This window comes from Myiozetetes cayanensis, unplaced genomic scaffold (assembly GCF_022539395.1).
Source record: "Myiozetetes cayanensis isolate MyiCay16 unplaced genomic scaffold, myiCay2020 scf87, whole genome shotgun sequence".
Classification (NCBI taxonomy): Eukaryota; Metazoa; Chordata; class Aves; order Passeriformes; family Tyrannidae; genus Myiozetetes; species Myiozetetes cayanensis.
The window spans coordinates 16,032-88,120 of record NW_026088152.1 but is presented as its reverse complement, the minus strand read 5'-3'; the positions used below and the strand labels follow the sequence as shown (position 1 = coordinate 88,120).

The 72,089-nt window shown below is 43.8% G+C and overlaps 2 protein-coding genes across 5 annotated transcripts in view; both read right to left on the bottom strand.

The window, feature by feature from the left end:
* The window catches only part of LOC126652448 (ubiquitin-associated protein 2-like), a 59,558-nt gene extending 52,403 nt beyond the window's left edge, over positions 1 to 7,155 (bottom strand). The window contains exon 1 of one of the 2 annotated variants that reach the window (XM_050339206.1): positions 6,923 to 7,155. The gene's annotated coding sequence lies outside the window, so the exon portion shown is untranslated. The remainder of the gene's footprint in view (positions 1 to 6,922) is intronic. The other variant, XM_050339204.1, reaches the window with a different exon arrangement.
* A 17,488-nt stretch (positions 7,156 to 24,643) lies between these two features.
* On the bottom strand, positions 24,644 to 67,238 carry LOC126652447 (DDB1- and CUL4-associated factor 12-like). Of its 3 annotated transcripts, none has more exons than XM_050339200.1 (9): positions 67,007 to 67,238; positions 66,037 to 66,291; positions 52,608 to 52,814; positions 51,350 to 51,410; positions 49,486 to 49,679; positions 49,238 to 49,303; positions 43,728 to 43,890; positions 38,469 to 38,653; positions 24,644 to 37,697 (listed from the first exon to the last, which is right to left on the bottom strand). In XM_050339200.1, exons 1-9 carry the CDS (start codon positions 67,076 to 67,078, stop codon positions 37,539 to 37,541), a joined length of 1,362 nt encoding a protein of 453 aa, XP_050195157.1. In that variant the 5' UTR covers positions 67,079 to 67,238; the 3' UTR covers positions 24,644 to 37,538. The 3 variants fall into 3 exon arrangements, with proteins under 3 accessions (XP_050195157.1, XP_050195158.1, XP_050195159.1); XM_050339201.1 differs by lacking the exon at positions 67,007 to 67,238 and adding an exon at positions 66,906 to 66,981; XM_050339202.1 differs by lacking the exon at positions 52,608 to 52,814.
* Positions 67,239 to 72,089: the final 4,851 nt, after the last annotated feature.

The following is a 72,089-nucleotide window of genomic DNA, read 5'->3' as shown; positions in this document are numbered from 1 at the left end:
CCTCATGTTTGCAAGGACCTGCAAGATGCACTAGTTACCAGCACTTACCATTGACTATGTAATAAATACTGGTTGTAATTCATGTCAAATAGGTGAATATAACCCAGGAGGGAAGAAAAAACAAACGGATTGTAAAACTTAATTGCACCCCCATAAAGACATAATACAGATCACTACCCTCCCTGTTCCCTGTCCTCCTAAGAGAAGAATTATGTCCCACCCAAGATCAGGTCAAATAGTATGATGGTGCCTTATGTCTTAACGTAGAGATAACCCATTAGTCTAAGCTGTGAAAATAAACATATGGTGAATACCTAGAATAGCGATGTAAACATATATGCATGTGATATAATTAATATGTATAAGATGTTCTGAAATAAAAATCGGACTTACACCCTGTATCAAGTGTGGTAGACTTAGGAAGATTTCCTGTCTGCACACCCAGCGCTGTTGGCTTTTACCATATAATAAATTCCAGTCTGAAAACTAATTATATTTCGAGCTCTGTTTCTCACAAATTGGGGATATTTAGAGACTGTTTCTCACAACTATAATGAAACTTCAGGTAACAAAGACAGTTAGACTAACTGCATGTTATTTTCTATCTAAGCACCACTCTCAGGACCATCAGAACTAGAGGATCTTATTAGACCATAACACAGACCAGACCACAGTTATTGCCATGAAATAGACAAAAAAAAAAAAAAAAAAAAAAAAAAAAAGAGAGAGAGAAGGCTGAACTGGTTGACATAGAAATATAACATAGAAAATAGGAATTCTCTCTGAGAGGCAGCCATCATGGGGATCCTGTGAGGAAGGGGCAACAGCAAGTTCACTTTTAAAGTATGTTTCTTTGTTGAGGAATACTTTAAGAAAACTTCTTGCCTGTCTGATATTCTAAGACCTGAAGAAAAAATTAAATACATATTCCTGTCATCTTTGATAGAAGGATTTAATTTCTTGTCCTCTCATAGAAAAGGCTTTTCTTATGCAAACCCTCTCTAAAAGCTACCAAAGTAGAAGAGAGAATGTATTCCCATCACTGAGCACACCATATGCTGTCCTGAACCATCAACTGACTCAATATCTTGGGTCAGAGAACATACAGAGACCACAGTGGCTCAGAGGTGGTCCCTGGTACTTGCACAGCCATGCACAGACTCTACTTCCTCTTGCTACGGGAAGAAAGGAACAGCTCCATTTCCAAGAAGTCTGCTCTCTTATTTTCTAGCCTAAAGAGATAAAAGAAAATATTAGCCAAGTCAGTACACAGTATACTCTCTGTTTAGTCCATCACAACTACATTCAGTGGTGAAGAATCATCAGTATTGCAAATCTCTTCATACCAGTTTCTCTGGGTTTGGAACAATCAACAAAGAAAAACAGAAAAGGTAAAGCCCTTGATATTTTCCCTCCCAAGGTTTCCTTAAGCAGCATCCACTGAAAGGGCACTACAGCGTCTACGACTTCCAAAAAGCAGCAGCTAGCAGAACTACAGCCTGGACATCCCCTGCAACAAATACTCAGACTGAATTATACACTGCATTATCTAGGAGGCCTGTAAAAAACATTAACTAGTTCTTCACAAAAGGAAAGGTTTATTGTAACCGAGGAAAAAAACCAGGTTTTTCAGGGATGGAAATAATTACTCTCTGCAGCCAGAACACAGCCTTCCTGAAGTCACACAAGTGAAGGATGGCTGAGCACAGTTTGGGACAAAATATCATGACACGAGTTTTAGTTCACATTTGGGCGATGGCTGTATATTCATTCAAAGTTCAATCCATAGTGCAGGTAGAACCCAAACAGTTTATTCCATTAAAATCAATTTTCAGCTCATATCTAATACCACACAACTGCAAGCTGTCACCATAGAAACAGTACCGAGAACTAAAAGCTGTAAGAGATCATTTTTATTTCTTTGCCAACTCTGGATTGCTCCTTCTGTGGTCACAACCATTGTTAGCATTTTGTCTAGCTTTAAACAAGGGGAGGGGGGTTATAGTTTCCTTTGATAAAAAACCTCACCTTGACCTGCTTCAGTCAGAAAACTTGATTTTACTCCAGGTTTTCCTACTTTATTTTGAGCATTATTTTTCTCATGATCACAACTTCTCAACTTGGTATCATGTGTAAATTCACTTATTCTTGTTATGTTGCTCTAGAATTTTCCATGAGGCCAGGTCTATGCAATCTACGCCAATATGATACCAAACTATCCAATAGAGATGAAGGATTAACAATCTTTACAACTTCAAACATACTACACACTAGAAAGGAGCAGGTAAATAAAGTGCCCTCCACACAATTTTATCAAAAAGTCATCCAAGCTGTTCTTGTGTGTTTAACATTAAAAAGATTAGGAAACTGTTGCAGTTTTGGTGGGGTTTCTGGAGGGTCACTCCCGGCCGCTCTGTGAAGGTTTCCAGGGCTGAGATCACCCCCCCCGCCACCCGTTCCTCGTGGCAGGGAGAGGCGGCGGAGGCCCCTATGCCAGGAGACAGAGACCACACAGCACGCAGGGAGTCCAGCAGCCAAGAGAGCCAAAAAGAGCTTTATTGATCTAACAACGGTTTAAGTACCTTTTGGAGGGATCACAGGGTGACCAGTGAGAATACAGGACATCTTACAAACAACCAATGATGACAAGGGGTTAACAACCAATAGATGAGTTTCTAGTTATCTCTCAGACATTCCACAGGTACAGTGAGGGGTTTATGGGAACAAGAAGGGTTACACAAAGGTTTAAAATCACCATCTTGGACACGTGGTCAATTTAACAATATTACAGGCTCCTTCATTCCTTTTATGTAGCAGAGTTACCCCAACAGGAAACTAAGTAAAAAATGGGAGATAAATTTCATTTTGCTTTTTTAAAGAAGGTAAGTTACATATGATGTCAAACTGTCCAAATTTGTATCACACTTAATTCAGTATTTATTTTCTTTCCAACAGAAGTGGGGGTGAACTACCCTTAGGTTGGACTTATATGTTGTTTGGCTGCCATGTGTTTTCTGTCTCCAGAAGGAGGTTCTCACTCTCCTCTAGCATTTCTTTCCAAGAATGGGCAAAAGAACCTTTTTTTTAAGTTCAAAAAATCTGAATTAGCAAATAGTTTTTCTTTAAAATTTCCTTCCTATTGATAGACCATTAAGAATTTTTTTCACATAAATTTATTCATTCATTTTCTTAAAGCTTACATTTCCTTTAAATATATTTTTGTATTCTGCACTAAACTAACAGCCCTTGATTCCACAGACATGCTGACTTTATATACTGTGCAATGCAACATTATAATACCTAAGTAGAAAGTCTGTTTTCTAAAACATGCCAAGAAGATATTAGTCACCTATTTTACCATCAATCTAAAAGACCAAGCACTCTGCTCCAAGATCAAGTTATTCATTTTGAAAGAAATGGGACTTGTACTCTTCACATCTCAGTTTATTTATATTAATTGCAGCATCTCACTCTCAGAATTCTGAGACTGCACCTGGAATATACTCTTTGTTAACTAAGGTGTTCAATTCTAGCAACAGTATTAAAATATTACAGGTATTAGCTGTAGAGATCATACTGCACCTCAGCCTAAATTCTCCTAAATGCGGTATGTACATTAATCCATCATTTACAACCCACACATTTCCAAAACAGAACATACACATGACTTGAGCGATTTTATCACTATCAGACAATCAAATGCTTGACCTGTTTCTTTCCTCACAGAACTGCTGAATTATAGCCTTCAGTTCAGTTAGAGCAAAGACAGCCAATTATTTCTTATTTGCAAGAACAGAAATAATTTGGATTTGAAATATTCATCTTATTGCATTTTCACAGCACTTTAAACACATATGCCAGACACACCCACCCCTCCACCTATCAAGAGTCAAGAACTACTGTTACCACCACCCCTACATTAAATTCAATCCTTAATCCACCTCCTTGTCAAAGGCATGTAAGAGCATATGGCCCTGAGTTTGTCTGAAAGACTACAGATCTATGTCAAGTAGTTTAACCTAGAGAAGAAGAAAGCTTTGAGGAAGGTGTCTCAATGCACATAAATATCTGAAGGGAAGGCACAGAGCCAGGCTCTTTTCAGTGGTACCCAAGACCAGAGGCAATGGGCAAAAAGTGTTTATCATAAAAAAACCATGATTCAGTTAACATTTAAAACCAAATAGAAAGAGGAATCAAAAATGTTTTCAGAAGCCATATGCTTCATTGTATATTATTATATCCACCATCCTCAAAACACTTAACAAAACAAGCACAATAAAAAAATAATAATTCATTTTCTTTGCTCAAAAGCAATCTCAATATGGTCTCTAAAACATTCTACTTCCAGGAACAGTATTTTAGCAATAAGAAATACAACTTCTAGATGAAGCCTATACCACACAGTAAAATTGAAAAAAACCCCTTCCTCTCTCTACAGCTAATAATTAAAAATTTTTAGGAATATGATCATGGCTACTGAATTTAAATGTTACACCTTCAACCACAAGGCTGCCTAACAGATTAAGATGGGTACTTCCCCCCCCCCCAAGCAGGTACAACCTAATAATTTAAATCTGGAGGTTAAGAGAATATTTGTTTTCTCCATTTAACTTTGGATTCAAATACTGAATGATTCTGTAACACAAAATCCATTGAATCTGCATCTTCTACAAGATTTTTTGGTTGGGTTTTCCCTTTGCTTTCATAGATTTTAGTGGTAAATTTTTAACTCTCAAGTCCCCTCAAATTGTCAAACCCTTTTGCAAATCATGGCACCAGGAGCTTTTTTGATGACTGGCCAAAACAATGCAAAGGAAAGTGTAAATTTCTGAATTTCCATGCCTTTGGTTTTATTACTATAAATACTTTTTAAAAAATCAACATACTGAAAAACCACAAGTAGAACAGAGCTTGACAGATTCCCACTCCTCCCTACCTCCTTTAAATTGTTGAGGTTATAAACACAGAAGCTGGTTCACTTTCCACAAAATTAGTTTATACCAGTTAATCCAGTTTCTCAATGTAACCCTCCAGGAGTCCCAAAAATCATTAATGCTGCAAAGTGATTTAGCCTTGCTTGCTTTCAAGTTACCTAGTGTAAGGTTAAAAATAAATTCTTTAAACAAGTAAGGTCAAACCACCACAGAGAGATCAGGTCCAGGTATAAATACTGAGTCAGCCAGGTAGGAATCCAAACCCAGATTCCACTAGAGAATGTGATATAACCAAAGGAATCACTGAAAGGCCCTAGTAAATATTAAAAAAGCAAAGCCTCAGAAGGCCAAGTTGCTACCATTTGTTGTGAAGGGCTCTGTTTCAATGGCAAGTGCTGCTCCCCCTCTCATTCCCTTCCCTCAGATCCATCTCAATTTGTCTTCTTGAAAACAGCTTCTCTCATGCCAGGACAACCTCTCCATTGCACCAGCCACCACCCCCCCCAGAGGCTATCACCTTGATCTGCTGCTGTATTATAAGTAATCAATATTTACTTAAATTGAGATGACTAAGGACTGATTACTGTTTGATAGCTAGAGACAAAGCAGGTCAGCCCTCATGAGCTTCCCCTTACATAGCTCCACACCAAACCTGAAGTTTCTGTTCCCACAAGATTGCATGTTTCTTTGAACGTAACCAAGGAGGCTCTGCATGTCCATACACCAAGCTCAAAGGTGCACCAGGTCCCTTTCTACATCCAGTTTCTTGCAGAAGGGTTTCTACCAGCTCACTTTCCTGCTGTAATTTTCTTCAGCAACAATAGCAAACACAGAAGAGCTTTCTTTTTTTGTTTTTAAATGCAACAAAAGCCAGTCCAATAGTAAAGCCCTGCACTAACTTTCAATTCTCAACAAGCACATATAGTCATGGGTGAGGAAGGACTAGGTAGAAAAGGTTAACAGAGATAATGGTTCATTCATTGACACATCCTAAAGTAATCTAATGTTGCTGTCAATGTGCTATTGTCAGTGAATTCTGTAGCTGTGACAGTGGCACGGCTGCGCTACCGCACTGGTGAAGAAGCACCCGGAAAGGAGATGGGGAAAGAAAACATGAAAGTAACACCCTATACAAGGCACAAATCAATAGTTATTCACCCACTTGTTCCCTTCCCGTGCTGCCAGCCTTCCTTTGGCCCGACTCGAGATTAGAAAGAGGCCCAAAAACACACCTCTCTCAACCAGACGCGCTTCTCCTCTGAGAGGTCCACTGCACCCTCCCCCCTTTCTTCACACCCCCAAGCTAAGGAACCAGAAGAAGCATAAACTTTCAAGAGAGAACCCCCCAGCTGTAACAAGATGAGAAATAAAAAGGGGGTGCAGGACCTCCTCTCGATAATAGAAAAGAGCAAAAAATTAAGCCACCACTCCCAACATCCACCGGGTGGGCTTCCACTCCCCACACGAACCTGGACCGGAGCAGGGCAGGAGCTGCCCGCAGCCACGACCTATTCAGCGGCCCCCGAGGGAATACGGGGGGGAGGGGGAGAAAGGGTGGCAACCTAGAGTAGGGCGAAGTTTCCCTCGGGCGGGCGGCTGTCAGGATAAGTAGGGCAGAGCCGCCTCCCCTCACGCCGCCACCCCCATTTTCCCCCGCAGCAGGCCCGGCGGGGAGGGGCGGCCCCGGCAGACACCCGCCACAGGACAAAAGTTCCGGTATGAGGAACTAGCCCCAGACGGCGGGCCTGTCCCGGGGCCTCAGACCGCTGAGGGTGCAACGGCCGCCTTCGGACCGTTGAGCTGGAAAAGGGCACCAGGCCTCATCTGGGCGCACGAGTCCACCACCGCAGCTGTCGCGCGTTTAAGGGAGACGGTGAGGAGGGATGGGGGAGGAAGGGGTAAGGCGCGCGCGTGGGTCCCCCCGTCACCGTCACTAATACCAGCCCCCACCCCCTCCGGGCGGCAGCCCCAGCCCCCCCACGCGATACCTGCCCAATATGCTCACAAAGCAAAAGCAGCAGCAGCAGCGGCGGCACCGCCCACCACCGTCACGTGACCACCCCGCGCCTGGCCTGGCCTGGCTCGGCCTGGCTCGGCTCGGCTCTCTCTTCTCCACGCGCGCGAGGCTGCGAGGTCACTTCTTGACTCGACGTCACATGACGCGCTCCTCTTCTGCACGCTCCGCCTCACACACCGTTAGCATTCACTCATCACTGACCCTTCTGCTTACCCCGGCACCACGTGAGTAGAGTGGGGGAAGCCGGTCCTTTCCCCCTCACGTGACCGAGGTTCCACCCTTCCTCTCAAACGCTCGCGCAGCGGAAGGGGATGGTCGGTTTTGTATATAGCTGCGCTAAGGTGGTGTGGGGCGCGTTTTCGTGAGAGGTTCTTTTCGCCCTCGGGGGTGTTAGTATCGGTTTGTCACCGTCGCTGACTGCTCCGCGGGCGGCCCTGGAAGGAGGCCGCAGCCGTTCATGGGGTCGATTTATGGAGGGCTGATGCGCCGGCGGAGCCCGACCGGGAGGGGCATCTGCGGGGATAGGCAGCCCCGCCTTAGCGCTGTTAGGCCGCGGGCAGATAAAGGCCTAGCACCACAGGGCCTGGGCGCTGGCGGCATGGGTTTAGGAACAGGGTGAACGTTCAGAATCATGGCTCAGTACCTCTCACTGGCCAAAGGAGCAGTTTAAACTAGGAGTTCTGGGGTTTTTAGGTTTTACTTCTTTTTAAAAGTGGCTTTTCTGCCCTACAGGGTTTTGGCAGGAGTTGTTTATGTCACAGATTTTGAAGCCTGTTCAGGTTGCCAGGTTATGTTCATTACATTTGGTACCTTAGTCCTAGATAATGTTCAAGCTGAAATGACATGGATTCTGGGTTTTCTAGAGCTCCTTTTGTTGTCCCTAATAGCAGTGAGCAGTAAAGCCAATATCGCACACAGAACCAAGGTATTTGTTTATTTCATATTTACGCAAAGATGGATGCTAGCATACCGATTCTCAAAACTATATATACATTTTAGCAAACAAAAAAATCACAGTTCATTGGGTACAAGCTACCTAGTTCTCTTATTAATTAGTGTTCTACCTTCTATTGGTGTGCAAATTGCAGATTGAGCTCTGTGAGGCTGAAGCCCAAAGCAAGAGGCCATGAACTGTTTCCATTCCCTTGCATTACAAAGGACATGGTGACCTGTGGCACCATCAAGGTGACAAGAGACACAGAAGGAGCCTGCGACTCAGCAGGAAGACTCCAGACTATCCTGTGAAGGGTATAAAAGTGCAGGTGGTCCTTTGTTCAGGGCCCTTCCTTTGAAGCTATGAGCCCTGTTTCACTGATAAGGCAGGACCCCATTTCACAACCCCCTTCTCATTCTCTGTAACTCTCTGGGTGAATTGTTAACTCTTTCTGACCCTTGAGATATCACCTACATTAAATATATTCCTCAACATCTGATATCCCAAACAATCCATATGACTAAAGAATCAAAAGGCTCCTTCATGTTCTCCACAGTTCCTGAGACCACTGCCTGAGTGGTCAGGAAATTGGAACCAATATTACTTTTTATTAATAACTTATATTAATTTCTTTTAAATGTTGCCTAAATGGCTGTGGGGAAAAAAAGACTCCAAGCCAAATTAGGTAGGAGATAAGATAAGGATACAAAAGTTTTAATGAACCCCCAGGCTTTTTGGAATACCCCCAGCGCGCTCCCGAAATACAGATGTCCACAGTTTTTATAATGATTTTCACCCAATCCTGTCCAGCCACCACCCAGGTTCTGCCCCCACCACGCCTCTTGGGAATTGGGTCTGGGGGCGTTTTGGGACCCCCTCTTCTTCATCTTCATCTTCATCTTCCTCAGAGCACGTAATGTCCTTGGAGGCCTTCCAGAATTCTAGGCCTGAAGGTTGTTGGGTCTATGGCTATATCTTGTTCCGTAGGGTTAGGGTGTTCTTTTACAATTCTACCTTGAAAAAGAGACTAAACAGGCTATGGAATTTAGGGAATTGATATGGGAATGGGTAACAGGGGTTTGAGCTGGTATGTTAGGGGTAAAGGGATAATATGCTGCTACTCTAAAATCTACATTTACTACATAACTACTTCTAAGGTCTACAAAAATTAAAAAAATCAAAACTCCAAGGTATCAGTGTTACATTCTTTTGCCAGACTGAACACAGGAAGGCCTCTCATTGACATAGAGGAATCCCAGGACAAAGGATAGCTGCACTACAGGAGGAAAAGTGTTAGGAGAGTACACTAGGGACTAACAGAGAACAGCAAGGGGGTGTGTGATGGTTCAGACCTGGCTCCCTGCCAAATGCCCGAGCTCATGGTAACAACCCCTTCCCCCTCTCTTCTTCCCTTAGGGCAAAGGAAAAAAAAACCTATAAAAATTGAAGAACCGGAAACCAATCGAATTATATCAATATATATATTTTTACGTATATTACAATTATATGCAATTAAAATACTATGTACACCGCAAAGGGGCTCCCAAACACTCTCGAAGGGAAAGGGAAAGGGGAAAAAGGGACAAAAACAGAATAGATATGCACAATCAAACCCAAGAACTAGCAAAATAAAGAACTAACAAAACTAATCTCACCACGTCCCTCAGAAAAACAAGATTGCCAGACACGACCAGCACTCTCCAACCTCCCATGTAGTAGACCAGCAGTCGATGCAGGCCTCAACCTCTAGATAAGTGAGACCAACGCAAGGACCCACTGCTCCTGAACCTCGCCGGAAGAGAAGAGAGTGAGGTCTCTAATCTCCATCTTATTTATACCCTGGTTTATGTAAAAATCGTATGGAATACTGGGTAAATGACCACTTCCTTGGTTACGAGCTGGTTACCAGGAAGGCCTAGACTAAAACCGTCGCAGGGTGGCACAGCAGAAGTATGTCAGAGCACTTGGTGCAACTTCTGGCAACCTAAACTGAGTGGTGATGAGACGGATAGCAAAAAAGGGAGGTTGTTTGACTCCCCAAAAAAAAGAGTTTCAGATTGTAAACCAGGAAAAAAGAACTTTTCTCTTTAGGGGTTTTCTTCTGCTGTGCATTTTTCCCATTCTGTTCAGCACCTCTGGTTGCATAAAATGTAGTGATTGTACCCTTCAGGCATCCCTTCTTTGTAAGACATTATAAGACTGGGCTCACTCAGCCTATGTGGAAATTGGTCCCTGCTTGGCACTCTGTTGAGCAGACAGGGTTGGTGAAGGTTATGGTGCACCAGATAGCAGACTGTTAGGCCCCTGATGCCTCCATTGCTAACCTCCCATGGTTTTAGACCTTTTCTGTGGTCTTATTTCCTTTGTGCTGGGGACCAAGATGGCGGGCGGGCAGGCGGCCACACGCTCAGCGTGCTCCTGCAGCTGGGTGGTGGGTGGTGAGGGACCCGCACCTGCTCCCATGGCTCGTCGCCACCCTGCATGCATGGGAGATGCTGCTGCACCAATCTGTGCTGTCGACCTCATGGAGAAGCCGTCAGGAGCTGTGTTTCGACGTCAGAGCGGCGGAGCGGTTAGTGAATGACCGGTGGCCATGCGAAGCCGGTCCGTGGGACCGGGCCATGCTGGATCGGGCCGGGCGGGTGCAGGGCAGGGGCCAGACGGTCCTGGGGGTTCCCCAGACTGTCGGAGAGGGGGGGTGGATGGTCCCGTTCAGAGGGGGGGAAAGATCCCCAGGTCGAGCTGGGCCGGGTCAGGCCGGGCAGGAGCAGGGGGGAGAGCGGACGGACCTGGGGTTTCCCCGGGCCAACGTGGGGGAGCCGGCAAGGCGGCCTAGTTTGGGGGGCTGCGGGTGGACAGTGCAAAGGAGCTTGCAGTGGTACGCTGGGGGATGAGGTTTGGGGTGGGCAGTGGGTTTCTCTGGGGGTTGGGGGGTTTGGGCTGGGCAGGGGCTGTGGAGGGTGCCCAAGCCTAGGGTAGATGCAGGGACCTCTTACACGTGTGCCCACCCTTGCCCAGGGGTATGCCAGGATCACTCCTCTTTGAGCGTTGACGCAGTGGGAGAGTGGGAGTGGGATATGATGGGTTCGGCTTGCTTGTGGCTTCTGCCTAGGAATGTGATGTGTTTTTGTTGTTGTTGTTTTGTGGGTTGTGGGTTTTTGTGTTGGATGTTGGTTTTTTGGGGTTTTTTCGGTTTTGTTTGTTTGGGTTTTGTTTGTTTGTGGTGGTTTTTTTTGGTTGGTTGGTTGGGTTTTTTTATAGCGTCTTAGAGGGGAGCTCAGGGAAAGGAAATGTCCCTGGGTTAAACTGTAGGAAACTGTGAAGGAAAAGTAGGGAAGAGAAGGGCTTGTCCAAACTATTTCTGTATGCCCTTATGAGGTTGTGAGCTGTGCTGATGGTAGCATATGCCTCCGGTAGGGTCTCCCATGCCAGACAGGTCGAAACTGAAGGGTCAAATGTGTCCATGCACAGGATGAGCTCACTAGCCTTACGGCGGTTATCCTGGGAGAAGGACAACTCTAATTTCAAACCCGGGCAGATGGAGCTGGCTTAGCCCTGTAAGGCCATCCATCCAAGAGAAGGATACTCTAATTAAACCTATGTCCTGAAGACCTCATTGTCACTGTCCAAACTTGCTAGGCCCTGGCAGATGAACCTCAGGAGTAAAGGGTGGGACCAGTTTTGCGCAAGCTGAGCCTCACCTAAAAAATCCACTGTGCAGGCTTGAGGGTTATACCCACACTTGTAAAGTCCTGCAGCGACAGGTGAGGGATGAAATGGCAGGTGATAAGGTGCACTGGAAACCGCAGTCCTAACCCTGCACGCAGGCGGTTCAGGACATTGGTCACCTGAGTCTGACCCTGGAGATGACAGACTCACTCGGCAGCATCCTGAATGACCAAGCTACCTTTTTCAAGGAGAGCACTGCTTGCTCCACATGGAGAGGGGCCTAGAAAAGGTGGTCTAACCAAAGCTCATCTCCACCCTTCACCCGGTTGGTTAACTGCGGCCAACGGGCATCTTCTGTTGCGGTCAAATAAAGATTAAAAGGCATACACCTACCTCCAAAGGTGTACTCAAATTAACACTCGCATGCTGGAACATCAGAACCATGCTTGATACTGCGGATAGTGGATGTCCTGAGTGTCGCTCTGCTCTAATTGCCCATGAACTGTCATGACTCAACATTGACATTGCTGCTCTCAGTGAAGTTCGTCTCCATGAGGAAGGCAACCTTAGAGAACATGGTACCGGTTATACACTCTACTGGTCAGGTAAACCCAGATCTGAAAGGCATCTTTCAGGAGTTGACTTCATGATTAAAAACTTTATTGTCTCTAAACTTGAAAATCTGCCGACTGGTCATTCTGATTGTATTATCTCCCTACGCCTCCCACTACACAACAAGCAATAATACTCTTTAGTATATATGCCCCAACCCTCCAAGCTGACCCTGCTGAAAAAGATAAATTCTACAACGACCTACGCCGCCTTATCCAAAAGGTACCTGCAGATGATAAGATCATTATCCTTGGTGATTTCAACACCAGAGCAGGAAAGAACTCTGAAGTCTGGAAAGGAGTACTAGGCAAGCATGGCGTTGGGAACTGCAATGATAATGGTCGCCTTCTGCTAGAGTTTTGTGCGGAGCAGCAGCTTACCATCACCAACACTATCTTTCAGCAGAAAGATAGTCTGAAGACAACCTGGATGCATCCTAGGTCCAAGCACTGGCACCTCATTGATTATATCTTGGTCCGACAGAGAGATATCCGTGATGTTCGTCACACCCGCGTGATGCCTAGTGCAGAATGCCAAACAGATCATCGCCTTGTGCACTGTAAACTTAACCTCCACCTTATGTTCAAACCTAAAAAGGGCAGCATTCCTAGAAGGAGACTTCAAATTAGCAGTCTTGAAACAGCTACAGTGAGGGACAGTTTCCAGGCAAATCTTCAATCCAGGCTTGAAGTTCATTCCACAGATCCCTCTCCCAAAGCGCTTTGGTAACTTATTAAAAATAGCATTCTGCAATCCTCTAAAAGAATCCTTAGGGTTCTCCTTCAAGAAAAACAAGGACTGGTTTGATGAAAACAATCATGAGATCCAGGAATTGTTGAGTAAGAAGAGAACTGCTCACCAAGCCCACCTTGCTCAGCCATCTTGTCATATAAGAAAAGCAGCCTTTCAACTCACATGCAGCAAGCTCCAACAGAAACTTCGTGACATTCAGAACAAGTGGTGGACCAATCTAGTGGAAAAAATGCAATTACGCACAGATACAGGTGACTACAGGGGATTCTATGAGGCTCTGAAAACAGCCTACGGTCCTACACACCAGGTTCAAAGCCCTTTACTCAGTGCAGATGGCCAAATGCTTCTCACAGATAAAGTTTCCATTTTGAATTGATGGTCTGAACACTTTCAGACTCTCTTCAGTACTAGTCGTGTAGTTCAAGACTCAACGATGCAGTACATTTCACAACAACCAATGAAAACTGAACTGGATACTGCCCCCACCATGGGAGAAACTCTTAAAGCGATACAGCAGGTGAAAATTGGCAAGGCAGCTGGGGCAAGGCACCTGAAATCTGGAAGCACAGTGGCCAAGCACTCCATGCTAAGTTTCACGAATTTGTGGTGTGCTGTTGGAAACGAGGTGAACTACCTTTAGACCTTTGTGACGCTGTCATCATCACCTTGTACAAGAGGAAAGGAGATAAATCAGACTGCTCAAATTACCGAGGTATTACTCTGCTCTCCATTGCTGGTAAAATCCTTGCAAGAATTCTTTTGAACAGATTAATACCCACCATAGCAGAAGATCTTCTACCTGAAAGCCAGTGTGGTTTCAGAGCCAACAGAGGTACCACAGACATGGTATTTGTTCTCAGACAACTGCAAGAGAAGTGTAGGGAACAGAACAAAGGACTCTATGTTACCTTTGTTGGTCTCACTGTTGCCTAAATGGCTGTGGGGAAAAAAGACTCCAAGCCAAATTAGGTAGGAGATAAGATAAGGATACAAAAGTTTTAATGAACCCCCAGGCTTTTTGGAATACCCCCAGCGCGCTCCCGAAATACAGATGTCCACAGTTTTTATAATGATTTTCACCCAATCCCGTCCAGCTACCACCCAGGTTCTGCCCCCACCACGCCTCTTGGGAATTGGGTCTGGGGGCGTTTTGGGACCCCCTCTTCTTCATCTTCATCTTCCTCAGAGCACGTAATGTCCTTGGAGGCCTTCCAGAATTCTAGGCCTGAAGGTTGTTGTGTCTATGGCTATATCTTGTTCCGTAGGGTTAGGGTGTTCTTTTACAATTCTACCTTGAAAAAGAGACTAAACAGGCTATGGAATTTAGGGAATTGATATGGGAATGGGTAACAGGGGTTTGAGCTGGTGTGTTAAGGGTAAAGGAATAATATGCTGCTACTCTAAAATCTACATTTACTACATAACTACTTCTAAGGTCTACAAAAATAAAAAAATTAAAATATCAAAACTCCAAGGTATCATCACCAAGGCTTTTGATACTGTGAACAGAAAAGGTCTGTGGCAGATTTTGGAACGTTTAGGATGTCCTCCCCGTGTTGCAGTGATTAAAGCATTAGTAGTAATTTGGTCAAGGCTTGCTCTGCAGGGTGGGCCTGAAAGAGGCCCTGCCAGAAACAAGCTGGGACTTGTTAGAGTTAAGAATGTGCTGACCAAGAAGAAACAATAATCAAAGGATTAAGTCAAGCATGCAGAACCGGTACAAGATGGTTTGTAACTAGAGATAGGATGTGGTCTGGTGGTGGGAGTCAGTTACACAATGTTTAGAGTTAGGCCGTTAAGGTAGATTTATGGCGGGAGAGTTAACAGTTGATTGTAATCGGGATGATATATGTAAGTTTATGTATGACTGGTATGTTTGCTTTGATGTGTAAGCTAATCATGTAACCTTGTTTGTTAAAGAGTATAAAAGATGCAGTCGACATGAGGGTCTTCGGAATCCTGACTTGGGACGTTAGTCCTCAGGTTCCCGGGCCCTTAATAAAGCACCGCATAAACTGACACTCTGTTGGTTTGTGTTCTTGTTTCGGGTAACACTCCCAAGTTCCTCAAAATGATCATCTCGCTTCATGAGGACCAGCGCGGTCAAGTCAGATATGGTGATGCACTTTCTGAGCCCTTTCCAATAGCCAATGGTGTGAAGCAAGGCTGTGTTCTCGCACCAACTTTATTCACAATCTTCTTCAGCATGATGCTCCAAAGGGCCATGGCAGACCTCGATGATGAAAACGGTGTCTACATTTGATATCGTACCGATGGGAGCCTATTCAACCTAAGGTGACTGAAGGCCCACACTAAGACCTTAAATCATCTTGTCCATGAGCTGCTTTATGCTGATGATGCCGCCCTCGTCGCCCACACAGAAGTAGCTCTGCAGCGTTTAACATCCTGCTTTGCAGAGGCTGCTGAGCTTTTTGGACTGGAAGTCAGCTTGAAGAAAACAGAAGTTTTATATCAGCCTGCACCTCAGGAAGTCTCCCATCATCCCCATATCACCATTGGTGAAACAGAGCTCAAATCAGTCCAGCAGTTTAATTACCTGGGAAGCATCATCTCCTTGGACAGTAAGATTGATGCAGAAATAGACAACAGGTTAGCAAAGGGATACAGAGCTTTTGGTAAGCTCCATAAAAGAGTGTGGCAAAACAAACACCTGAAGAAAAGTACTAAGATCAGTGTTTACAGACCCATTGTACTGTCTACTCTTTTATATGGATCTGAATCATGGGTCATTTACCACCACCACTTGCGTCTCTTAGAACGCTTCCATCAGCACTGCCTCTGTACAATCCTAAACATCCATTGGACTGACTATGTGACCAACATGTCTGTCCTTGAACAGGCAGCAGTCACGAGCATTGAGGCCATGCTGCTGAGAACACAGCTGCGCTGGGCAGGGCACGTCTCCAGGATGCAGGACTACCGCCTCCCTAAGATCGTGCTCTATGGGGAACTTGCCACTGGCTACCGCAAGAGAGGAGCCCCGAAGAGGAGATACAAGGACTGCCTGAAACAATCCCTCAGCCTTGGCCATATTGATCACCACCATTGGTCTACTCTGGCCTCCAATCAGGAGACCTGGAGACACACTATCTATAACGCTGCTACTGCTTTTGAGAACACACGCAGGATCACTCTCAAGGCAAAAAGACAACGCAGAAAGAATCGCGTCTCGTCGATATCACCTGGGGAGTCTTTCTGCTGTGCCTTCTGCAACAAAACAAAACATAAAAATTTCCAGGAAAAAAAAACAAACACCTCTTCTCCGATGAAGAATCCAGGCAGGGCCCGCAGCTGTCAAAACAGGTCTAGAAGAACAGGAACCACCAGTTTCCACACCGACCTGTGTCCCAGCCCCCAACCAACCCACCAACTCCCCCTCGTTTCCCAGGAGATGAGAGAAAAAGTAAAGTGCAACCCCTTATCCTTCCCCCCTTCCCCCCCCCCCGCCATTTCCTAGGAGACTAATTTCTGAGCAATTAGCCAGCCGGGCTAGGTCTTTTTGTATCTCTTAAGTGCTCACTTGATAGCCCTGCACGCAAAGGGCAGGGGGAAGGGAAAAAATTCCTGCCTGGTTTCCAAGAACCAGCTAAACCATGACATACTGCTACCAATGCCTTCTAGCTTTATCCTACCACACATCTAACCCATCATCTCCTGCCTGTCTCCAGGGCCATGGATACTTTTTTTTTTTTGCATCTCTCAGTTTTGGCATAAGGCTCAGTAAGATGATAGGATAGTATTCACATGCCTTTTAGACTCTACTCTGTAAATGCCTGCTACAATGCTACAGGGAACAGAAATGGCAAAGCTGGATACATGGTCTCCCATAGCTTGCATACAAAGCTGCAGTTTGTCCATGACCAGGGAAATTATCACCTCAGGGTGAGGTCAAGTGTAAAGAAGATAGGGATGCAGGAACTGCTTTTAGACAATTAATTTTAACCTCCAACATTAAGCTTAGATGTTTTAAGGACATTCCTCCTCTCCAAAAAAAATAACCTTCCCCATTCCAGGAAGGTAAGAGGAGGCAGGGAAATAAGACAGGTGGACAGAGGCCTCACTCTTATATGCAATGAAAATATGGTGAAAGATCTAGTGCTACAGCTGTAGTTTTGGTAGATAAGGTCTTCCTAAAACTCTTAGTCCTAAACTTGACTGTCTACCTATAGGTATCTGTGCTGTACAATATTTCTAAGAAGGTATCCTTCTTAGAAAAATAACATGTTTAAAAGGAAACTCTTGCCTCAGAACAAATGAGGTACCAGAAGAAGAGAACAGGAAGGACATGCTTTGAAGAATGTAACAGTCCCAACTCTGCCATTAGATAAATTTCCTATGGAAGCAAGGAGTGTTATTGCAGTTGTACAGAGAACAGGACTGATGTTTAAGTTGTGAAAAATAAGCAGGGAACCTGCCTTTGGGATATCAATCCACTCACTGGTGGAGGAAAAGTAACAGTTCACTTTGTTTTTTTTGAATCAGTTGTGTCTACACAGAGGTTGGACTGTTACAGGGAGAACCCCAACTGCCTTGGATTTACTTGCAGTGGGATCATTACCAAATAAAGGAAACCATCAGCCAAACCAACACACTATACAAATATATTTTATTTAGAGATACCCATAGTAAGATGCACAAATACTTTTTGTTCACCAATTTTCAGATCACACAGCCTCGAGTAGTAGAAAAAGCAAACTGCAGTTAATTACAATTATCTGTGTAACAGGGCAGTATTAAAAGGTATGTGTGTATTAACAGGAACACAAAAAAAACCAAGTAAAACAACCAAGCAATACTCCTATACCCACCAATAATCCCCTTCAAGAACAAAACCGATAAACCGGCAAAAGGAAAATTAAATAGTTCAATTTTTTGCACCCTTTGGTGCAGTTCCAACCACAGTCAGCAGGGGGCGCCGTCGAGTCACTGGAGATGCAAAACTTGTAATGTCCTGTACCATTCACCAGGTGGCGCTGTTGAGTCACTGGAGGTGCAGAACTTGTAGTGTCCTATTGTAGTCACCAGGTGGCGCTGTTGGATCACTGGAGGAGCAAAACTTGTAATGTCCAGTGCCCATCACCAGGCGGTGCTGTGAGATCCTTGGTTGCTGCCAGGTGGGTTGGGGAAAGGGGAAAAAGCAACACCCCCCAGGGTATATCGGAGAAAAAACCAAACCAAAACAAAAAAAACCAAAACTCGATTCCCCTTCCCTTCCCACACTGGAAAAAAAGGGGGGGGGGGGAAGGGGGAAGAAAAAAAACAGCAATAAAACAGAAATTTCTCCCAATGGAAGAAAACTCACCATCTTCAACTAGTTAGAATCCACCTCAGGCAAAAACTGCAGCTGGCAATGGCTCAGGGCAAAAAGAGACAGCAGTGAGCTTCTCCTCTGACTGTCCCCCAGCCCCAGCCACCCACCAGCACACACACACCAGCCCCCAGCCACACCTCCCAACCTGAGTTCCAGCCCCACTGTAGTACCCCAGCTCCTCCCTCTCCTTGCCCAGGAGAGGAGAGAAAAAAGAACAAAAAGGTGGAGTTCCTTATCTGACCTGTTCCTAGGAGACTAATCTTTCGGCCATTAGCCATTCAGCTAGCCTTTTGTGCTCTTAAGGGCTTATCTTGATGGCTCGGGCCCGGGGAAGGGAGAAAATTCTCTGCCTGGTTTACAAGAGCTAGTTAAAACCACAAAAGTAAACTGTCAGGAGAAATGAACCCAACTTGAGAGAGATTATGTCAGAGTTATAATTTACTAAAAATAAATTATAATAGATGCAACAATACAGAGAAAAACTGGTTTTAACCCCCAAAGACAGATGTATAACCCAGCACCCTGGGAAAAGAACAGAACAGTGTTTGTTGGCCCCTATGCTGAGCACCACTTGCCCCCCCTCGGGCAAAGTAAAAGGAAAACCTGTTGGTCTGGATGATGGTCGAAGTTGTATTGAGGTAATGATCACAGTCTTGTCGAGAGTGGCAGTGGCAGTCCTATTGAAGTTCTGGTCCTCCTCCAGTGGTACCAGAAGTCCCAAACCCCAAGATTATATATTCTCAGGTTCAGGTGGGAATGCCCAGTACCTCCCCCAGGGCAGGGAGTTTCACAATGGGTGATTTAACTCTGTGAGTCATGGAATATTTTTGGAATCTCTGAAGGTCTAGGTCTTTGCAGCTGCCTATTATGTCAGTCCAGTATGGCCCATTAGCAGAGATGCCCCCTCAGGCTGGGTGTGAAGGTGCTAATGTCTCCCCAGACAGAGGGGAGTTATCACAGTTGAGTCATTAGGTGTGCCCTGGGCCGCTGCTGCAAATGATCCATTATTAACAGTCCATCAGAAATGACATAGAGGGTGTAGAATACACAGTTTTGGTTATACCCACATAGTAATAAACTGGTCCTGGTCTCTGTAACTAGGAGACTAATATATAACCTATATTTCCCCTCTTTCAATTTGTACCCATTACTCCTTGTCCTGTCACTACAGTTCCTGATGAAGAGTCCCTCTCTGGCTGCCCTGTAGGCCCCTTCAGATACTGAAAAATTGCCATGAGGTCTCTTTGAGGGACAACATAGATTATAGAGCTTGGAAGCAACATTTTTAGAGGAAAAACCAACGCAGATGCAGCTTCTTGAAGTCAACACAAGAAAAAACTTACAGCTTAAACTCAGGCATCGTGAATTTATTGTACGGAATCCCCTATGCTGTGTAGAACTCCTATCACCCAATCCCCGCGTGGCTGCGAAGGGCAACGCCATGTTTGTTCTGCCTGCAGAGCCAGCCCACTCCCCTATCCTAACCCCCTTGGTTGTCTCACCTGTCTCTCCTTGCTCGGTCCCTGGGTTTTTACTGGGTGTTAATCTCCTGTCCCCTCTCGTTGGCTAACCGAGTAGCCAAGTCCCTCCCTTCCTCCCAGCAGCCTTAATAAGCTGTGGGAAATTTAAATAAACTTCTCTTTGCCTCTGAACTGCCTGCGTGCTGTATGTCTTTGCAGCTAGCCAGCACCAGGACTTGCTGTGCAGCAGCTCTGTCCCTGCGAGACTGATCGCAGAGAGGGTTTTCTTCACAAACCCTGTCAGGTCTCCATGCAACCTTTTCTTCTCCAGGCTGAACAGCCCCAACTCTCTCAGCCTATCTCTATAGGAGAGGTGCTCCAGTCCTCTTATCGTCTTCATGGCCTCCTCTCAACTTACTCCAACAATTCCATGTCCTTATGTTGGGGGCACCAGAGCTGGACACAGTACTCCAGGTGGGGTCTCACAAGATCAGAGTGGAAGGGGAGAATCACCTCCCTCTACCTGCTACCCACACTTCTGATGCAGCCCAGGATTTTGTTGGCTTTCTGGGCTGTGAACACACACTGACAGCTCATGGTGAGTTTTTCATTAACCATCACCATCAAGTCCTTCTCCTTAGGGTTACTCTCAATCCCTTTTCCACTCAACCTGTAGGTGTGTCTGTGATTGCCACACCCCAGGTGCAGGACTTTTCACTTAGCTTTGTTGAACTTCATGAGGTTTGCATCAGCCCACCTCAAGCCTGTCAAGGTCCCTCTGGATGGCATCTGTTCCTTCCAGCATGTCAACTGCACCACACAGCTTGGTGTTGTCAGTAAATTTGCTGAGGGTGCCCTCAATCCCACTCTCCATGTCATGTCCATGTCCACATTTCCAGATAAAATTAACAGTCTTCCTCCAAATGGCAAATTAAGATTTATTTGTGACTGACGTGGAAAGCAATCTATAAAAATCACTGTTACATTGTCCATGTAGTCAAGCAACACGCAGATGACCTCAAATGATCAGTTCCAGATGTCATGGGTTTGAAAAAAGATGTTGGAATTTTTTCCCAATGTTGCCCCCCCCCTTCCCCCATCTGTTTCTTCCAGGATGGGGGTGGAGGCGAATCTGAGCAGAGCCACATGTGTGGGGCAGCGCAGGAACAGGGAGAGGAAAGTCTCGCGGGAAAGCACAGAGGTGGTGGGGATAGCTGGGAAGTCCTTTGTTCGGGGGCATTTGGGGGTTTTGGTCCGGGACCTGACAGAGCAGGAGCTCGGTTTTTGGCCACCTCGTTCTCTTTTCCTGAGAGGAAGTTTTTTCCCCATGGGACACCTCATGGAGGATGACTGAGAGAGAGACACCGACCCATCTCAGAGCGAGGCATTCTGCTTTTCAAGACTGCCTGTGGGAAAAGGACTTGTTTTTTTTCATTGCTGACTGCAAGCAGCTTCCTGAATTTCCAGGACACTCCTGCCTTTTCCGCCACCCCTCCCCGGGTTGCCGCGGGTTTTTCCCTCCCCCACCCGGGGATTTGGGACTTTGTTTTGTTTCCTCTGAAAGTTTTTGATTGCACCATTTGTTGTTTATTCAGATTTTTGTTAATAAAAAGTTGTTTCTTTTCCTTTCCCACACTTCCACCTGAAGTCTCTTAATTTTTAAGTTATAATCTTATTAAACTAAGACACCAGCCTACACCTTCACAGCTCTTCTACCAGTCTTCTTCAGAAGAGTCTAGACCACTCGATTGTATTTAGCAAACTGATGGAAGAGTTGTAATCCAAGATCCAAGCTCTTGCACTCACACAGAGTTCTTCTACATGAGAAATTTCAATTCTCAAATTTCAAGAACCCCATGTTCCACTTGCAAGCACACAACCAGATCATGTATTGCTAGGTTTACTTTTGAATTCCCATCTAAATGGAGGGAAAGGTAGGAAGTGGTGCTGATCTGAGAGTGTACCCACATTGGTTTAAAGTTGTATTTAAAACACATGGAACCTGGACTCTTCTCTCCAGTGTCTCTCTCAAACCTAGGAAATTCAGTAGGTTCCACTGCTCAATGCAATACTCGTTTTGCTTTTAAATAGGGATAGTGCTGAATGGTGTTTGGGAAAGACTAGCAAGGATTGTTGTGGAACCCTCAAGGCTTCCATTGCTCAAATGCTCCATTACCAACTCATCTCTGAGCATAGCCAGCCTTTGACATTACTACTGGCCAAAGCTCACAACTTTTGCCTTTTGAACACAGAGTTAGAGTTTAGCTCATAACCCTATGATAGCAGTTTTTTCATAATCCACCAAATATGCAAAAGAGAAAAAAGTCTGTGGAGAAAGACAGTAGCAGCAGAGGTGACAGCGGCAACCAAGGTAAGCCCAGGGTTTGAGCTTTAGAATCAAGCTGCGCAGGGTGGTTCCCGAGCCCAAGGACACCCAAGCAGCATCCCTGTCCCCCACCTGGACCTGGCAGCTCTCGGCAGCCAATTAGGTGAGCAAGGGGCTTTGCCAGGACCATCTGCAGGAGATTTAAATAGCACTAGGGCACATGAGCAGCCTGGAGTGTGGCGTGGCAGTTCGAGTAGGAAGGGTACAGCCACCCTCCCAGCTTCTGGTGATGGGCTGTGTGTTAGGTGTGGGTGTGGTGAGATCTTTTGTTGGGGTTTTTTTTTGGGGGGGTGTTTGGGTTTTTTGGGTCTTTTTCCCAACTTGACTAGATCCAGCAATGGTTTACAAATGGTCAAAAGCCATTGCTGCTGCTGCTAGCAGGAGTGTGGTGACCCAGACAGAACTCCCCAATAAGCACGCAGCTGTCCAGGTCACTGGCTGAGGGGAGTGTTTGAGCATGGTGTTAGTATTGGACAGTGCAAAAGACACCTGCGCGCAGTGTGAACAGATGAATGAGCTTCTCTGTCTAGAGCAACTTAAGGAAGAAGTGGAAAAGCTAAGGAGTATTGGAGTATTAGGGAGAGCAAAAGGGAAATCGACTGGTGGAGTTACACCCTTCCAACCTTGAGAGAAGCTCAGCAGGAGTCAGAGAAACCCCACCCCTCTAGCCATCAGGCAGAAGGAGGAGACCTAGTAGATGGGGGGGAATGAAAATGGGTCCCTGCTTGGGGAGGTAAAAGGATCCCCTCCTGACCCCCATCGCCTTCCCAGGTGCCCTTACAGAATAGATACGAGGACCTGGATCTAGACGGTCAGACAGATGACACTAGAGAAAAAAATCAATCTGGAGGGCCTCCCAGTTGCACTCTGTCTGTCAGACGGATCACAACCTCAGGTATAAGAAGAAAAGAAGGGTAGCTGTAGTAGGTGACTCCCTTCTGAGGGGAATTAAGGGTCCTGTATGCTGACCAGACCCATCCCACAGGGAAGTCTTCTGCCTTCCTTGGACCAGGGTAAGGGATATTACCAGGAGACTCCCTGGACTAATCTGGCCCTCTGATTATTACCTGCTGCTGGTTGTCCAGGTTGGCAGTGATGAGGCTGATAAGAGGGGTACCAGGGTAATCAAAAAGGCCTTTGAGGCTCTGGGTTGATTGCTTGATGGGACGGGAGCACAGGTGGTGTTCTGCTCAATTCCTTCAGTAGCAGGGATGAATGATGAAAGGAACAGGAAAGCCCATGTTATCAATAAATGGATTAAGGACTGGTGCCATCAGTGGAACTTTGATTTTTTTGATCATGGGGCAATTTTTATGGCACCAGGCCTGCTTGAGTCAGATGGGCTTCATCTATCTAGCATGGGCAAAAGGATTATAGCCCAAGAGTTGGCAGGGATGATTGAGAGGGCTTTAAACTAGGTTTGAAGGGGGAAGGGGATAAAACCAGGCTCTGCAGAGATGAGCGTAAGGGTGGTAAGCCAGAGTTAGGGGTGAAATCAGCAACCCAGCTGAAGTGCATGTACACCAATGCACACAGTAAGGGTAACAAACAGGAGGAACTGGAAGGCATTGGGCAGCAGGAAAGCTATGATGTAGTCACCATCACAGAAACGTGGTGGCATGACTGGAGTGCTGCCATGGATGGCTACAAGCTCTTCAGAAGAGACAGGTGAGGTAGGACAGGTGGAGGGGTGTCTCTGTATCTTAGGGAGTCTCTTGATTCTATAGAACTTGAAGTTAATGGCGATAAGGTTGAGTGCCTATGGGTAAGAATCAGCGGGAAGGTCAACAAGGCCAACGTCCTGGTTGGAGTCTGTTTCAGACCACCCAACCAGGATGAAAAGGTAGATGAATTATTCTACAAGCAGCTGGTGGATGTTTCAAGATTGCCAGCCCTTGTTCCTATAGGAGACTTTAACCTGCCAGATGTCTACTGGGAACTCAACACAACGGAGAAGAGGCAGTCTAGGAGGTTCTTGGAGTGTATGGAGGATAACTTCTTGTTGAGCCTACCAGGGGTGGGGCCTCACTAGACCTACTGTTTACAAACAGAGAAGGGCTGGTGGTAGATGTGGTGGTCAGAGGCCACCTGGGGTACAGTGACCATGAAACGATGGAGTTTTCAATACTCAGTGAAACAAGGAGAGGCATCAACAAAACCTCTACCCTGGACTTCCGGAGGGCAGACTTTGACCTCTTTAGGAGGCTGATTCAGAGAGTCCCTTGAGAAACAGCCCTTAAGAACAAAGGGGTCCAGGAAGGATGGAAATACTTCAAGAAAGTAATCTTGAAGGTGCAGGATCAGGCTGTTCCTATGTGCCAAAAGATGAGTTGGCAGGGAAGATGACCAACCTGGCTGGGCAGAAAGCTTTTGCAGGAACTCAAGGAAAAGAAGACCTTTCACCTTTGGAAAAGGGGGCAGGCAACTCATTAAGTGTTTAAGAATGTCCTTAGGTCATGCAGAAAGGAAATTAGAAAGGTGAAAGCTCAATTACAACTTAATCTGGTCACTTCAGTAAAGGATAATAAAAAGTGTTTTTATAAATACATCAACAGCAAAAGGAGGGACAAGGAAAACCTCCATCCTTTACTGGACACAGCAGGGAATGTAGTTGCCAAAGATGAGGGTATTTAACACCTTTTTTGCCTCAGTTTTCATCAACAAGACAGATTGTCCTCAGGACAACTGGCCTCTTGAGCTGGTAGACAGGGTCAGGGAGCTGAATAGCCCCCTTGTTATCCAGGAGGAAACAAATCTATGGGACCAGATGGGATCCATCCTAGGGTGATGAGGGAGCTGGCGGAAGAGCTCATCAAGCCACTCTCCATCATTTCCCAACAGCCCTGGTTCACTGGGGAGGTCTCAGATGACTGGGAGTTTGACAATGTGATGCCCATCCATAAAAAGGGCTGGAAGGAGGATCTGGGAAACTATAGGTCTGTCAGCCTGACCTCAGTGCCCAGCAAGGTTATGGAGCAGATCGAGTGTGACGACACGGCACCTACAGGATGGCTGGGTGATTAGACCCAGCCAGCATGGATTTAGGAAGGGCAGGTCCTGCCTGACCAACCTGATCTCCTTTTCTGACCAGGTGACCCTCCTGGTGGATGAGGGGAAGGTTGTGGATGTGGTCTACCTGGGCTACAACAAAACCTTTGACACCATTTCCTGTGACATACTCCTGTAAAAGCTGGCAACCCACGACTTGGACAGGTGCACCCTTCATTGGGTGAAAAACTGACTGGATGACCAGGCCCAGAGAGTGATGGTGAATGGTGCCGCATCCAGTTGGCAGCCAGTCACTAGTGGTGTCCCCCAGGGATCAGTGTTGGGCCCAGTCCTGTTTAATATCTTTATTGATGATCTGGACAAGGGCATCAAGTCTGCCATTAGCAAATTTGCAGATGACATCAAGTTGGGCGGGAGTGTTGATCTACTGGAGAGTAGGAGGGATCTGCAGAGGGACCTGGACAAGCTGGACAGATGGGCCAAATCCAACAGTATGACATTCAACAAGGCCAAGTGCCGGGTCCTGCACTTTGGCCACAACAACCCCATGGAGCACTACAGGTTGGGAACAGAGTGGCTGGACAGCGGCCAGGCAGAAAGAGACCTGGGGGTGTTGATTGACAACAGGCTGAACATGAGCCAGCAGTGGGCCCAGGTGGCCAAGAAAGCCAAAGGCATCCTGGCCTGGATCAGGAATAGCAAAGTGATTCTTCCCCTTTACTTGGCACTGGTGAGGCCACACCTTGTGTTCAGTTCTGGACCCCTCAATTTAGGAAGGATGTTGAGGTGCTGGAGCAGGTCCAGAGAGGGGTAACGAGGCTGGTGAAGAATCTGGAGCACAAGTCCTATGATGAGCTGCTGAGGGAGCTGAGGTTGTTTAGCCTGGAGAAGAGAAGGCTCAGGGCAGACCTTATCACTCCCTACAACTACCTGAAAGGAGGTTGTAGCCAGGTGGGGGTCAGCCTCTGCTCCCAGGCAAGTAGCAGTAGGACAAGAGGACATAGTCTTAAGCTGTGCCAAGAGAGGTTTAGATTGGGCATTAGGAAGAAGTTCTTCATAGAAAGGGTAATTGGGCACTGGAATGGGCTGCCCAGGGAGGTGGTGGAGTCCCGATCCCTGGTGGTGTTTAAGACTGGATGTGGCACTTAGTGCCATGGTCTAGTAGACAAGGTGGTGTTAGGTCATAGGTTGGACTCAATGATCTCAGAGGTCCTTTCCAACCTAGCTGATTCAGTGATTCTGTGAAAGCCTTTAAATTGGATCAAGTCAGCAAACAGTCACTGAATGCACCCTCGATTTTGCCTTCAATTTAGTTATAATATTGAGTAGCAGTGAAAGATGCCAGTTCTCTAGTTGACTAAAGCATCACTGATCAAATTAACAAACAAACTGAGTCCAGATGCAGGGCATATCCACTTCCTGATCTGCTGACATCCACTGTATAATATGGATGCAAGAGAATTACAGATTGTGTAGACTGCAGGAGTGGAGTCTCCCCTTCCAAGGTAGCCAGCCAGGCAGTGAAGTTTAGCCACAGAGTGATCTTTCTTCAGTGGGCTACAGGTTTGCTTCTTATTATGACTTGATATTTTTCATACTAGGCAAGCAGCTTTGAAATGACTGTTAAAGGTGAACTAGGAAGAAATGGGAGGAAAGTGCTAAAGATTAGAAAACAAAGTTAAACCAATCTGTTCTACTCTGAAAAGTGACTGTGATAAAAACAAGACTTTACCGAATTTGAAGAAACTCTAAAGTTAGCAAGAACTAAAAAAGAGAACTCCAGATTAGGTGTGCACTGGGGTACAGAGAGAACATATGCAGTTAGTACAGGAAATACACATACATTAGAGCTCCATGACCATTTATTAATGTCAATACACTGATGACTAATCATGCTGATTCTAAATACAAAGGTAGTCTCATGGATCAACAGTGTGGTACTGTATTTCAGTTAATCATGTCCATTGAAGACCATAGTAAGTGAAAAAGTGTTCTTGTTTCCATGTTCTTATGAACAAATTAACCTTACAGCTGGGGAGGGACATCTTGTATCAATCACACCATCCTCTATCTGCATAAGAGACAGAAACTTAGCCCAAACTCCAGATGTCAGTTTCAGAACAAAGATATCTTTTGCCAATTCAGAAAACAAAGCAAAATTTGTAGTGTCTTTTTATGAAAAATAAAAATTAACCCCCACACACACTTTTCAGAGAGAAGAAACAATTTACAAGGTAACTGAATGCTGCATCCCATGTGCAGACAGACTGGTTTCACATATCTGCAATTTTGCACTGTTCCATTTGCAAGCTGCGTCAATAACTTTGAACAGTTTTACCTGACAGTAAAAAATGTGCACTGTAATATTTCAAGAGAGCTGTTACTACTTCACTTGACAGCTTCTGTGATAGTTCAGGATCCAGCACTGTTTCTGGCACAGTTCATGAAAGAAACAGCAAGCTGAGAAAAGCTCTGTTAAATGGGTGGAATTGCAAGAGTTGTTAACAAACATCAGACCCTAGATTCAGAGCAAAAACCAACAAGTAGCAGCAAGCCCTGATTTTTTTTTTTTTTCAAAGGCTTTGGATCTTATTAAATATATTTGGGAAAAAAAACATGAAAACCAGTTCACTGTAAGACATCCTGCCCTCAGGCAACAAGTTGTGATCACTGCACATTTTAAAACACCTTGTGTAGTTTGTGCATCATATACATCATAGGCAATGGGGAAGATCCAGTATTTGTGTACACATTAACATACCAGCAAACACTGATAGATGTCACAGGTAAGACTAATACCAAGACAAACCAGTGCATTGATTTCTGTCTCCACCACATCCTAACACAAATGGAACAAGTCACAAATAACAGTACAAACCTGTTGCAACTTCAACACATATATCTTAGAAAAAGACAGTGCATGTACCCAACCCTAAGATGATGAGTTTGTGAGATAACTTTACAAAGATCAAGGTACCAGAAGAGGAAGGCACATTAACCTCTAGTTAGACTGTTTTGGTATTATTTGGATGAGTCAAAGTGATTTCTATACCCTGAGACTGTGAGAGGCCTTGAAAAGGAAAGGAGACCAGGTGAATGGGCAAATAAAAAGTACAAGTTTAATGAGATTTTAAGATTCAGCACCTGAATTTTCCCTTTTAATAAGGGAATCTATAAAAGCAGTTCCTAAGAAAACAATGTATTGACTCCTACATTTTTGTTCTGATGTCAAAGAATCAACATCTAGGACTATAGAGACATCACACACTATGTTGCAATGGTTTTTATACACTCTCTCAGTTTCAGTCCAATTACCAGAATTTGTATACAATCAAGTATACTTGGTGTTTTTTTAAGTTCAGAAATGGTCAGGCAGCCCACATTTTCTCAACTCTGCCGATCGTGGCACCCTGTTTTAGATCTGTGTGCACTTTCTTAGACCACACCACTCTCAGTACGATACTAGAGGGAAAGGCTGTTAGAAAATGGCACTCAATTTTTAATTGGGAAGATTCCTTTCTGTCAAGAGCATTCTTCTAATTAGCCAAGTACCACAAGTACCACATAAAGAAACCCAGCATCACAAGCAAAAAGATACTTCCTAATTTAAATCTTTGAAAATTAACATGGAGAAACAAGAATGACAAGGATATCTACTTGATTCCTCTGAAAATATTTCTGATTAAGCCCTTTCACAAGTACCTCCTGAGCAATGAATAAGTATCCCCCTCTATATTTTTAAATTCCTGGAGTTCCAAGAGCAATACCAAACACTGATGGACTTTCACCATTTCTCTTGTGCCCTTTGTTCATCCTCAACATGCACCAAAGTGCCCACTTCCAGAAGTAAGGGAGAGCATACACAGGAGATTCCTTCAGACAAGATGTGGCCATATTCTCCTTTCCACTCTCCCTTGTCTGCAACACAGACAAATTCCTGGTGCCTATGCTTCAGAGACTAAGTTTCTGAAGGCACTGCAACACTCAGAAATGCATTTTAAGTTGAGGTCATGCCATGGGCTCTGTCTGTATGGTGGTCAGCAAAGTACAGGGATTTTCACTTGGCTTTAAGCTAGAGAGCATATGCCTGGCTAGCACAGGAGTCCATGGCTCAGCATGGGCTGGCCAGAAGATCAGCTCCACTTGCATCACACACAGCTCTGCAACTGTTCATAGGAATGAGCTGTACCTCAGTTCAGCAATTTAGTCATAGCAGCAATTACAATAGAAGCTAAGAATCTCTGACACCTTGGAAAAGTGGGTTTATGGAAACTAAGGTGATCAGACCACTACAAAGAGATCTCAGAGCTCCCATCCAGCTGCTGAAAGACACTGCTGCTTTGCCAAGTTGCAGTAACTGACAGCCCCTCTGTTCTTGGTTTATTGCAAGCAAAGAAAACAGGTGATCTCCATCAAGGCCTGGACAGGTGCACTCTCTACTGGGTTAAGAGCTGGCTGGAGGGTCAGGCCCAGAGAGTGCTGGTGAACGGGGGCTGCATCCAGCTGGCAACCAGTCACTAGTGGTGATCCCCAGGGATCAGTGTTAGGCCCAGTTCTGTTTAACATCTTTATCAATCATTTAGATGAGGGGATTGAGTCCATTATTAGCAAATTTGCAGATGACACCAAGTTGGGAGGGAGTGTCGACCTGCTGGAAGGCAGGAGGGCTCTGCAAAGGGACCTGGATAGGCTGGAGAGTTGGGCTGATTCCAATGGGCTGGAGTTCAACAAGGCCAACTGCCAGGTCCTGCACTTTGGCCACAACAACCCCATGCAGTGCTACAGGCTGGGGACAGAGTGACTGGAGAGAAGCCAGGCAGAAAGAGATCCGGGGGTGCTGACTGACAGGAAGCTGAACATGAGCCAGCAGTGTGTCCAGATGACCAAGAAGGCAAATGGCATCCTGGCCTGCATCAAGAACAGTGTGGCCAGCAGGAGCAGGGAAGTGATCCTTCCCCTGTACTCAGCACTGGTGAGGCTACACCTTGAGTATTGTGTTCAGTTCTGGGCCCCTCAGTTCAGGAAAGACATTGAGGTGCTGGAGCAGGTCCAGAGAAGAGCAACGAGGCTGGTGAAGGGACTTGAACACAAGTCCTATGAGGAGAAGCTGAGGGTGCTGGGGTTGTTTAGTCTGGAGAAGAGGAAGTTCAGGGGTGACTCCATCATTCTCTACAGCTACCTGAGAGGAGGTTGTAGCCAGGTGGGGATCGGTCTCTTTTCCTAGGTAGCTATCAGTAGGACAAGAGGGCATGGTCTTAAACTCTGCCAGGGGAGGTTTAGGTTGGATATTAGAAAGAAGTTCTTTACAGAGAGAGTGATCAGGCATTGGAATGGCCTGCCCAGAGAGGTGGTGGATTCACCGTCCCTGGAGGTTTTTAAGAAGAGGCTGGATGTGGCACTGAGTGCCATGATCTAGTAATCACAGTGGGGTTGGATCAAGAGTTGGACTTGATGATCTCTTCCAACCCAGTTAATTATATGATTCTATGATTATTTCACATCTGCACTGGGTGAGGAATATTAATTCACAAGGTCAGTAAGTGCCTATCATCTGAGGGGCAGAAATTAAGACAACAAACCACCACTTGACATAGTTGGATGATAACTTTAATCTGTTAACTCTGCAGCTGCAAGCTATATATAAACAAGTGCTCAGGTGAAGAAAGAGGATGAAATTCTGGAGAAGAATAACTGAACATAAATATCTTAAATCTTAACATACAAAAAGCAGCCAAAGACTTAAAATAGAGGAAGCAAATATATCCCCATAATGCAGTTCAGGAGTTCCCCTCATTAAGGAAGTCACAAGAATCACCCACAATGTGAATGTAACCTCTGTGGACAGACTAAGTCCAGTAAGATCACTGGGCACTCTTGCCATGACCTTAAAAATGGATCTATGTGGAAAATGAACAATTGAGACTAGGAACAAACACCTATTAACTGTTCTTTGGTAATTTATTCACCTTAGACTAACACCAGAAAACAGATGAGGGAACCAAACAAATGGACTCACTTCTTTATTGCAATCCCAGAAAGCACCCAAGGAGAGCACTAGCAGTTCTCCTTACCAGACTTAACTGTACAAGGGAGAAAGCTGGAGGAATTACCAGAAATAAGGTGAAGAGGGCGAGCACCACCCTCATGCCTATGCTCAAACCAACACTGCAAAGTAGCATCTGTTTCCTTAGGAAGGTCTATCACATAACACCCCATTGTTACTGAGGGGCTGCTACCCAGTAGAATCTATGATTCTACTCTTCACCTTATTCCTGGTAATTCCTCCAGCTTTCTCCCTTGTACAGTCAAATGAGTCAGGAAGAATTGTATTACTGAACCCATAAGGTTTGATTACCTGTGATTATGAATACTGAAAATGTGCTACCCAAATTAACTGAAAAGAGCTGAGCAGTAAAATTAACTACTTCCTACAATCACTGGCTACACAGATCCCACAACTGAAAAATCATCAGCAGGAAGAAAAGTCTGAAGGTCTGTTATAATTAAAGTTCTTTTCTCTCTTTCAAGTGCCTAATGTGAGATAAACCAGAGTCTGTTCCCCCTCAGATATAGACTGTTACTGTGTAATCCTCCCATTAGAGAAACATGTACTTAGGGCAACTGCCCAATTCTCCAGTCTGAGTCAACCTCAAAGGTCTATCCAGTTTAAAATAAAGCAAATTAAGGGTCTCAAGCATGGCTTGACAGAATGCCAGCAAGCCCATTTCTGCTCAACAGAGGTCATCTCTGCAAGTACAGTATTGCTACAGTAAAGACTAGGATGATTTGGGGTGGAGGAGGCAACCCCAAACAAACCATTCAGATGGGCAGAAAAGAGCAAGGGAGAGAACTTGCCAAGAAACACTGGAAAAGACAGCCTGAAAATGCAAATGCCACTGGGTCTCAGCAGAGCACAGCAAGCCATTCAAGAAGTTACTGAAACTCAGTCACCAGGCTTAATTCCATGCATCAAGGGGGTGTATCTGCTATTTGAATAATAGGGTGTTTTAGGGGTTAACAGCGGGTCTGTTAGCTCCCTGGAAGAGGACATTGACTTGGGAAACTTTCAAGTGTGGCTTTGAAGATAAGTAAGTTTTCCACACAGGCCAATTGGGGAGCGAGGGCAGACTGTGAGTCCGCAGATTCAGTATGTGAGAACCACAGCCTTGTCCTTGGACACCTCTAGGTGTCTCATGATTGCTGCCAATGATGAGTGGCCAATTAGGATGTTGTTGCTTGCTTGCTACTTGTTTGCTCACTGCTTGCTTGCTGCTTTTTGACAATGATATAAAAGGAGCTGGGATTTTTAATAAAGGAAGCCTTTTCTTATGTTGCCCTGAATCAGCCTTCTTGTGTGTTTTTTGAACTGTCACGACTTAACGGCAACATATGGTGACCCCCGACATGATCTCCAACAAGAGATGGAAAGCGACGACGTGCTTTCCAGTGAAGGATCAAAACCGACAACGTGATCCCCATTGAGGGGTCGAAACTCCAGGGGGTCACACGATCCCCACTGAGGGATTAGATGCGACCCTCTCCGAGGGGTCGGAACAGTGGTGATTTCCAGTGAGGAATCACGATTCCCAGAGAGGAATCAGAACCGCACGGTGAGGTGCAGTGATGATGGTACTCGGCGTAGCAGAGAGCAGCCAGAGGAGTTGCCTTGGTCTGGACCAGCATTGTGACACTTGTGATATACAGGTGAGCTGCCGAGAACTTAATCACGACGTGGGGCATTTATCAACTAAAGAGGAATCTCATACACTTTCTACTTAAAAAGCCTTGCTCCGAAAACAGGGTGAGAAAGTAAATGAAAATAGTTTAAAGCATTTGTTGTGGTGGTGCCGCAAGCAAGGACACGAAGCTACTTTTTCTACAGCTTTTAGTGTGATTGTGTGGGAGAAGGTTAGGAAGGCTCTCTGGGAATCTGTCTCCAAGGGAGAGCCCGGCACAGAGGGGTTGCCAACTACCTGGCGTTTGATGTTAACTACTTTGCAAGAGTGGTAAAAAGAGCAGGGCAAAGAGACGGTGGACTCAGTAAAAGACAAGGACTCTGAGGAGCAAGATGATACTGCTACTCAGTGTGATCCACCTTTGCCCTCCTCCCCCTCCGGCTCAGACAACGAGGAGTCAATGTGAGCCATGCGGGCTGTTGTACAAAGCAGACCTTGCTGTCATGCCCCTGAGAAAAAGAAACAGAAGAGTCGTAAATCTGGCTCTTGGACTTTGCCGCTGTCCATTGTGTCTGTTATGCCTAGTAAACCAAGAACCTTTTGGGAGGCAGTGAGGAGAGAAGCAGCTAATGCAGATAATGGACCGCTGTGGGTTCCTGCTTGGTGTGTGCATCCTGTTCTGTCTTGGGGAGACCAGCACTGACGACTCTTACGTGGAACAGCTCAAACGCCTCAGCCCATGGAACAGCAAGAATGTCTGGGTGACCCTGATGAAAGCACTGAATCAAACTACCTTCTGCGCCTCATTGAGGCAACAAGAACTGCCTTTTCATACGTGCCTTGTTGGAGCACCTGTAAATAATTCTGATGCAGTGAAACTTGTTTCTAATGTAACACGATTGTCCACTCTGTTGACAAAAGATTGTAATGCTTCTGCGCTAAACTGCATTGCAAACTTGCCACTGATGTAAGATGCTACATTGCAGAATCGTGCTGCTATTGACTTCCTGCTGCTTGCCGAGAGACATGGTTGTCTAGTTGAGGAATTTCGGGACGGTTACTGTCTTTGCTCAAAACGGGGATCCTGATTTTAGAGATGATTGTAGTTGTGCTTGTAATGTTGCCATGTTTGGTGTCGTGTTTGCAAAGGGCCCTGCAAAGGACGACCCAGGCAATTTTCCTAGCACAAATACAGAAAGGGGGAAATGTAGGGGTTAACAGCGGGTCTGTTAGCTCCCTGGAAGAGGACATTGACTTGGGAAACTTTCAAGTGTGGCTTTGAAGATAAGTAAGTTTTCCACACAGGCCAATTGGGGAGCGAGGGCAGACTGTGAGTCCGTAGATTCGGTATGTGAGCACCACAGTCTTGTCCTTGGACATCTCCAGGTGTCTCATGATTGCTGCCAAGTGTATCAGTAATGATGAGTGGCCAATTAGGATGTTGTTGCTTGCTTGCTACTTGCTTGCTCACTGCTTGCTTGCTGCTTTTTGACAATGATATAAAAGGAGTTGGGATTTTTAATAAAGGAAGCCTTTTCTTATGTTGCCCTGTATTAGCCTTCTTGTGTGTTTTGTGAACCGTCACGACTTAACGGCAACAGGGTGTGCTCAACTTGCCTCCATTAAGAGACAAGAGATTCCCTGCTGTACAGTCATTCCTGCACTACAATGGGAAACCACTGCTTCTCTCACCATGATCCTGGATTTCAATTCTGATCTCTAAACCAGTAGGGCAATAAAATCAAATCAAGTAAGAAAACCTGGCTTTTTATCCTGTTTCTCCTATGACTTATATTTGGACAGTTGGCATATCATCACCTTTCTCTGCCTCAATTTCTAACACTGACTGGACTAAAAGTGACATATGTCCAACCACAAAATATTCTGAAACTTAACATTTATATTGTTATATTACTACAAGCATTTAAAACCACTGAAACAGGCTAGGGATTAAGTTCTCTATGGCCAAATTTGTGTGTTTGCAGCACTATCTAGCTTGTTCCCAGTTTTTGGGGGAGCTTTTCATATAGCAACAAGGATGGCTAACTCTCCATGAGAAGTTATCTTTGCAAGAAAGCACCCTGAAAGCAGAATACACAGAAGCATCTGAAACTGGGGAAATTTTACATCATTGTCCAGATTCTTCTGAGAATTGTCCAAAGCTTCCTATGCAGAAAAAAAAAGGGAGGAAAAGGGCACTCACACTACCAGGCTTTAGGACCACACATTGAGGTACTTGTGGAGATCAGTCAGCAGAGAGGGACATTTTCCAGGGGTGTCAAGGTGACCTCTTCAATAACCTAGAGACTCTGCTGACTGCAGAAAGATCGGCCTCCATGTTTAGAGGCTAAAGCTCAGTCTATACAAATATCCTTTTGGCCCCCTCACCCAGACCTGGAATTTTCTTCAAATTAATAGATCAACATCAGGGCTAGGGTTTCCAGATCAGGAGTTTTCCTTTGTCACTGGTGACACTAGGTACCTAAATACTTGTTTCAGCATAATTGGACGACACTCAGACTCAAAAGTCTAGTTTCTTTAGAGGAGAGGAAAACCAAAAAGGCACCTCAAACCAAGTCCAACAAAACAATTAACCAGAAACAACTAACCTGTGATAAGAATGATCTTACATGATAGCTGTAGGAGTAATCCTAGAAATACACATCCTGCCATACTTCACCAAGATTTGTTTTTTTCTGTATACTTCTACTTTTCAAAGTCCCTAAAATAACCAAAGCAGTATGCTGCCATCACAGAACAACACAGGTACCATTACAATGAACAACTCTACATAAAATTTGAGAGCTCCTTTGCTACACCATAGTTTATAATTTCACCATGAACTGACTCAGTTTAAGCAACCAACCCACAAGGGAAGTAGAATTATGAAATACAGCAAGAAGATCTGTTTGTGAGGTACCCATGTCAGTACTCAGTGTGAGTAAATTATACTTCTGAGACAGGTGCACTTCTGGAAGACTTCTTATCTTACCAAGATTTTCACCCGAATGGGAGAGTACTGCATTCCTTGCAGGATTTTTATCCAAGTGTCCACTACCAACTGGAAATTAAGCCCAAGTCTCACTGCTTGGCATTACTGATGAAGATAGAGAGTACAAAGACAAGAGGGACCGTAAAGACACATGTAGACTAGCTCTAGGCAATTTGGCAGGAACTGCATATGGGATTAGAACTACTCAACAGTGGTGGCTGTGATCTCCAGCAGACACAGGAGAACAGAGCATGTCCCAGCCTTGTCTTTCTTCTCAGCTTCAACCAACTGCCTATTTGGCACCAAAACAGTGGGATACAGGCACACTGCTCCACTGATGACAAGGGCAGAGGAAAGGCATTCATCCAAGCAGAGGACGGAGGTGTCAGTAACAAGTCAAGTTTGGTGCCTGCTAAAAGGCTAGGAGGTGCACCCCTGAGTCCTGCATTTTAGTGAGTATTAGGTAAGACTATCACCCTGGAATGCACATGCTTCATGGCTGGACCTGAAGAGCATTGGACCTATTCTCCCCACCTAGTACCATGTGAAGTCTGAGGGAGTTTGAATGTAGAAGGCAGGAGGGGATTCAGGAAAAGCCTGAGCCTCTCCTACAGCAATCAAGATGACAACAGATGCTAGCTCAATGTGAGCTGTATGGAAAGCTTCTAGCTTGCATTAGACAAGTCCAAGATGCACTCTTTAACCTCAGAGAAAAAAAACAAACAACATTTTATTTATTCCATTAGCTTATTAGAGGAGATGGCCAACCAGAACAGCTAAAATGGGAAAAGTTTCCACAACCTGAGACATAAAGAGGTCCTGGGCTTTAAGCAGTTTATGAAGAACCCATGAGCTACTGCAGCAGCATACTAAGGAACCTTAACTCATCTGGAAAATTGATAGATTTAGTTCATTTTGAAGAACAAGAACACTCATGTCCCTAGCCCCCATTTCCTCTCAGCACCTCTGCAGGCCCTCAATGTAATGTCATCCTGCAATAGCCACACTGCAGAACAGCCTATACAAACTCCTGTTGTACAAGCCATTACCTGGGAGAAGCAGAAAAGGAACAGTGGATCAATTTTTGCTCTTGGCACTGCTGAAAACTACAAATCAAATACAAATGCACTTTTGAGAACTCCTGCACTTTGGGTTTGATGGGTAATACCCCTGGGGAATCTGTCCCTGGGCTCCAATTAGTACAGTTTAAAATTACCATATTCCTCTATGTATAAACAGTGTCATTAGACTTGTATTTTTAAAAAATAAGATTAACCCAGGCTAGGGCTGGGCACTACAGATAAATTAGTAGCTTATCTCTTATAAATATTTTAAATATTTTTTAATTACAAATACTCCTCACTCCAGGTAATGGAACTGACACAAAATATCTGCAGACACACAGCCCCTAGACTTTCACAGAAAGCCCAGGAGTAACCACTCTATAAGAAAGGAATCCTACCTCACAGCAAAGAAGAGGAGGGGACACATGGCCAAGAGAGCCTAAATGTGGGGGAAGAGTAATTTGGAGTAAATACAATAAAAAAAGGATTTAAAAACCCCTTCATATAAAAGATCAAGGAGGTTAAAGCAAAAATAATGGTTCAAAAAGATGTACAAGACTGTTAGAGACCAACAGAAAACTCTGTCAAAAAAATAACTTGCATTTAAACCAGAAATCAATGGCATCACACAATTTGGTTGTTAAAACAGGAAAGAAAAGGGGAAATCTGTGTAAAGATTAGCATTTATAAAGAGTTATCATTAGCTCCAGAGACCAGCATAATTCCCATGAAGTCCTGATGGAAGGGGGCCTCCTGCCACAAAGAGTTTCGTTCCAGACGAGTCGTAACAGTGGGTATAAACAGCATTTGGGAAGAAATGTATGTCAGAAAAATAATTCCTCCAAGTTTCATCATGATTCTGTAAAAGGAAAGTTTAGATTATTACTGTTGTCAAACAAACATAAAACCTTGTTTCACAAAAGCAGAAGGTAGCTTCCAGAGCCTAAAAAGGGATCTTCTCTGTTAATACTCCTGAAGCTTCAGATAGATCAATGAGAAGATAACAAAGTTCTCCTGAAACTTTTTCTGAGGACATTTGGGTCAAACATTGTAGGGAGGAGGTGAAGGGTAGGGAAGATATCAAGTTTCATTAGTTTTTAAAGTTACATCACAATGATACAAAAGATAATGAAGAGAAGTTAGACAAAACCATTAACTGCTTTATGATAACATATGGGAAACTGAATGGGAAAGTGCCTGCCATGGCATTACCTCAGAAGGCTAGTTTCTAATATTGCACACAACTACATTAAATCTCTCTTTCTTTGAGTACCACATTAGAGTAGCACATTTTTAAAGGAAGACAATGTAATTTGTGTTTGAGGTTCTGAAAACTAGAAGTTAGATTACATTAGAAAATATAAGATATAAAATCTAGTTCATTTATGGATCAGTGCATAAGAACAGTAGTCAGAATGCCTTACACTCGAGCAACCAACCATTCAATACCCTTTCATAAAGCTTTTGTAGAAAGCAATTCTGCAGCACTTCTTGCCTCTCAAAATTACAGTTATTGGTTACATGATCACTGTTTGACTGGGACACATTTCATACAATAGCTTCCATTACTACAAAAAGAACCAGTGCAAACTCCTGTATAAAGGGCTTCATACAACTACAAGCTACTCACCAGCCAGCCTTTCCCAGTAGTCAACTTCAAAATTTCATTTCCTCCTAATTTCTGCTTCTGTCCATAGCAGGCACGTGGGGGCTTTTCATCCAGGAATCTCTGGGCTCGGATATCATAAAACAATAAGGAACCTTGCCCCGTTCCCACTGTGATGATGTGCTCGTAGAAGCTCACCGATCTAATACCTGTCAAACAGAGAAGGGACACACAATGTAGTAAGGAAAATGGATGCTTTGGCCCTGCAGTGCTGCTGCTTGATGTTTAATATTTTCTATAAGAGGAACTACCTACTAGTATTCTCCACAACACACAAGTTTGAAGCACACACTGCTATGGAGCAGTGAAAAAAAATCCCATTGATGTTATTGAAACAGCAGTTTCAATTACATATACTACTTCCTTTCTCCTCTGATGTCATCAACTACAGATGGTGCATAGTAAAGCTTAATTCTCAGCAGGCCCCAGCTCTGACAGATAAACAAAGATCACAAGCAATTTAGGATCAAGAGTAGCTTTGTTCTGTCTTTCACAAGCCTCTAAGTGAACACACCATGAGTACGTGGCAGCAGACAGAGGAAAGAATGTCACATTGGTTTCCTCCACAAGCTCACACCCTATCTAGCTACCTGCCAAGCTGTGATAAGTGACTATGTGAGAAAAATTACTGTCCCAGTTGCTACTAAGTGCATTTTGCTGGTCAACAGGCTAGCTGTAAGCAGGTATAAGCATGATAATCACTAGTCACCTTGCTGTTAAGATAGATCAGGATCTTAAATAATTTTGAGGCTATCCCTGCTTAAATATTCTCACACCAGCACACCTTAGTAGCTAGTACTTTTAGCACTTCACCCAGCAATGAAAACAGAATACTACAAGCAAAGCACCACCATGTTACACCAGCACATGGGAAGCTACAAGTTTCCAGTCCAAACAAAACATTCTAACACAATTCACTTATGCCATTAGATTGAGCAAAAGAGTACATTTTGTTTTCCCAAAATCTTAATCTGGAGCCTCATCTTCAGATTAAACTTCCTTCCCTTGGAAATAGTCTTGGGGAGATTCTGTACATAGGAATTTGCAAAGTGTCCTGTCATCTCATCTCTATTGTGCAAAAGGTTTGCTCTGTCTAAGTACTCTAACCCAAACAACTCTTCTATGCAGATTAAACCCCACCACATCTATGCTTCCCCTTTCTGCACAACATGAAGACAGGTTATAAACCCTATAGTTTTTTAAGCTGTCTTTAAAGTACCACTGAATTACAGCCTAAACAAGCATTCAAACAGGAGGGGAAAAGAGTGAGTTATGTCAGCTACATTCACTGTACCAAGTGAGGCTGAACATCACAAAACTTGTGACATACTGGAATACACACAGCAGTACACATGACAGCAGACATCCAAGAAGTGTAGATGCAGAGAGTTTCCCCTTCCCCTCTGTACAGAGTCCTAACTAGAAACATATCCTCATTCTTCCACCTCCACAACCTGATGTTACATCCACAGCCACTAGCATCTGTTACACACACTTAGAACAGGCAAGGCCATATTGTTGTGTTCCAGATATGAGGTGAAGTCTTGGCTGCAGGCTTAATAGGTGGGAAACCACTGTGCAAGTCTCACACCTGCTGAAGTAGATTTATCAGATTTGTATATGAATCTCTAATTCAGAGAACTACAAGTGCATCTGAGCAACTTGGGAGACATCCCTCCCCCCTCATTGTTGTCCTGAACTGTGTTCTTTCACCTGGTGTGCAAGAGGCTGATCACCACAGAGTTGAGGTATTTGATTTATTTACAGTTCTGAGCAGAAAGAGGGGCTGGGTGGCAAATCCGCAAAGCCAGCACACCAAGGCAAAGGAAGGTCTACTTATATGGTTACAATCTTAGGCTATTAGCATATCTTACTTAAGTCACTACTTGGATAAGTTGCTATTGGCTTATCATTTCTCTACTGCAATTTAAAGGCATAGTGTCCCAAGAAAACATGGTACGTGCTCAATGAATAGTGGCCTTTTTGTGAGTAGAGGGTCCCTGAGCTAGGGGTGTGATTTTTACTATTATAATGAGCAAAGTTCATCCCTAGGGCAAGTTTTCATCACAGAACCAGTCAAAACTGGGGGTTTGTTGGCTCATCATTAGACATCCTGGATAAAAAAGGTGCTATCGTTTTTGTTTTCCCCTCTCTTCAAGGACTTATGCCATCAATTTTTTGTTTTCTACATTCCCATGGTTATTGCTTCCATTGCTTAATCACTTTGTTATTTGGAACTTTGTTCCTGTTATTCATCACCATTACAAGGGCCTGGCTCTGGCAAATACATGCAAAGAGTTTTAAGCCCTCTACAGTCAGCAAGAGCAGTCACTTGGATAAGAGGAGAAAGGCACAAGGGCAGACCTCCTCTTATTTTTGCTTCAAAAGTGCTTATCGACAAGCAACCCAATAGAACACTTACTTAACAGAGACAGGTGATGGAGTATGAAAGCAGATGGCATATACTTTTCAATGCAATTTACTAATAAAAAGCTATAAAATACAGAACAACTGTGAATCTTTCTCTAATCAGAAATTTTAAGAAAACTGAAGGAATCCATTATGTACCCACTACTAAGTGGATGTTTAGAACATGCTTTCAAGAACAGCATTTCAAATTGGCTCCTAAGGGGCTGAAGTACCTCAGATTAATCATTCCCATCAAACTAAAAGCACCACTTGTGCCTAGAACTGATCACAGTAAGCTCTCCTACATTTCCATCACTCTACCACCTGTGAACCTGGACTATTTGGGTGAGCAAATTGAGTCTTACTCCTGAGAGGCAGAGAGCTCTACAAATCCCAGAAGGAAACGAAGATGCAGTAGCATGTCCTACACAAAGAGTAGACACAGAGTCTGTGCTGCACAAGCTTTGTCCACTGTATTAATGTTGCTGCCTTCAGGATTATAAAGTCAAGGGCACACAACATTGCTCTGCAGGTCAGTCAAGCAGAAAGCAGTAGCTCTAACAGATCAAGAACTACAGTCCAGGGCCTGCACTTTTCCATACAGCTGCTAAGAAAAGCAACACTCACAAGATGCACTAAAAAGCATTAGCTACCTTCTCACATAGAACAGAAAGGGTTATACTCAGTAAAAACCAGCCCCAGTTTCAGTTTGACAACCTTTCTCTGACCTCCTTTTGTCTATGACACTAGTGAACAGAAATTAATCTGGACTTACCATGTTCATCAGGTGCATTTAGAAGCTGAAAGCACATTCAAGTAACACTTCAAAGCACTTAAAAGCCAACCCAGATTTTAGTTTGCAAATCAATAAACAGCCTACTTTCTAGAGGTGCTGCAACACTCCAAGTCCCAGTGAGACCAACAGAAAGCTGAAACATTATCTTGGGAATTAATATGGTACCTCCACCATCACACAGACACACAAAATTTGCCTACTATGTAGAATAGAAAACAGCATTGAACAAAGGTTTTCTCCAGATATGAACTAGCACCCCAGAGATACTCCTTACACATAGATCATCTTTCCCAACAGGAGTTTTTAGCCACCAGTCACCACACTCCAGTGTCTTGGTATTTCTTCCCTATGATACTGAAGGGTGACACCTTCACAGAGCCCTCATTGACAGTGGGTCAAGACAAGGGATGTTGTTGGCAAGATGTTCAAGTGACAAACAAGAGCTGGTAAAGCACCTTTTATCATACTATAGAAACTTCTCCTGTATCTGAAAGAAGCAGACCCTAACATTTATCTAGACAGCACTGTTCAAACCCCAGTAACCACAAAAATAAAAATTTCCTAATCCTTGCCTACATGTAATTTGTTTTCTAACTTGCCCATAGATAAATGCTTAGAGTCAAGCTAAATAAGGACTGCAACTTATTAGTCTGGGATTAATATGGTTTAAAATGGGCATTGCAGCACAATGCCTTCTCATGTTTGAAAATAAAGAGTATGGGAAGAAGCTTATGGGACCATGTACCCTGCAAACCCTCAGACCCAGCCCAGGTGTAAAGTTCAACTGGACATACTGCATTCACATTAGAAAAGGAAAATAGCACTCAAATCTGCAAACTTTTTTTTTTAAGAGTAAGCTTTTGTATATTTAAAGCAAATAAATACACACTGATGATTAAGTGTCTCACTCATGGCTTAAAAATTACAAAGCAAGCATTCACTCACAGCACTGACTCCCAATATGATAGCACAGAGCAGATAGCATGCTTTTTTCCTGTTCCCAGAGAAAAATGCAAAAATAGACAGTATTAATAGTGGTACAAAGACTGGATTTACTTTGAGATGAAGTAAAAAAGAATAAGACACAGTAAAAACTAAGCAGAATTAAAATGCACAGTGAAAGTTCAGTAATAAGCAAAATGTACACTTTTAAAAGTTAAATAATATTTCAATGGTGTGCAATTTAGTTGATCATAAAATCACTAATGTTGTCCTTCATTAGATTTCAGAGTTGCTTTTATGTTTGGTTTGTTGGTTGCTCGAATAATGTCATAAAAGCATGAAGCCATGCAAAAGGAAGCAATCTCCGAGAAACAAAAAGTTAAAACATAAAAATGTGAAGCACTACAGGAAAGCTCAGTATTAGGAAACCACGGAGGTAATAAATTGTCTGAAGGAACAGAACGTGTTGATAATAGGATACTAAAACCATTAGGATAACACAAAACAAGGAAATAGTAGCATCAGCAAATCCTAGGATGAGCCAAAAGTCAACCTGACCTTATTATGATTGCCAAAACTCCCTTAAAAGGAGAAGATCTAAAGAAAGTTCAGAAGTTTACGGTGAGGAAGACTCTCCCACGACCCCCGCCCAGAGGAAGGCAACAGGAACCCCCACCGTGAAATCTCCCCAAATTGAAGACTCCGCCCAGACTCCGCCTATATATGAATATTACAAGTAGATGTTGCAATAGAATGAATATGCATGATTGTGTTGTAATCCTATACTCAAAAATTGTATAAAAGAGCTATGCTGATTGTACACGACGGAGCTCTTTGCCCAGGGCGACCTGGAGGGCTCCCCAACGCGTTGCAATAAAATACCTCCTGCTTTAAAGAAACAAACTTTGTCTCTAAAGCAGTTTCTCCGTGCCTTTTGGGGCAAAATTTCGGCATCAAGCAAAACCTATATATTGCATGAAAACCCCTTCCTATTTATTAGAAGCTTACCTTACTGCAGTCTTAATAGCTAATTCTGCAAGTAAACAATTTGAAGCACCCTCTGACAAGTTTCTTACCGCTGCCGCGTTCTTTGGAACAGACGGATTTAACACTGTGAGAAGGCTGCCTCGGATCCAGAAAGGAGACATGTGCCTGTGATCCTACTGCATACACTGACCACTCCTGACCATAAGCCAAACACACATTCTCCCTGCAGTATGGCAACTTTGTGGAAAGTAACTGGAAACAGAGGAAAGACAAATCAATACATTATGAGAAAAGACCAAAACATTAATAGAACAATTCTGTATGCTATGTTCAAGGAAGTTGAAGTGAAAAAAATTAAAATGCAGCTAAAAAATAAGTTCATCACAATAACAGAACTTTAAGAGAAAAACAACAATCTGAACCATAGAGAAAAAAATCTGAAGGAGATTGGATGCTTTATCTGAACCAAACTGAGGTGATAAAGGCTGAAGCCAAGTATCATGCAAAGAAACACAGACATTGTGGTATATTACATTATTCTAAGCTGCTGTTATTTCTTCAACAGGTATACACAGACATCATCTCAGCTGAAAAAGTTTACTTCATACAGTAGTATAGATATTTTGGGGTTTGATCTGCAATTACATTTAAATAAGTACAACTTCCTTTATGAACGCTGATAATTAAGTATCTGATATACTCTATGGAAAAGTTTACTTGAGCTCACCCAGAACTGGCAGAAAGTTAAGAGCATGTCTTACCCTCCAAAAATAAGATGAGTGGGAAGTTTCTGTCTCCAAGTCTTATTATTTAGGACATTGCATTTTACATAAAGTTTTAAGTGTTTGTCATAGATAAGGAATGGTATTCCTCAATTTAGTGTTCCCATTGAATCACCCCAGACCACATGCCACTCACTCACTTCCTCCCTACATCCCCCTGTAGCAAGATGGAGAGGAGAATTGGAGGCACAAAAAGGTAAAGATCACAGGCTGAGCTAAGAACAATGTGCTAGAAACATCAGTGAAATAAGAAAATGAACAGTAACAACAACAATACTAAAGACAGAGGATACAAGATAGGCAAATGATTGACATGTGATTGCTCACCATGCAGAACCTGGTACCACCTGACTGCACACCCTGGCAAAACCTGATAAATACCACCTCCCTCCATCCCCCCTGCACGTGGCATGAAGTGGTAGCAAATAACCTCAGGGTCCTGGCCCTGCCCCTCCTGGCTGCTGCAAAAATTAATGCCGTCCTGCCCAGAACCAGGACACTATCCATCCCTTATTCTATACCATCTATATCATGCCCAGATCCTACAACTTCCAACTATATGTATCTATATGTACATGCACACACAAGCATGGGTATCATTCTCCCTTAGTCAATGGCTGTCCCTCCAAAATGTCTTCCAGGGCAGGAGGGCTGGTGTGCTGTCAGCTGGTTGCAAGCTGCATCAGGAGCACACAACTGGTGAATCCGGAGCAGTTCGTAATCATTGTCCATGGTAGTTATGGCACACAGTGGCAGTGTCATTCAGCAACCAATGTTATACAATTCAATATCACTGACTGTTCTCACCCAAAAATCAAATCCCCTTGAGGTACACATTGTGTTTCCCTGTCCCTCTGCATTACCCACCAAGTGCACCTAGGTCCTGGAGCAAAAACAATCCCACGGATGGGTTTGCCTTTGCTTGAGGCAGGACTAATTCAAACTGCGTTCCCTAACACATTCCTCATATGCACCACAGGGACTTTATCCCCTTCTATGGTATGTGGAGGTTTTGATTGGGCAGGGCCAGCTCAATTGGTGGAACCTCTAGTGTTAACTAACCTGGTGGCCTTCACTAAACATAGATCCCAATGTTTGAAGGTCCCTCACCCATTGCTTTCAATGTGTTTTTTAACAGTCCACTGTACCATTCCATTTTCCCAGAGGCTGTTGCATGATAGGGAATATGATACACCCACTCAATGCTGTGCTCTCTGGCCCATGTGTCTATGAGACTGTTCTTGAAATGGGTCCCATTGTCAGACTCAATTCTGTCTGGCGTGACGTGTTGCCAAAGGACTTGCTTTTCAAATCCAAAGATGGTGTTCTGGGCAGTGGTGGGAGGCACAGAGTACATCTCAAAAACTTCCTCTGCTGTGTTGCCCCACATGATGACATTATCAATGTAATGCAGGTGTTCTGGAGCCTCACCCTTTTCCAGTGCAGTCTGGATCAGTCCATGGCAAATACTGGGGCGGTGTTTCCACCCCGTGGCAGTTGTTTCCAGGTGTACTAAACACCCCCCAGGTGAAAGCAAACTGTGGCCTGCACTCTGCTGCTCAAGGAATGGAGAACAATGCATTAGCAATGTCAATGGTGGCACCACTTTGCTACCTTGGACTCCAGTTAGCACTGAAGTTCCACCCTGTCCGGCACAGCAGAACTCAGTGGTGGTGTGACTGTTCAGGCCACCATAGTCTCCTGTCAGTGTCCACTCTCCATTGGACTTACACACTGACCGTATAGAGCTATTAAAGGGTAAGTAAGTCTTGCTGACAACTCCTGGCCCTCCAGTTCATGAATCATCTCACGGATGGGGATCATGGAATCTCAGTTGGTGCAGTCTTGTTGACAGTGCACTGTTGTGGTAGTGATCAGTACCTGTTGTTCCTCAACCCTCAGCAGTCCCACAGCAGAAGGGTCCTCGGAGAGACCAGGCAAGGTATTCAGCTGTCTAATTTCCTCTGTCTCCACAGCAGCTATCTCAAAAGCCCAATGATGGCTTTTTGGGTCCTTGAAATACCCTCTTCTCAGGTAATCTATGCCAAGGATACACAGGGCCTCAGGACCAGTCAGAATGGGTTGTTTTTGCCATTTGTTCCCAGTCAGGCTCACTTCAGCTTCCAGTACAATCAGCTGTGGGGATCTCCCTGTCACCCCAGAAATAGAGGTGGATCTGCTCCTATATATCTTGATGGCATCAGGGTACACTGTTGTGCTGGTGTCAACCAAAGTCTTATACTCTTGTGGTTCTTATGTGCCATTGGATCCACACAGTCCCATAGATCCGATTGTCCCTTTTCTCCACCTGGCTGGAGGCAGGGCCCCTCTAGTTCTGGTCATAGTACTAGTTGCTCACTTCTTGTAAATATGAAATGGACGTCCCTTCAAGAGGATCAGAAGTAACATCAGCCCTCCTATTCTGTCTGAGGACTTGCCGACTGGAAACTGGAGAAGCATTTATCCTTGAATTTCCTGTGGTGGTTGTTCTTCCTTTCAACTCACGTACCTGTGCTCCTAGGGCAGAGGTGGGTTTTCCATCCCAATTCCTCATGTCCCCTCCATGGTCACGCAGGTAAAACCTCGTGGTGTATTCCCTCTCTCTTGAGCAGGAGGGCACTTACTCCAAAGAGCAGAGACACTGGTCTGTAATGGAGGGGTATGGGACATTTTCTCTTTAAATTGCTGGAAGTCCTTGGACAGTCTTTCCACAGCCAAAACACAGTCCCATAGGGAGAAAGAAAGACTTTCTTCATATTGCTGGAGTTCGACAAGCAAATTATCCAGTTTGTTCTCCTTCTTTCCATGACATCACTGCCAATGAGTTGGGATACAATGATGGCGTGCTCCGTAGGAACTTCTGCCATGTAGTTTGTGTACAATGGACTTAATCTGAATCTACAGGGGACTGCTTGTTACTTGAATCCTTATAGATTACCTCCAGCACAGCTAATTCTCTCAGGTACTGGATACCTTGCTCCATGGCATTTCACTTGTCTCAGTGCACTAATAGATAATCCTTGAAAAGATACCTTTCCCTCACACTTGACAGGAGTCGCTTCCAGAGGCTGAGGATTTCTGTCCTTTTTCCAATCCCCTTGTCAATGCCCACATCCCGGGACAGGGATGCCAGATGCTTGGCTTCACTACTCTCTAATTTCCAACTGTGGGTCACACTATTCCAGCATCAGAGCAGCAAGGTCACAATGTGCTCACCCAGATGGCAGCTGAAATCTTTTTGCATATCTTGCAGCTCACCTCAGGGATAGGGATCAGGTGATTATCTCTGGCCCTGCTTCTTCCTCCTGTTTTGAGGGGCCTGCTTCCTCTTCATCCCTCACTAAGCATACTGATTTGGTGTTGCATTTCTTCATCTGTATAGGTATGACTGCTACTGGCACAGGTTGATCCTCTGGTTCAGCTGCAGTTTGAGTGGTCACGGTGCCTGTTGGCCTGCTTTCCTCCTCCTCCCCCTGAGGGTGCTGTCTAGTGATGAGCAGTGTCTGATAAATAGTAGCCAGGGCCCAGCACGTTGCATAACTTTTTGCCTCTCTGGAGCTGCCACAGCATTTTTCTTTCAAATATTCTGCCACTTTATCAGGGTCCTGTAGTTGTTCAGTGGTGAACTTCCAAACCATTGGAGAAGTCCTCCAAACGCTGGCCCATTTTCTCCCACCTTCCATGCCACTCATGACTATCTACCCTCGAGGCAGATCTCTGAATGAATCTTCCTAAAATTCTCTTTTGTAACTCTAAACATGGTGTGGACCGCACTGAGGAGACCTGGCAGACTTAGCAACAAGAACATGCTTTCCTTAACATCCAAGGGGAATTCAGAATTCTCAAAAACTGTTGTACCAGGCCTGAAGGAGGAAAAGGGGGTGAAAAGCTGGAGAAAATCATCCTCCCCTATTCCCTCCACAGATGGGGTACAATTATTAATGAATTCCCAGAGGTAGCACCTGAGGTAAGGGCAAGAGAGCAGCACTGAATACACATCCCAAATGACCCTCATTGCCCTTGATGTTATCATGTCATAAACTGAACAACAAAACAATCCCGATCCCTCTCCCTGCTCTGAAAAAGAGCATTGCCAGGAGCACATAGTGCATATATAAGAATATATACAGGGTTAGGTACCACAACCATGTGAACAGACCAAGCAACATTGTGACCAGTGGCTCCGTACCTAAACCAGCAAATGCTTAGATTAAATTTGTTTCCAACCCACGCTGGTCAAATCTGTTGTTATCTCAATGCTTCATGCCACACATTGGGTGCCACATTGACTGTCATGGTGTAGGAATGGTACTCCCCAATTTAGTGTTCCCACTGAATCACCCCAGACCACATGCCACTCGCTCACTTACCCCCCCACATCCCCCTGTGGTGGGATGGAGAGGAGAATTGGAGGCACAAAAAGGTTGAGACAAGAATTTACTAGAAACAGCAAAATGAACAGTAACAACAATACTAAAGACAGAGGGTACAAGATAGGCAAATGATTCACATGCGATTGTTCACCATGCGGAATCGGGTACCACCTGACTGCACACCCTGGCAAAACCAGAAAAATGCCACCCCTCTCCATCCCCCCTGTGCACGGTGTAAGGTGGTATGAGGTGGTATTGAATAACCCCAGGGTCCTGGCCATGCCCCTCCAAGCTGCTGCAAAATTTAACCCTGTTCTGGCCAGAACCAGGACAGTGTTTTACAAACACCGCTGCTCTTTCTTCAAGCATCAAAAGGAGATAAAGAATAGTGTACAGCCTTAAATGCTAAGCCAATTTTTAAGTTTTACAGTAACAGAGAAGCACCTTTGATAATGTGTGCTCTGCTTTCCAAAGATGAAAATAACCATCCAGGGACACAGCTCCCAGCTCCTATTATTAAAAAAAAAAAAAAAAAAGAAAAGTAAGAGCATTAGTTTCTGTATTATAGATGTCCTTACAAACTCACATTCTAGGTTGATTCTCCAGTATATTTGATTAAGATTATTTTTTTCTTTTTCAAATACATATGGACAGTTTTAGGACTACTCAACTGTCTTGCATATCTTACTGACCTTGTTCTTATTGTTGAAAGCCAATGCTCGCACTTTGCAGTTGTCAGGATTGGTGTTCTCCTTAGGGATATCCTTCAGAGCCCTGTGTGTTATGTGGGAGTAGACAGGAACTTGAGAGACATTATGCCTGGCATTGCTTTTGGACAACACATCCTCTGTGACTTCCCAGAGACCCATCGAACCATCCCGGGAACCTGAATAAATAGTCCATAACAGCATTTCACATATACATAATTCCCCGTTTTAAAAAATGAACTGCAATAAACAGTAAGGTCTGAAAGAAAGAAAGGATACTTTAGATTAATTTAATCTAACCGAACACACTGCTGGTGCCTATATATTAATTCTTGTTAACAAAATAATGATTTTACCGAGCTGTAAAGTTGATAACATTGCAAATTCATTGTCAACTGATTTGTCTACGTGGTTTCCAAGAAGTTAGATCACCTCATCTGTTTTCAAACTTATTAGAATGCATCGAAAAAACACAATCCTGTACAACAATCACCATTAGAGACTCACATGTAGAATAAACTCAGAGGCAACTGAATAGCCTATGCATTCAGCCTGAGCCTGGCTTACCAAGGCCAAGATTGACAGTCTGTTAAGCCAATACAAAAACCTCCAAGAAAACTCAGTTGGGTTTACAACAATTTTAGATTGCTTGATTTCTGACAGTATGTTTATGGATATGTACACACACATTAGTGAAATGAACAGAAACATCTATTTAAAACAACAATTTGTACCAAATCTATTTTTAATTTCTTTTTTAAACTCATGCAACCTCTTGTTTAAAGAATATAGCACAGGAACTGAGTCTGAACAAGCAAGAACTCATTTTATTTTTCTACTGAATTTGAAGATATTAATACAAAATATGAGTCAATAAGAGTACCAATACTGAATGAAAGAAGCTAAATGTCTATGGTTCATAAATCAACACAGGTTTAATCCAAGGTCCTATACTCACCCATCCCTTCATGTGTTTAGGCAACTCACTTCTAAGTTAGCTCTGATAGATTTGACATGTACCTCAATTTCTTCCCTACACAATGTGGCAATGTTTTTTTTTTATGCAGATATTTGGGTTGGAAAATTGCAAGGATCAACTCAAGGATTAGTTTTTTTTAAATATTACTGAATTATCAATTCAAGTATTTCATTTTTATACAAGACTTACAATTTTCTGTCACCTACAGTTTGACACCTTCTTGTATAGAATACTATAACCCTCTCAGCACAGAAAGACAGTAAACTACTACATTAATTCAACTGCATATTGCTGCCTTTACCTAAGTAATATTTTATAATCAGTTACACTGATTATCCAACTACACTGACTAAAAAGTCAGTAATTGACCTTTTCTATTACAACCTTCTATATTAATTATCATAGTATTTGTGCATATATATATACACACACCACTTTACTGATAGCTTAATAAAACAGAGTTTTTATTACTCAGTCTTTCATAAGATTTCAGGAAACCAATACTGTTCTGCTGTATTTAAAGTTATTAACTGACAACCAACACACGTCTTGAAATTATTCTTGTGTAGTATCCTTCCCTTGAACTTACTGTGCTAAGACACTCACTCATGGCAACATCTACTGTAAAGACAGTAGTATTCCCTCTAATACTAGAAAAAAAAAATCCAATCAAGATCAGGGCCCTACAACAACAACAACAATGAAAAAAAAAAAAAAAAGGAAAAGCACTGTACTAAGACCAAGAATGGTTTAAATAGACAAAGTAGTTCCAAGTGATTTCAAATGCCTTATAAAGGTGCTTCCCTAAGACCTATCAAGTGCTGTAAATCAGTATAAAATTCTGGGAAAAACAATAAAAGTTAACTTTACCAGAAACGGCCATAGTATCGCTTATCCATGCAATTGAAAATATCCAGTCCTTATGTCCACCCTAAAAGTAAAGAAAAAGACAGATTTTCTGTGCCATTATATTCTTCAGTGGTCTCAAGGCAGACCAAAAAAAAAAATCAAAGTGAAGAATACTTAAGTTTAAACTCAGAAGGAGAGAACTATGTTAAAAACATATAAATAAGTTTCCAGTATCAAGCTGGAGTAGTTTAAGTACCTAACAGTAACTTTAACTTTTATTGATTTTGACCTGTATAATTATTAGAGAGCAATTAGGTGATAGAAAAAGATCTCTGATCAAGGACAAATTAATCTCAATTCTAAAGACTTGGATTTTTTCCATTTTGAAAGCAGTGTTCTTTACTTCTATAAAGTAGCTACATACTTTTATTTCCTCAAATGCACATCCCTACTATAAAAAGGAACCAAAACATTATGATTACAATATACGACCTACAGATTAATTTTTCAGGAATCTTTTACTCAGCAGGTGAGAAACCTATGGAGAAAAAAAAGACCATAAAGCTCTAGTTTTGTTTGAAAAGTTGCAGAGTCACAGTGGCACACAAATGAATAGCAAGTCATGCAAATCTTCAGAGTCAAACCTTTCTGCAGCTGGTTATCTCCTACTGCAGAAACTCTGACAACTCTGCTGTTGTAGTTAACATCTATGCAAAGTCCTGAATCAAAAGGAAAAATAACAGAGAAGTGCTTACAGGACACCACTATACTCATTTCAGCCTTTTTTCTTTTTAAGACTGGTTGTTTTAAAAAGGTCTCACAATGTTTCAGAAATAAAAACAATACCAGAGTCTATCAAACTGCCATGAACCACTGGGTTAGAACTAATCCTCAAATCCAAGTTCTGCCTCTGAAATAATACATATATAAGCTACAATGGAGAAAGGAAAACCTTGAATCATCTTTACAATTTCTCAAAAGACCTTTTTCACTAAAACTAGTTTCAGAGATCATCATCACCACAATTTGACTTTAACAGTTAAGATCTTGTTACATTTTCAATGCTTAATCTGAAGTAGACCTGAATGAGGGTAAGGAAGAAGAAATCTGACTCAGAACCCTGAGAATCGACTCATGTTTATGTACTCACTCATATTTAAGATATCTTGTCAAAAAAGACAACTTGATCAGGAATATTTTCAAATGTATTTCAAATGTATGTACTTCAAAGTAGTAACTCTTGGGACAGAATAAACTTTTCCCAAATACTCCCACTTACATCTCCCACACACAGAGGATCAAGTGTAGGTAGACGATAAATTGCAAGACTGTTGGGGTTGTCTCCACCTGTGGCCAGAAGGGTCCTTGAGGGGTTGAGTTCAATGGCATGAATGCCACATCCCTGCTGGTTCACCATGCCAGGTTCACGATCTTTAAGAATAGGAATCTTGGTAATTTGAGCAGTCTGGACATCTATTACAAATAACTGGGGGGGGAGGAAAAGCAGATACAAATCATTATCAAACAGATAAGAAAACCGAGATGGTCAAATATCCTCCCTATTTTGTACCAACATTCTTTTAAATATAAAATCCACAAATGCTGCAAGTATGGTTGAAAAATGCATACATTCCTTCCTAAAACAACTAAACTAACTTAATTACAGTGGGTTTTACTTTAATCACTGTCATAGTTCGTATTTTTAGCAAGGAATTTTTCTTTCCTTTCCTCCTGCCGTGTGTGTCTGTGCTCTGTGATGGGCCATTTAGTTGAACAAAAGAATAGGCTGGAGCCCTTAATGGTGGAGATTTGTTTCCTTGACAACGAAGGGGGGAGTTGGCTGGTGTGTGACTGGAAGGGGGTGGAGGCTGGGGGGGAGGAGACTCTCTCTCGCTCGGCCACGGTGAGAGGCTGCTGCGGGCTGCAGACACTGCCGGGTTCCTTTTGGTTTTTTTTTTTTTTCCTGTCGGAGGGGAGTTTCTGGCTGCTGCTCTTGGCTCACCTCTGGCTGACTGCAAGCCCTGCTTACAACAGACCCTAATCAGCTGAAGTTTGTGAGTTTTCTTCCATTGGGAGAACTTTCTGTTTTATTGCTGTTGTCTTCCCCCGTGGCAGCCAAGGATCCAACAGCGCCACCTGGTGACGGGCACTGGACATTACAAGTTCTACTCCTTCAGTGATCCAACAGCGTCACCTGGTGACTATAATAGGACACTACAAGTTTTTTTACACCTTCAGTGACCCAACAGCGCCACCTGGTGAATGGTACAGGACATTACAAATTTTGCATCTCCAGTGACCCGACGGCGCCCCCTGCTGACTGTGGTTGGAACAGCACCAAAGGGTGCAAGAAATTGAACTATTTTCTTTTTGCCGGTTTATCGGTTTTGTTCTTAAAGGGAATTATTGGTGGGTATAAGAGTATTACTTAGTTATTTTACTTGGTTTTTTTTTTTCCATGTTCCTGTTAATACACACATACCTTTTAATAAAGGGCTGTTATTTTCCCTTTTCCATAATTTGTTTTCCTTCAATCGGAGCCTCTTAATTTTGGATTTATAATTGTTTGGAAAGAGAAGTTTGGGTCTTTTCCTCCTAATTCATCCTCAGCAAAAGACCCTTGTCTCATTTAAACTGGGACAATCACCCATCCTGGTTTTGGCTAGGATAGAGTTAACTTCCTTCTTAGTAGATGTTACAATGCTGCATTTTGGATTTAGTACAAGAATAATGTTGATAACACAGTGATGTTTTAGTTGTTGCTTGGTAGTGCTTACACTAAATCAAGGATTTCTCAGTTTTCCATTCTTTGTCAGTGAGCAGGTGCACAAGATGCTGTGAGGGAGCATAGCCAAAACAGTTGACCTGAACTGGCCAAAGGGATATTCCATACAATATAACATGTTCAGTATATACAGTGGGGGATGTTGGCTGGGACCTGCCAATCACTGCCAGGGGACAGGCATCGGTCAGTGGGTGGTGAGCAATTGCATTGTGCATCACTTGTTTCTCTTGGATTTAATTTCTCTTTTTCTTCTTATTATTATAACAATATTTTATGTTATTTAAATTACAAAACTTTTATCTCAACCCACAGGTTTTGCGGTTTTTTTCCAATTCTCCTCCCCATCTGTGAGGGACTGAAAAAGGTTATTAAAGTTATTATTGTCTTGAAACCACTCAGTGTGTGAGGGGAGGGGACAGATCAGGTTCTGCCAAGGTGGAATGGTGCTCTACCCCCCCATAACCCGGCCTCCTTGAGAGCCTCTAGTGCAGCTGTCAGTCACTGGCACACTGGGAGCAGCACTGTCCCACATCACACCCCCTGAAACTCCTAACCCAGCCTCAGAATGGCTAGCACACTGGAAGTGCAACCTGGAGGGGGTTGTGGTGGTGTGGCCACAGGAGTTCAGAGCAAACAAAACCAACACCATGTGGCTACTGCACAGTCAGGACCTGACTGTCTGGACATGTGGAAGCTGGAATTGCATGGGAATCAAGGTGGTCGCTATAATTCTCTCTTTTTCTCTTAATCTCCTGATATTTGGGTAACAAAGCTGGAGGGGTTGGATTTTGCTAAGTTGTATGGGTTAGCATGTGCTAAGTCATTGCTTTGTGAAATGATTTATTTTGGTTGAATGTTGCCCTTTAAACTTTTGCCAAGTTCCCTTATTTTCTAAAGTTTGCCAGTAAAAGTGTGTCATTTGACCTCCTGAGAAGCGTGTAGCTTTTTCTCTTGTGTGCTCTCTCAAGGTATAAAAAGAACTGAAGGGCCTTTAATAAATCCTTCGGGCGGATTTTTGGAGCCTTGTATATTTTTAATGTAAAACCCCTTCAATGAGCTTGTTGATTTATTTGCTCTCACAGTTGTTGCACTTGTTCTCAGAGTTGCATTGTGTGGCAACAAGCTGAGTCGCTGTGCACCTGAATTTAGTTAATTGGGATCAAAAGGGAGGACTGACCTTGGCTGTGTGTTTTGACAGAGAGAATGCTGTGTTTCTCAAAGTGGAAAACCACTTAACAGTCTGCATGATAGCGTGTGTTTCTGCTCATGGCTGAACACAGCCACCACATGATGCAAGTGTGAATGCGTGAGATCAAAACACTGGTTTAGGGCAATCCTGGGAATTCTGGTTAACTAAAAGACAACACCAGGTGCTGTTTACGAGAGAATAGGAATAAAAGCAGAACTCTGAAAAAGATCGGTGAAGAAATCCCAAAATCAACTTCTGTCGGTGCGTGCAGCCTCATCCTTTCAGCGCCCATAGCATTGTGTGACACTTTACTTGCAGCATGTGTTCCCTGGGTGGTGTTTATCTATCATCCTTGAGGCCTGGGCCAAGGTTATCATTTTGTTGTACTTTGTAATGCTAGCCTATGATATGATAGAACTGCTGTTTGTGAAACCAACCTGGTACGTGTACTCAGCATTGCCATCGTATCTGTACTTTGTGAGCCATCTATTGGGAACTATTAACAGTTACATTTTTTGCCTTTTCTCCTCAGATAGCCAACCTATGGGGGTCACATCTTTCAACATACATCCATCCAACAACTTCCTTCTCCTCCAGGATGATTACAGTAGTGTTTGAGAATGTTAAAGATTTTGAATATCCTTTGAATACCCTTGAAATCAACCTGGTCCTTTTGCTAGGAGCCAGCATGTTCTTGCATATAGTTCAGGTCTTGTTTAAGGTTAAACAACTATTTAAGAACATCACCCAGACACGTGCCTCAAGGCTGAATAGTTCTGAGTGTCAGGGTGTGTGGGAATAGTATGGGCAAGTACCTAGGGCAGTGGGCACCTCCAGTGTTTTGGAACCTGTGGTAGTTTTAATCTAGGCCTTCCTTGGTGACCAGTTTGTAACCAAGGAAGTGGCCATGTTCCCAGTATTCCATACAATTTTTACGTAAATCAGAGTATAAATAAGAAGGGAGGAGAGGCCTTTGTTCTCTTCCAGGGAGGTTCGGGAGCAGTGGGTCCTTGCGTTGATCTCGCTTATTTAGAGGCTGAGGCCTGCAGTGACTGCTGGTCTACCACGTGGAGATTTGGAGAATGCTGGCCATGTCTGGTGATCTTGCTTTTCTGAGGGACGTGGTGAGATTTGTTTTGCTAGTTCTTTATTTTGCTAGTCCTTGGGTCTGATTGTGTATATCTGTTCTGTGTCCCTTTTTGTCCCTTTTTTCCCCTTTTCCTTTGGGGGGTGTTTGGATTCCGTTCACTGTGTACATAGCATTTTAATTGTATATAACTGTAATATATGTAAAGATATATATTTTTATATAACTAGTTTGATTTCAGGTTCTTCAATTTTTATAGCTTTTTTTCCTTTGCCCTAAGGGAAGAAGGGAGGGGGAAGGGGTTGTTACTGTGAATTCGGGCATTTGGCAGGAAGCCAGGTCTGAACCATCACAGATTTTTTGGTGGCCTGTATGGGGATTGTTTTGGTTATCCCGATTTGTTTTGGAACAGTTACCAGGAAAACTGCCAAGAGAGGTTTGTTTATATAAACATACTTATTGTTTGGGAACAAAGAGAACGAATATATAAACATGGCCTTTTTATTAATTTTTTTGGTCATCCTAGCCATTTTTTTATATGTCTATGGATTGGGAATAGGGTATAAGAAGGAAACCAGAAGGCATCTACCAATTTCTACCTTTCCTTACTTATGACCTCAACGGTCTAGTAGCAGAGGGCCCTTGGATTGGAATTGACCCCAATCCTGACATAAATGGTTTAGCAACGGTGCTATTATTGATAAAGGCCATGGAAGTGTTATTAAAAATTGGAAAGGTAGTGTGGTACTGCTTTCCTTGTTGCAGGAAAGGCTGAACCTCAAAAGAATTAGCTGGAACTTTGGGAAGGGCCCTGAAAAAGCCAGTCTCTGGATGACAAGGAATGTGGGTGAATTTTGACAAATTGGTAGGATGTGTGACACCTCCCGTTAGTTGGGACTTCATGCCAGAACAAGTGTTTGATCCTGACGAGATGGCACGTCGTTTAGCGGAAGGGTGTTTTTCTTATGAGGACCCAAATATGCAGTTTTTTGCTTTATACTGGGGCCTGGCAAGTGCTTATCAAGTTGCCATTGACTACTCTCGGAAGGCTAAGGCTGAGGTAGAAACTCAGATCATGCCACCTGGGACCAGTGCCGCCTCTACTACACCCACTGGAAGCGGAACTCAAACTACACCACCTGAGATACCCCTAGCCTCTGTAGTGACAAGGAAGAGATGGATATCGATGCCCAACAGCATTAGTCTATGACCAATGGGAGCTCAAAGCAAGTCGGATGATAGCGGGGAAGGGCCTGATACTGATACCAGTGCCAGTAGTCAACAAAAACAAAACCCCTCGAGAATGGAAAGTGAAGTTTTGCAATCAATGACCCCAGCAGAACTCCGAGACTTGTGAAAAGATTACACTCGTCAGCCTGGTGAACGAATTCTATCGTGGCTGCTTTGATGCCAAGATGGTGGGGCTAGAGCTCACATATTGGCAGGTCATGAAGCACAAAAACTAGGATCCCTCACCAGAAATCGTGAACTTGATCAATTAGTTGCAGACGCAAAACCCAAAATGAGTCTTTGGGCACGGCTTGTCACAGGTGTGAAAGAAAAGTATCCATTCAAAGACTATTTAACGTGCCTGACGAGGAAGTGGACTAAGGTAGAAGCCATCCAGTACTTATGAGAATTGGCATTGTTGGAACTTGTGTATGATGACTCTCAATACGATGGTGTCATTGATGAACCAGAGGGCGTCACTTGCACAGTGCCTATGTGGAGAAAGATAATCCAGGGTGCTCCTGCATCATATGTTCATGTCTTGGCAGCAGTGATGCTTCCAAACACGCAAGAAATGCCTGAGGGCACGTTGTGTACTGTGTTATGACATATAGAAGAAACAGTAGAATCCAGGAATGCATTTTCTAGAGACAATTCTGATTCCAGTTACAGACAAACACCTGCAAGAGAGGGGTCTTATGAGCACTCTGAATATGAGGATGACTACGGAGACTACAATGACCGACACTACAGAGGTAGATCAGCTGAACGATCTTGACCACGACCTTGATCTCAGTCCTGGTCCCACTCGCGATCTCCCTCCATCACACGCAGAAGGAGAGAAAGCCCTAAGCGTAGATCACGTAATGAACTGTGGTCTTATCTGTGTGCCCAGGGAGAGAACATGAGGAAATGGGATGGAGAAGCTACTTCCAGACTTGAAGCCAGAGTGAGAGAACTAAGACTCAAGGAAGCCGATAAGAAAGTCGTCTACGTGGTAGATGCAGATGTCCTGGAAAGAGAACTGCGATCTCCAAGATGCAGGAAGACTGAGGTCCATTTCCGGGATGACAAGAAAGCCTCTGACAAGCCACAGCAAAGATCCAATGGTGAACGCTCAAACCAGAACCAGTAGATAACAGAGTTTACTGGGCTTTGTGGGTTCGATGGCCTGGCACATCGAATCCTCAAAGATACGAAGCTTTAATAGATACAGGTGCACGGTGTACGTTAATGCCCTCAGGACACGTGGGCACAAAGATTGTTTCCATTTTCGGGGTGACAGGAGCGTCTCAAGAGCTGTCAGTGGTAGAGGTCGAAATGAGCTTGATGGGAGATCAATGGGAAAAGCATCCCATTGTGACGGGGCCAGAAGCCCCTTGCATTCTCGGCATGGATTACCTCAGGAGAGGATACTTTAAGGACCCGAAGGGGTACCGATGGGCTTTTGGTGTAGCCACAGTGACTGAAGAGGAGTCCAAACGATTATCTGCCCTGCCTGGTCTGTCAGAAGGTCCTTCCGTTGTAGGATTATTGCAAGTCAAAGATCAGCAAGTGCCGACAGCCACTAAGTGCATAGGCGACAGTACTGGACGAATCGAGATGCTGTGATCCCCATCCATAAGATGATCTGTGAGCTGGAGGGCCAAGGGGTGGTCAGTAAGACACACTCACCCTTCAACAGCCCCATTTGGCCTGTACATAAATCTGATGGAGAATGGAGATTGACTGTGGACTATCGTGGTTTGAATGAAGTCACGCTGCCATTGAGTGCTGCTGTGCCAGACATGTTGGAGCTCCAGTACGAGCTGGAGTCCAAGATAGCGAAGTGGTACGCTACTATTGACATCGCAAATGTGTTCTTCTCCATTCCCTTAGCAGCAGAGTGCAGGCCGCAGTTTGCTTTCATGTGGAGGGGTGTGCAGTACACGTGGAACCGACTGCCCTGGGGTGGAAGCACAGTCCCACCCTCTGCCATGGACTGATTCAGGCCACCCTAGAGAGGGGCAAGGCCCCAGAGCACATCCAGTACATTGATGACATCATTGCATGGGGGGACACAGCAGAAGAAGTTTTTGAGAAAGGAGAGAAAATCATCCAGATTCTCCTCAAAGCCGGTTTCATCATCAAGAAGTATAAGGTCAAGGGACCTGCCAGAGAGATACAGTTCCTAAGGGTGAAATGGCAAGATGGACGATGACAGATACCAACAGACTTCATCCATAAGATTGTAGCCATGGCTCCGCCGACCAACAGGGAGACACAAGCTTTCCTAGGGGGTATAGGCTTTTGGAGAATGCACATCCCTGAGTACAGCCAGATTGTGAGCCCTCTTTACTTCATGACCTGTAAAAAGAATAGCTTTCAGTGGGGTCCTGAACAACAGCAAACGTTCAAACAGATCAAACAAGAGATTGCACATGCCATGGCTCTTGGGACAGTCAGGATGGGACCAGATGTAAAGAATGTACTTTACTCTGCAGCTGGGGATAAAGGTCCCTCCTGGAGCCTCTGGCAAAAGGTACCTGGTGAAACACGAGGTCGACCACTTGGTTTCTGGAGCTGAAGCTACAGGGGTTCTGAAGCCAACTACACCCCTATGGAGAAGGAAATTCTGGATGCCTATGAAGGCATACGAGCAGCCTCAGAGGTAGTTGGCACTGAAACACAGCTCTTCCTAGCACCCCGACTACCAGTGCTGAGTTGAATGTTAAAAGGGAAGGTGCCCCCTATGCATCATGCCACCAATGCTATGTGGAGCAAGTGGATTGCTTTGATTACGCAGCACGTACAAATGGGAAACTCAAATTGCCCTGGAATTCTGGAGACTATAAAAAATTGTCCTGAAGGTGGAAACTTCAGTCTGGCAGATGAGGAAGAAGAAGAGCCAGTGAGTCGAGCTGAAGAAGCTCCACCATATAATCAGCTGCTGGATGAAGAGACGTGTTATGCCCTTTTCACTGATGGTTCTTGCCATATTGTAGGAAGGAACTGGAAGTGGAAAGCCGCCGTTTGGAATCCCACCCAATGAGTGGCAGAAGCTGCAGAAGGTAAAGGTGAATCGAGTCAGTTTGCAGAACTCAAAGCCGTCCAATTGGCCCTAGACATTGCAGAAAGAGAAGGATGGCCAAAGCTCTACCTATACACCGACTCGTGGATGATAGCCAATGCCCTATGGGGATGGTTGGACCGATGGAAGAAGAACTGGATGCGTAGAGGAAAACCCATCTGGGCTGCTGATTTGTGGCAGGACATTGCTGCCAGAGTGAAGAAACTGAATGTGAGAGTCCGCAATGTAGATGCCCATGTGCCCAAGGGTCAAGTTAATGAAGAACATGATAACAACAGACAAGCAGACCGAGCTGCACAGGTCAAGGTGTCACAAGTAGACCTAGCCTGGCAGCAGAAGGGAGAATTGTGCCTAACTTGATGGGCCCATGATGCTTCAGGCCATCAGGGCCGAGATGCCACCTATGCATGGGCACGAGACTGAGGGGTGGATTTAACCATGGACACTATTTCCCAGATTATCCATGATTGTGAAACCTGTGCTGCCATTAAACAGGCAAAAAGACTGAAACCCCTATGGTATGGTGGACGTTGGCACAAGTATAAATATGAGGAGGCATGGCAGGTTGACTTCATCACGTTGCCACAAACCCGCCAAGGTAAATGCTATGTGCTTACCATGGTGGAAGCAACCACCAGATGGCTAGAGACTTATTCAGTGCCCCATGCAATGGCCCAGAATACCATCCTGGGTCTTGAAAAGCAAGTCCTGTGGTGACATGGGACTCCAGAGTGCATTGAGTCAGACAATGGGACTCATTTCAAAAATGATTTAGTCACCACTTGGGCAAGGGAACATGGTATCGAATGGGTATATCACATTCCATATCATACACCAGCTGCTGGGAAGGTTGAGAGGTGTAATGGACTGTTAAAAACTACTTTGAAAGCCCTAGGTGGGGGAACTTTCAAGAATTGGGATCAAAACCTAGCAAAAGCCACATGGTTAGTGAACACTAGGGGTTCTGTCAATCGAGCTGGCCCTGCACAAGCAGAATCCCTCCACATTGTAGATGGAGACAAAGTTCCAGCGATCCACTTGAGAGGAATGCTAGGGAAAGCTGTTTGGGTCACTCCTGCCTCAGGCCAAGACAAACCCATTTGTGGGATTTTTTTGCTCAAGGGCCAGGACATACCTGGTGGGTAATGAGGAAAGATGGAGAGATCCAGTGTGTGCCTCAAGGACATTTAGCCTTGGGGAAAAACTAATTCTGTGCCTTGAGTTGTGTTTTACAGGAGACCAGCCACCAGATGAGAAAGACCTGAATTAAGCTGATGCTGATATCCAATGATGAGACAGCCCAGAACAATGAATCAGCCCCAAAAAAGAGAACTGTGATTGTGACCGAGGAGACCAAAGATCTGAAATGAACTGATGTCGCTGTTGATCTTCAATGACAAAACAGCTGCTCCAAAAAGACAAAGACTATATATATATATGTATATATGCATGGAATATAGGCAACCGCGAGATATAGTATGAAATAAGGGGTGGAGAATGTGGTAGTTTTAATCTAGGTGACCAGTTTGTAACCAAGGAAGTGGCCATGTTCCCAGTATTCCATACAATTTTTACGTAAATCAGAGTATAAATAAGAAGGGAGGAGAGGCCTTTGTTCTCTTCTCTTCCGGCGAGGTTCAGGAGCAGTGGGTCCTTGCGTTGCTCTTGCTTATCTAGAGGCTGAGGCCTGCAGTGACTGCTGGTCTACCACGTGGAGGTTTGGAGAGTGCTGGCCATGTCTGGTGATCTTGCTTTTCTGAGGGACGTGGTGAGATTTGTTTTGCTAGTTCTTTATTTTGCTAGTCCTTGGGTTTGATTGTGTATATCTGTTCTGTGTCCCTTTTTTCCCCTTTCCCTTTGGGTGGTGTTTGGATTCCGTTCGCTGTGTACATAGCATTTTAATTGTATATAACTGTAATATACGTAAAAATATATATTTTATATAACTAGCTTGATTTCGGGTTCTTCAATTTTTATAGTTTTTTTTCCTTTGTTACTATGAGTTTGGGCATTTGGCAGGGAGCCAGGTCCGAACCATCACAGAACCTCATCCCTAAACAAGTGCACAATTCAGAAAAAACAGTAAAATATTTGCAAAAAGCGTACTGTCACCCTGGCAATTCCAGAGAGACACAAATCACTGCAATGTGCTGGGGCCTGACCCAGGCCTATCAAGTCCTCTTCAACGTGAGTCAGTACCCTCAAGAGGAAAGAAGGTCTCTGAACCCAATGACAAAGTGACAGGCCCTGCAGCTACTCCAACTCCTGCAACAGACACTGCAGCAGAACCAGAGAACCAACCTGCGCCAGTACTAGTTGCCCCTGTACACAAGAAGAAATGGACACAAAAAACACCTCAGTAAAGGAGGATAAAGCAGAGCCATCACAGGAACAGAAGGAAGAGACAGAACAAGACCAAGAGGTAACCAAGAGGAAATCAAGTATCTATCGACCAGAGCCTGAACTGCAAAATCCATCCTTCCCTTATATACAATACTGTGAGCAGAACAGTTTGCCAGGCTCTTTCATCAAGTATACTTCCATTTTTTGACCTGCATTTCAGAGACAACAGTTTGGGGGGAAGGGGGGGGGCAGGGAACAGGGACCCAACAAAGTTACCAATTAATTAAATATAAGTGCCCTTCCCATGCATCTTAAACTGAAAGCATTGACTTTATACAGCAAGATTAAAACCCAGGTCTATTAAATGCCATTTCAAGGTAGCATGTCCTCTGCTGCTGCCCCTGCACACAGAACAGCAGATGAACAGGCAGCCCTATCTTTTAGTTGATGATACAAATCAATCAAAAGGGTGCCACCTTGAGCTACAGCATGTTTTTATTATGCAAGCAGGACAGATGTAGATTTACAAGGTACAAACAACACGCATGAAAGAGACTGCTTATTCCTCACATAAGAAGTGCTTGACATGCTCTGTGCTCCAGCTCTTTACATACTGCTCTCAGAAATCACAGGCATGTTCTTGTCATTCATACTAACATTTGAAAGAAACCCAAGATAAACACATTGACCTGCTAAAAATAGAATCACTAAGACAAAATCAACTGTGATGAAGTTTCACAATTGGTTTAAGCCAATCTTTGAGAATTCACTTGACTTTCTCATCCACTCAGTCTCACCACTCCTGTGACAGCAACTAGTCCTTAGGTAGCTGTAAGGTCAGTTGGATTCTATTTCAGGTTTAATTACTGTTAAAAGACTTTTCATTATATAGCTAGGCCTTGCTTCTTAAGAGCTACCACATGAAAGCCTCCTGATGTGTAACTATGAATAATAACAGAACATCTGAAAAAAAAAAAAAAAACAACCACCAAAAAACAACACACAAAAACCCCCACCATCCCCCTCCTCAAAAAAAAAAACAACCAAAACTACAAAACACACAGGTCAGATCACTGAGCATGGTTTCTGGAAATTAAAAAAAAATCTTGAGGTAAAGAAACAATCACACCAACTGATATACTTTGAGGTTTAAGAGCTGCTTGATCTATACATTCTTTACAACACTCAATTAATTTCTGTGGCACTAACCAACTTGCAAAGAAGAAATTTGGGATCTTGCACTAATTCAATCAGAATTTCATACATGAAATTACAACCTCAGCCAATGAAGTTGGGTCACTAACTCCAGTAGAGAGAGCATTACTTAAGTGTGATCTTCTCCATTTATTATTCACATAGGACATTATTTTAATATTTCCCTATAAAGTGATGCTTTGGAAATGTGAAATCTGAAACATGATAGAGTCTGAAGTGGTTTCAATTTTTGCTAAAGCATCTAAAGATACATAAGCAAGGGAAGTTATTTGAACACTGAAAACAGATTTAGAGTGGAAAAAAAATTACAAAGTTAAAAGGCAAAGGATAATCCTGAAGATCTGAAATTAACTTTTTTCAGCTTGGAACATTTCTAGCTACTCTGAAGAATATCTGGAGCTTAACTATAGTTTTTAGTTTTGTAGTAACTTTTTTAAGTCACAGAATGACAGAATTGTTAGGGTTGGAAGGGACCTCTGGAGATCATCCAGTCCAACTCCCCTGCCAAGGCAGGGTCACCTAGAGCAGGTGACACAGGAATGCATCCAGGTGGGTTTTGAATGTCTCCAAAGAAAGAGACTATGACCTCCCTGGGCAGTCTGTTCCAGTGCTCCCATCCTCAATGGAGAGAAGTTCTTCCTCATGTTGAGGGGAACTTCCTGTGTTTATGTCCATTGCTCTTCATCCTGTCACTGGGCACCACCAAAAAGAGTCTGGCACTGTCCTCTGGGGACCTGGCTCTGAGGTATTTATATGCATTGACGAGATCCCTTCTCAGTCATCTTTTCTCCAGACTAAATAGGCCCAGCTCCCACAGTCTTGCCTCATAAGAGAGATGCTCCAGACCGAAGTCAGCAGCACAGAACCATACATAAAACCAAATGGTAAAACACTGAGAATAATGAAAATAGAGTCTTACTAGCAAGTTTTGCCAGGCATGTTAGCTACCATTTAGCAAAGTTAGCATTGTTCTGATAGGAGAAATAGAAACTTTACTTACACTATCCCAGAATGCCCAAATAAGGAACAATATAATCTTAGAGAAATCCTAGAGAATAAGATAAGGGATGTAACTCAAACAAGATGTAAACTAAGCTCTGTGTACCCAAATAAGATAAAGAACAAACACTATGGTTTTTGCGGTGAAACACAATGACGCTGTGCCTGCTCAAGAACTGAGGTCAAGACAACAGAGAAGACCCGGAAGGACCAAAGAAGGACTTCCAAAAGGGATGTGACTATGTAAAGTAAACTAATGAATATGTATTAAGTAAGCAAAAATATCTAATGAATATGTAAACAGTATGTGTAATAAAAAGCCCTGTCTGTCATTTGGCACATTTGATTACAGGAGCTATCCTCCAAACCTCCAGCATGCTGAGTAAAGAATGCCCTTTTTAACACCTACAAATTGGTGTTAAGGAGTTTGTTTCTGCCGCTTTAAAGTATCAGTTCATTAACTTCACATTTGCAGGATAAGAAGAAAGATCCAATCCCACTGTTGCTTGCCATCCTACAAATATATGTAAATCGCTCTATGTGGATTAGACAAATGTTACATAAGGTACAGGCCTCGCGTTCAGGTTTCCAGCCATCTGCATAGTACCATATTTTCAGAGGAGAATGGGTGATTGTTAAGAATTACCTTAATTCAAAATTAACTGTGCACAATTTGGACTCCACACCTAATTACTTCTTAATATTTTCCTTGGTAGTCTACATACTTCAATTATGATAAGCGTAATTTGGGGGTGGAAAAATTAACAGAGAAGAGAAAGGTGGCACTTACTGTGTTGCATTTTGTCCCACATACCACTTGTCGGTGGTTCAGCCACTGGGAGGCAAATACTTTATTAAGGATTCCAAGGTGAAATTCTCTCTCCTTCAGGAGGCTGGGAAGCTGCTGGGCTGCATACCCATGCAACAAGCGGTGGTAGCTGGACTCATTCTGCATCCTGACCTCTCTACCTTTCAAGTAGTACACCACAGATCTTTTCGCTGGGGGGAGTCTTTTCCTTTTCTGAACTGAGTTATCCCACCCATACTGTGGAAAAGAAGCATGGAACTTAAGCAACTAGAACAAACTTAAGACACAAAGCCTTCTAAATTCAAAGATACTCTCAGCAAAATACTGAAGCCTTCCAAACTACCCATGGCATACTGTACACGAAGATTAACTCAGGAATACTGATAAAGCCTTCAGCAACGTAAAATTAAACATAAATATTTGCTAAAGAAGTAACACTGCCATGATATTGAAAACAGTACACCCTGGTTTGGCACCGTTGGGACACCAGAAGCTTATAGAAACAAGAGGAAGCCAAGAAGCACTTTAAATGGAAAAGCAGCCCCGATAGCCTCCCGCCGTGAGCTCGGCAGGTTTGAAGATGACACCATCTGATACTGACCGCGCCGTTAATCGGCCTCTTACGGCCCGGCCTGGGGTCGCCCCGCAGTAACGCTCAGCTCCGGGGGGGCGGGGACTCGGCGGTTACGGGCCGAACAGAGAGCAGGGACAGGGGGAGCTGCCTGCCGTATCGCACCGAGACATCCTTCGCCACGGGGGCCAGGACTACTCCTCCCCACCATCCCCCACCACCTCCCGTCCTCCCCAGGACACCTTCCCTAAGCACTGAACCCCCTCCCCCCTTTCCCCACCTCAATCGGGCACCAGGACACGGCAGCCCCCCATCAGGGTCACCATAGGCACAGCACACAGGCTTCTACCCCTATACACTCGTTTCCGCCCCTCAGTCTACCTGCTCCCCCTGGAACCCCCCGGCGGCAGCCGTCGCCGCTTTCCGCTTCCTGCTAACTGCTTTTCGGGCCATAGTAGAAGAAGGAGGAGGAGAAGCCGAAGAAGATGAGAGCCAAACCCGGGCCCCACATGGAGCAGGAGGGGGAGAGGGCCACCGGGATACGGAGCATGTAAGTGCGGGGAACCGGGCCCAGTCACTCTCTCCGCCACAGACCCTACCGACTGCGCTTCACGACATTTTCCCTGAAATGTTTTTACGACAGTCGCACCGCTTCTTTACGACGGCTGCCCCACCCCGCCCCGCCCGAAAGCCTCGTTTCCTAGCAACTGGAAGAGGCAGGGCAGCGAGCTGGCCCACACTCTTTGTGGTTGCCAGGCAGCGTGGCTGGGGCGGGAACCCCTGGCGGCGGCAGCGGGAGCTCGGAGTGAAGCTTCCCAGCTTAGCCCCGTGTCCGTTTCCTGCTGCCCTGCATGGATCGGCGGGGCTGGCTGGCAGCCTTCCCGGCCCCCGACAGTTTAAGCATAAGAGAGGCCCTATATTATCAGCACCGTTTCCAGCACAAATCCAAACCTGAGCCCCATACTAGCTACTGTGAAGCAGATTAACTCTACCCCAGCCCAAACCAACATAGTGAACATTTACTTAGAGCCAGCCTGTGAGCATATTCCTGTTGATTGTTTTCGGGGGTGGAGTGGGAGCTTCAGGCTAAGTTTGTTAGAGAAGCCCTCCCGTTGATTCACGAGGTGCAAAAAGGAACCCCTCGCTTTCTAAACTCCTCAGAGAGGAGCCTGGCTGCAGCTGGATCCAGTCTTAGCCCCAGACTTTGTTTAAGTCTAAGGAATTATAGAGGTGCGACTGAACCTTTGTACAAATTTGTCCCACAGGATTAAGGATGGCAAAACAGATATATTTATATAAAAATGAATGATTGATTACGATAAATGGTTAGACAAAAATATCTTAATCAGAATTATTTACTATGCAATATAGAAGCTAAAACTACTAGTGCATTATATCAAAGCAATTCTATTAAAGCAATTATATGAAAGCAATTGTATTAAAGATAGAAAAAACCCCAAACAATTATTCAGTAGATATTGATGTTACCCACACCAACAACCACATGCAAATCTCTCTCACTCAGCTTTGAGGAGTAACCTTGAGGGGCATTCCCACTCAAGGGAAGAATCTACACACACACACTCCAAGAAGGGGTATGTTAAAAGAACCTGATGTATTAAAGCGGGACTGGACTTTTATAGTATAAAGTGATTGACTGTCAGTCAGATGTCTCCAGACCAGCTGTGTCATCTGTAGCATTTTTAGATAAGGATACTTTACCATATCTGCCACATATTCACCTCAATATCAGGATGTTTAACTTTGGGGTTGATGAATCAGACTGCTTTTAGCATAATTCAACACCAAAAGCAGCATGACACACCCTCTCAGTCCACCACTGATAGCATTGCAAAATAGGGCATTGTTCGAGTTGTTTTACCCCCTTCCAGGCAGAGCATCCTGCTACAATTGTAACATGCATAATCTATACTGAAATTCTCCATCTCTCCTGTGGGAAAATCTGACCACAAGCATAAAACACCTCTTCCTCCTCTTCCACTGCTAGCCCAGAGGGACTAAAGCCTGGCACTGGCTTCCCTTAGAGAGACCCTTTTAAGTAGCTTGGCTTTATCACCTGGCTTCTCAGAGTGAATACAAGAGCCCAGTGCATTTTGCTTGATGCACAATGAGGGGCTTAGTGTCGTAAAATGCTGGGAGACACGAGCCAGGGCGATGCTTTTAAGTCTCGATTTATTGCTTCAGTAGCACTGCTTATATACGTTACAATCTATATTTGTAAAGTTCTGATTGGTCCACATTAGTTATTTTCTACAGAATCATTGGTTATATAGAACAAAGAAACTTACTATGATTGGTTAAAACTCTTAGCAACACATAATTTGAAGTAGGATAAACAACAGAATATGCTACATATTTTAAGGCCATAAATGTCAGTCTCTAAACATAAACATCCTTGAAGTAGAGCAGACTCTTCTTGTCCTTCCTTCTTATCTCCAGGACGGCTTCATCCTGTGCCCTTGTCCTTTTCCATCTGCTATCTGTATCAGTTGCAGAGTATCTGCAGCTTCATGACCTCGTTCATGTAACCATTCTCGAGCAAGGTTCTCCACAGCTTAGTCAATCTTTGAGGTACTCTACTCCACCAAGAAACTCCCTTATTATAGGGGAATTAAAGGGCATACAAAATATTTGTAATTGATTATGCTTCTTTAAAAATGATGTGGATGGATGTGTGCTTTTCCTTATGTTCACGTGGCTCATATGTACTTTTTCCTATGCTTATAGAGGAAAAAATTAAGAGTAACCCAAACCCAATGATCACCAACGAGTGACATTGTAGAGAAAAGAAAAAAGAATACAGAAAAAGAAACGTGTGATGTACAGGCAGACTGCAAAGAAAGCCACCTCCTGACCACTTGAAACCCTCTGGTGTCTCAAGTCATACGAAATCAATAAACATACTATTTTCCTAATAAAGATGGCATTTCTTTTATGCCTTTTTTGGGGTATGTTTTCACCTAACAAATCTCAAAGACAAGTGCAAGGGTAGAAGACCCTTCCATAAGATTTATGGCAAGGAGATCAGAGATTGTTTTGCTTAGGAAGACTTTCCTGCCTAAAAGAGGCATCTTTCCCAGAGCCAGTTTTAGATGTTTTCTCCTCCTGCATTCCAGAGAAATTCTCCCTGGTATAAGCAAAAGATAAGTCCCTGCAGACTTGTCGAAGGCCTTCACAGAGGGAGGAGCAGGGATGATAAAAGCCCTGAGAAGAACAGGGGTGGGGGTGGGGGCGGGGTGTCTTTCCCCAGGGCCCAGTGTTTGAAAAGCCATTAAGATTAATGTTCTGTAACTCTAGTGTGCTCGACTTTGGAAAAAAAATTTCCTACAATTCTTCTACTTCTTGCCATTTTTGGGGTACCTGTGTGTTATCTTACTTCACAACAAGGGTGCTGTTGTTGCAAATGGTTTGATAAAATAATCAAGATTTGATAATATAAAAGTAGTTGTGATTAAAGGTAGAGAAGCATGATGTACTAGAATTGCTAGGGGTATTGTGTTTGAAAGAATGCAACTGATTCAAAGAAATCCTTAAAGAATATGTAAAGCACACTTTTATTACGGCCGGGGAGATGCAGGGGGTTTTGCTCCCCCCCCCCCCGTGCATACCACCGAGTAAAGAAACACAACAGCTTTTTATACATTTGAAGGAGTGAGTCTCAAAATTATCTATCATATACACTCTTTACAAAGTCTGCCTTATCTAAATAGACATTTGGTTGCCTAACTCCTATTCTTACTACTATAGAGTAGTTACATAAAGTTTTATCATTTCAAACAGCTTAGGTTTCCCCCCACCCTTCTTCTGTCTCCCTTACGATGCTACATGCTAGAAGTCTTTCCCGCTTTCCCTGACAGTCCTTTTTGTTTATGTAAGCTAGCTTTGGAGCCCCTGGTGGTCTAGTGGTAAAGGTGCGGTGCTATCACCGCCGAGACCCGGGTTCGATTCCCGGTCAGGGCCACTCCCGGGCAGGTGGAGCTCGTTAGCCCTTAAAGGCAACCCACCTACGTCTTAAGGACCTCGCTGCCACCGTCCAAGCTCGCTTGGCCACGGCAGATGAACCTTAGGATTAAAGGATGGGCTCAGTTCCGCGCACACTGTGTCTCACCTAAAAAAAAAATCCAATGCGCAGGCTGGAAGGTGTAAAGACCTTCCCCGGATCTTCACTCGTGAAGACTGGCCATTAAAGCTAGCTTTATTTTAATTGTCCACAATTTGGGCAGCAATCTTTTTTCAAGTAGTTACAATCTTGCAAAGTCACACTTAACATAGCTAAATTTTACTAGCATAGCTAAATTTTTATTGTATTTTATCTTGTCTTTATTTCACAACCACAACAACTTCGCCAAGAAGTTGCTGGACCATACAAAGTTGCTTTGAAGTGCCCCGCACCCTCCCCATCTTGGTCCAGGAACTGTGGATCCCAATTAGTATAGCTAAATAGTATAGACCAATGATTGTCGTAGGATAATGAAACAGACAAAATAAAGCTTAACCATATTAGCATAACTTTTTGAAACTTAGCATAAGTGTGGCTTTGCAAAATGTAACTGTGGGTTGTTAAGATAAAGGGGATGTAAAGGCTTGAATGAATGGGTAAGATAAGGAAATGTAATGGCTTGCAAAAGAGACCAAGAGGAGGCCAGAAAAGAAGCGCTTCAGCACAGTAGTAATCAATAACTTTGCAAGGGAAACGGGAGATGGGTAGTGGTATAGTTGCTTAAAATGATAAGGCTTTATGTAACAACCGTATAGTAATAAGTATAGGGAATAGGTAACCGAATGTATAATAAGACAGCTACAAACTGGACTTTGTACTGATTCTAGAAGAATGTATATGATAGATAATATTTGAAACTTGCTTTCTCCAGTGTATTAAATGTTCTCTTTTTTTTCACTTGTTGGACACACACATGGTGGTTCAACCCCTGCGTGGCCACAGCCTCAATAAAAGTGTGCTTTTCTATACAGTACATACTGTGTAGGTGTAATAGAAGGGTTAACTTTATTCATAAAATCTTACGTGTATGAGGGAATAAGGAACTTTTGTTATAATTCAACAAGATAAGTTTCATGGACATCCTGTTAATCAAGCAAGTATCAGTAAAAATAATTGCAGACATCTTGCTAAGCAAACAAGTATCAGTATCAGTAAAATTTACAACTGATAAGAAACTGCACCTTTCATCTCTGACAAATACCAGATGACCACTTAAGAATGAGCTACAAACTCAAGCCTCAACGCAGCCACATTAAAACCTTGGGACTTGGAAATGTATAAAAAGGAACATTTACTACATTTTGGTGTGTGCTTCGGCAGGGCACTTGCCCTCCAGGCCACCCAGCGCTGTTTTGCTTTATTATCGCTTGCTTAATAAATTTATCAATGTTTAATTGGAATGGAGTTGTCTAAATTCTTATACTAACTTATAACAATTTTGGT

Coding starts and splice junctions, on each gene's coding strand:
- LOC126652447 (XM_050339200.1), bottom strand. CDS start 67,078: ATGGCCCGAAAAGCAGTTAGCAGGAAGCGGAAAGCGGCGACGGCTGCC. Junction 52,815..66,036: donor GTGGGACAAAATGCAACACA/GTAAGTGCCACC, acceptor CTCCCCCCCCAG/TTATTTGTAATAGATGTCCA. Junction 49,304..49,485: donor CTTTCAACAATAAGAACAAG/GTCAGTAAGATA, acceptor TTTTAATAATAG/GAGCTGGGAGCTGTGTCCCT.